General features: G+C 43.7%; 1 protein-coding gene across 1 annotated transcript; it reads right to left on the reverse strand.

The window, feature by feature from the left end:
- Positions 1 to 203: 203 nt before the first annotated feature.
- LOC124622444 (myogenesis-regulating glycosidase-like) lies at positions 204 to 27,706 on the reverse strand. Its single transcript, XM_047148143.1, has 6 exons — positions 27,647 to 27,706; positions 21,627 to 21,761; positions 13,131 to 14,101; positions 5,306 to 5,740; positions 3,138 to 3,294; positions 204 to 514 (listed from the first exon to the last, which is right to left on the reverse strand). The coding sequence occupies exons 2-6, from the start codon at positions 21,757 to 21,759 to the stop codon at positions 318 to 320; spliced, it is 1,893 nt and encodes a 630-aa protein (XP_047004099.1). The 5' UTR covers positions 21,760 to 21,761; positions 27,647 to 27,706; the 3' UTR covers positions 204 to 317.
- Between the last annotated feature and the right edge of the window lie 44,383 nt (positions 27,707 to 72,089).

Raw genomic sequence — 72,089 nt, forward strand, 5'->3', positions numbered from 1 at the left:
TGTAACATGCAAAAAACTTTAAAGATGAGCAAGAGAACTGTGCCCTGCAAGAACGATCAACCACTGTTAATGGGCGACACTTTTGTAAATACACATAGCTGACAGCTGGATTCCACGCTACAAGATAACAGACTCTTCATTTGGACCAAGTGGCAGCCTGAAAGTGGGTTGCATGGGTACATTTTATGAATAATCTGAACACATATATTAACCTAACATTTATTTCCAGCAGCCGTCATACAGGTTCATGGTAGCACAGTCCCGTCACTGAAATGACCAGCAGCGCTCATACTGCCTTCATATTTCGCCAGCGCGAGCTAGGCGCTGACCCTGGTGAAGTAGGGCAGAGTGTTGAGCGGCACGGGGTAGCTGTGTAGCCAGGCCGGACCCTGAATGGTGGGGTGCTCGGGGTCCGTCTCATCCCGCCACATCCCCTTCGGCAGGTAGATGTCGCGGCTGAAGTTGTCGTGCCACACCACTGGCGCCACCAGAATGTCGTCGCCCAGCAGGAACTCTGCACGCAAAGGAAACACAGCGTCACCGCGCAGCATATGCCAGTTGTCTAGCGTCTACGTTCGGTACTGAATCTCTTCTTGTGCAACCCTAAACATTCTCGAGGATCTCATCTCCGCTGGTTGTACTTTTGTTGTCTTTTTTTACGCAACTATCGTTTCCATACAACAGTAATGTTATAGCCATAGTTTCATAAAATTTAATTTTTGTACCTTTTCAGGTCGTATACACTACTGGCCATTACAATTGCTGTACCAAGAACAAATGCAGATGATAAACAGGTATTCATTGGACAAATATATTATACTAGAACTCACATGTGATTACATTTTCACGCAATTTGGGTGCATAGATCCTGAGAAATCACTACCCAGAACAACCACCTCTGGCCAGAATAACGACCTTGATACGCCTGGGCATTGAGTCAAACAGAGCTTGGATGGCGTGTACAGGTACAGCTGCCCATGTAGCTTCAACACGATACCACATTTCATCAAGAGTAGTGACTGGCGTATTGTGACGAGCCAGTTGCTCGGCCACCATTGACCAGACGTTTTCAATTGGTGAGAGATCTGGAGAATGTGCTGGCCAGGGCAGCAGTCGAACATTTTCTGTATCCAGAAAGGCCCATACAGGACATGCAACATGCGGTCGTGCACTATCCTGCTGAAATGTAGGGTTTCGCAGGGATAGAATGAAGGGTAGAGCCACGGGTCGTAACACATCTGAAATGTAACGTCCACTGTTCAAAGTGCCGTCAATGCGAACAAGAGGTGACCGAGACGTGTAACCAATGGCACCCCATACCATCACGCCGGGTGATACGCCACTATGGCGATGACGAATACACGCTTCCAATGTGCGTTCACCGCGATGACGCCAAACACGGATCCGACCATCATGATGCTGTAAACAGAACCTGGATTCATTTGAATAAATGACATTTTGACATTCGTGCACCCAGGTTCGTCATTGAGTACACCATCGCAGGCGCTCCTGTCTGTGATGCAGCATCAAGGGTAACCGCAGCCACGGTCTCCGAGCTGATAGTCCATGCTGCTGCAAACGTCGTCGAACTGTTCATGCACATGGTTGTTGTCTTGCAAACGTCCCCATCTGTTAACTGAGGGATCGAGACGTGGCTGCACGATCCAGTACTTCCATGCGGATAAGATGTCTGTCATCTCGACTGCTAGTGATACGAGGCCGTTGGGATCAAGCACGGCGTTCCTATTACCCTCCTGAACCCACCGATTCCATATTCTGCTAACAGTCATTGGATCTCGAACAACGCGAGCAGCAATGTCGCGATACGATAAACCGCAGTCGCTATAGGCTACAATCCGACCTTTATCAAAGTTGGAAACGTGAAGGTACGCATTTCTCCTCCTTACACGAGGCATCACAACAACGTTTCACCAGGCAACGCAGGGCCAACTGCTGTTTGTGTATGAGAAATCGGTTGGAAAGTTTCCTCATGTCAGCACGTTGTAGGTGTCACCACCGGCGCCAACCTTCTGTGAATGCTCTGAAAAGCTAATCATTTGCATATCACAGCAACTTCTTCCTGTTAGTTAAATTTCGCGTCTGTAGCATGTCATCTTCGTGGTGTAGCAATTTTAATGGCCAGTAGTGTACTTAAGAGTTTCGTTCATTGTTTCACACACTGTTTGAAATTTGTACATTAATTTGGAAGGTGTAACTTTTTTTTAGACAACGAAATTTGAAGACTAGATTCTGTACGTATAGGCTTGTGCCAAGTTATTGCCAACTGGATATTGTCTTTCACTCAGTACTGGGCTGAGCGCAAGAAGCAAGTAGTCCAATCTCCAAAGAAAAAGTGAACATGGAACGACTCAAGTGGTCCAATGTGACCAATCAAGTTAATATTACATTATCATCTGAGAATTGCATAGATTAGTTTGTTTATCTAATTTAACTCCTGAATAATGGATAATTACATGATTACCAGTTTTTATGGGCATTCTCAGTACAAACGGTAGAAAGGTTATCACTAAATAGCAGCTCAGTCGCGGTATGACGGTTTCGAAGCTAGGCCAATCTTGAGGAAATTGACTGAAAAGACTAGTCTCGCGGTGGGTTACGGAATATGCGGCGTGCGTAATAACCGGATCACCTCGCGAGAATGTGAGCGGTCTCTGTTGCTGTACTGTATCCTGAGTACTGTTGACGTTTTCCGCTAAAAAACATCTTTTCAAAGACAGTCTTCAATTCAGATTTAGAGTTATCTCAATTATGCGCTAGTTTTTGGAGGAAACACTCTCTAATGGTTAGTTCTGAGACAGACCGTAACGCAGAGAGTCGAAAGTGGATTACAGACTGAACATGGTAAGATACGAACAAGTGTGCAAAATAAATGTATAGTAGGAACTGCACAGCAATCTGTCGGTCATACCTGAGTCGAGCCGGCCGAAGTGGCCGTGCGGTTAAAGGCGCTGCAGTCTGGAACCGCAAGACCGCTACGGTCGCCGGTTCGAATCCTGCCTCGGGCATGGATGTTTGTGATGTCCTTAGGTTAGTTAGGTTTAACTAGTTCTAAGTTCTAGGGGACTAATGACCTCAGCAGTTGAGTCCCATAGTGCTCAGAGCCATTTGAACCATACCTGAGTCGATTGTGAGTGCAGTGGGGTCCGTTGGGTCGATCCACCAGATTGGCCTGTTGACGGGAGTGCCGTCCTCAACGGCTTTCTTCATCAGCTCAACGATGAGCGGTGCGTACTGGATGTGCAGGCTGGTCAGGTTGCGGCAGATGTCCAGCGTCTGTAACGTAATCCACCATTACACTGTTACAGGGGGGAGCTACCCTGCTGAAATTAAATCCAATAGAGTGTTAATGAATGAGTAAACAACTTTTTGAAGATAATCGTGTACTGAACATATCTCTTGGGATAAATAATCAGAATGCATAAATTACTCAGTGCAGAGAATATTATTATGACAGTGTTTTCTTGAATCATACTGGAATTTGGATTCCCGTGTTATGAACGTAGGCCTCGACGCAAAACATCTCTCTCGACATGTATCTAACTGTAATTTTAAGATTTCTGTGATTCTCTTGCACTGACTGTCCGAGAAATAATTTTTATCAACAAAGGGAGTCCACCAGCATTGATGAATGGTTGCTGAAGCAGATACACGACGTCCTGTGCTAAAAAACAAGAAGTGAGACATAAACGCAATGAGAACTAAAGGGAATCCGTTACATTTCTGGTACAAATAAATCATACAAACATATAGGGTGACAATTCAACCCCAAACCTAGGGATTACAGCTACGAACAACTGGAATTGGCACGATCACAAAGAAAATGTTGTTTGAAAGGCGAACCAGAGGTTGCGTTTCATTGGCAAAATACTTAGAAAATGTAACACACCTGCGTTTTTCTGTCCTCTTAGGGAATACTGCTGCGTGATATGGGATCTTTACCAGGCACAGTTCACGGAGGATATCAAAAAAGTTCAAAGAAGGGCAGCTTGCTTTCTGTTATCGCGAAATAGGGGAAAGAGTGCCACGGATATGCTAAGCGTGTTAGGTGGCAAACATCAGTACATAGGCGTTTTTCGTTGCGCACAGGTCGTTTCACACAGTTAAATCACGAACTTTCTCTCCCGAATGCGGAAATATTTTGTCGACTCTCAGATACATAGGAAGAAATGTTCATCTTCAGAAAATAACAGAAACCAAAGACCGAGTGGAAAGATTTTAGTGTTGCTCTTTCCCACGCACTTTGCTTGACTGGAACGTTAGAGAAAGAGTCTGAAGGTGATCTGATGATCGCCGTGCAAAGCACCCGAGTGTAGACTGCACAGTAGTGAGGCGTAAGTGTGGAGAGACGTGTAGACGTGTGGGTGGGCAGTTCCAAGACAGAACTACCAGCTATGAACTGCGTAGAAGACGTACTTTTTAATAATAAACGATCTTCCCTTCTAATCTTAAGTTGTTATTATTTGATGAAGTGTTGCTTCGTGATAAAAAAAAGTAAACATGCTGTTTTCTCGCACGAATCAGTCGATAAACCGACTAATAAAACTATGCCGACGATTTCTGCTAATATCACTGCTGTCGCCAAGTTTCAGAGTATAAAACCCTGACAATGGGAGCGTAGTTACAGGGACAGCTCCAAATCAAAACACTGTGCATCTGCACAGATATCTGTCTGACAGATAATCTTTTGTTGCAGGCAGTCCGTTCGCTTTGTCTTAATTCACGAGCTAATAAATGATTGTCTCCGCTATTTCGTGGATGAGTATCAGTCTACTTGAGAAAACGCTACTTTTTTTTTATTTTTTATTTTTTTTAAAGACCTACAGGTAAGTTTAATACGATCACGCTAAGTCAGATTACACGAGAAATTAAAAAGTACAAATGCTAACCGACCTCTTTGTTACGTTACGCCATTACTAATTAGAAAACGAATTACATCTGTAAATAGAAAATTATCAGCCACCTTCACCTGGCGCTGGTTTCCTGATAATCCCACACCTGACACGGACTATTTGTTTCCACAACTCGTAGTTTATGAGTGTTTTGCGTGATCTCAGTCAATTGTATATTTATTGTCTCTTGCAAATTTTCTCTATAAGAGATATATCATTTTTCCATATATTGAACCATATTGTTTGACTACTTGTAGATTTATAATTCGTTTTGAAATACATGTCGATTAATTCTGCAGCTTAATCAGTAAATTCTTTGTAGGCCTCACATTGTATCAATGCTGTGAAGATATATTTACTTTTCATGTGAATCGCGTAGATAGGAAGTTACTCACCTCGTTGTCGAAGTCCCAAGGCTTGACGTGGAAGCGTAAGGCAGGCATGAAGGTGACCACCTGCAGCCAGCGGATGTACAGGTCGTAGGTGGGGTAGCCGCCGTGGTTCTCGGAGCCGCCCACCTGCTCCGGCATCACGAAGGGGTGGCCGACCATGTTGAGCTGCAGCAGCTTGGGCACCAGCGTCTTAAAGCCGTTCTGGCTGCTCCACGCGGTGTCGACGACGTCCATGAGGAAGAAGTTGGGGAGGTGCTGGCTCTCCACGCTGGAGCGCAGCGTCACCATGGACCCGAACTGGGAGCCGGCGCTCGAGTACTCGTCCGAGAAGACCACGGGGCTCTTCTCCAGTGGCCTGATGTCTGCCGGCTGCGGCAGGTAGCTGGACTCGCCGTAGTCGAATATGAACGTGTCCACCCCTGTCTCATTGCGAAGTGCCTGAAAAGAGTTTAGGAATAAAATGCCATACCTGGACAGATGGAGGAAATGGCACCTCTTCGTCCAGATAGAATTTAGGACTCCAAGTTAACATCCAGCAGTGGAGTAACAACTCTTTTTTATCAATAAAGGACAATCGCTGATCACCCAGAACATAGCGACCACCAACGTACTGTCAGACGATAGCAGCGGCACCTGGGGAGGAATGATTGCTAGTCAGACGCAGGCACGGTGCACGTAGCATCCATGAGCGCGCTGTGTGTGTGGAATGGGGAAGTTTGACCTAGGACAGATTCAGATTGTCTGGAGGCTCGCCACGAGCGTTTCGGAAACTGCACAACGTGTCGGGTGTTGGAGGAGTGCAGCGGTGAGTATCTTCAATAAGTGGCGAAACCACGTCCAGGCGACGTGAAGCTGAGCAGCTACTGCTCTTTACAAGTTCCGGACATCATGAGCTGAGCAGATTGGTAAAACAGGATGGAAGTGAACTTTGGTGGAACTAACATCAGACTTTAATGCTGGGCAGAATATAAATATGTCGGAATATACTTCTAACGATGGGCCTCCGCAGCCGACGACCGGCTCTTGTGCCACTGTTAACAGCACGACATCGGCAACTACGAGTCAAGTGAGCAAGCGGCTGTCGGCACTGGAGGTCAACGCAGTAACAGAGCCTTGCATGGTCTGATGAATCCCGAAGCCTTCTGCATCATGCCGATGGGAGGGGCGAATCCGTCATCTTCTAGAGGAACAACTCCTAGACACCTGTACTGCGGGTCCGAGACAAGGATGCGGCGGCTCCATTATGCTCTGGGGAACATTCACGTGGGTATCAGTTGGTGCAGTGGAGCTCGTGCAAGGCGCCATGACGGCTGAGGAGTGTAGTATGATGGTTGCAGACCACGTACACCCCTTGTTGATGATCATGTTTCGCGATAGCAGCGACATTTTTCAACCTGATAACGCGCCATATCACAAGGCCAGGAGTGACATGGAGTGATTCGAAGAACACAGTTGATGTGCTGGCCCTCCAACCCGCCGTAAATGAATTCGATCGCCGTTGGATGCGACTCGGCCTCAGAATTCATCTCCCCGTCCCCGGGACTTGGCTGACTTGTGTATGTCGATGCGGTCTCAACTCCCTCCAGCTACTTACCGAGGCTTCATTTCTTCCATGCCATGGCGCGTTGCCGTTCGTATACGTTGGCTATTGGGAAGGTGGTCACAATGTTCTGGATGAACAGTGAACGAGGCACATATTATCTGCCGGCCGGAGTGGCCGAGCGGTTCTAGGCACTACAGTATGGAACCGCGCGACCGCTACGGTCGGAGGTTCGAATCCTGCCTCGGGCATGGATGTGTGTGATGTCCTTAGGTTAGTTAGGTTGAAGTAGTTCTAAGTTCTAGGGGACTGATGTCCTCGGCAGTTATGTCCCATAGTGCTCAGAGCCATTTGAACCGTTTGAACATGTTATCTGCAAATGCATAAGGCTTCTCACTGAAAGTAAAAACAGAATTTAGGTGCCGATAACTGTTCTGTTCTAATCACAACCGCTCAACTGTTGATATATGTGGATGGAGTGCTGTACAGTCAATGTGTGTCTAAAATCGGAAAAGTGTCTCCTCTGACGTATTTTTCGCAATAACCGGAACCAGTGTAAAAAAAAAAAAATGGTTCAAATGGCTCTGAGCACTATGTGACTTAACTTCTGAGGTCATCAGTCCCCTAGAACTTAGAACTACTTAAACCTAACTAACCTAAGGACGCCATACACATCCATGCCCGAGGCAGGATTCGAACCTGCGACCGCAGCGGTCTCGCGGTTCCAGACTGTAGCTCCTAGAACCGCACGTCCACTCCGGCCGGCGAACCACTGTAAAAAATACGAAAAAAACAGGATTTGCAACGGCACCGACATTCCTAGGAACGTCAGTCGCAGCTGGAAACAGGTGATAGTGCCAGTGCTCGCTCACCAAAGAAAAATCTCTATAAAAATATCTTAATTCTATGCGGTTTTATTGCGTGGTAATACCCGCTGTCTTGCAATGAAACAGAATTTAGAATATTCCGCACGAAGTCGAAAAAAGTATCGCAACACAAAATAATCGCAATTAAATCACATAAAGATACAACAAATGAAGGCAGGAGTTCAAACTTAATGTATCAAGAAATCTACATAGGACTCCACTTAGCTCACTAGTAGCTAGATTTTAGCTACTACGAGAGTATATGTTAACGGCTGGTTAAGTGTTTTATTGGACAATATAATTATTGTTGTTGACCATGTCCTCCAAAATACCATCTCTTTCCGATTATGAAGTCTTCTCAGGTTATCAGCTGAGTCAAGGCGCCGTTCTGCGGCAACGCTTCCACAAGTTTCCTACTTATCATCCTCAGGTGAAGTGTCAGGTTCGTGTCCTATCCTGGTCTTTCTAGCCGCTGGACCGCGGTTCCTCTGCCTCGTCTGCGTCGGCGCGCCTCAGGTAGGAGTTCAGCGCCACGTCGTGGTGGCGGTGAGGGTGGGGGAGGAAAGTAGCACCCGGTGGGGTGGGGGTGGGGGCTCCCTGCCTGCTGACAGGTCCGGGCATAGCGTCCTGATGAGACCTGTTCATTCCATCCGCTGCCTTCCCTGTTTCACGTTGGAGAGTTCGCGTTGTATTTTTGTTGTCGCTGCCTCCCATGTGGTGGTAATCTGGAATCCGCTAATCTCGATTGACAAGATTATCCTAGACTCTTATCTCCACACCCTCATTAAATATCGAATCCCAGAACACGTTCGCCCTGCTCAACAACTTTGTTTGTTCGAAATCAAACATGTGGTTTTCGTTGAGACTGTATTCCTCCGCTGCAGATTTCTCCGTTTGGCTCAGGCGAACGTTCCTTACGTTTTCTGAGCAGCGTGCGATATACATCGCTGCTTCTGGCCGATGCACTGTTTGCCACACTCGAAGCTGACTGTATTCCTAGTTTGTGCTTCACTGAGCACAGCATGTTCTTCATTCTGGCCGATGAGCGAAGAACAATTTATTAATTCCTGGCAATATTTGCCCTGGGTGTCCCAGGATATTGAACGAATGGCAAGCACTTAGTGTCTTAGACACACACAGTGGCTACGGTCACTGCACCGACTTTTAGCCAGCGAAAACTTGTTATAAGGTGGCTTAACTTGCTGACAGAATTAGAGCTAACCTCGTGCAAGGAAACATTACACCACACAGTCCTGAAGGAGCGAACCAACAAGAATCGTGAATTTACTCATAACACACGACAGAATAGCGAAACAATTAAACTGACAAAACTACACCCGCCATCGGGCAGTACGAGAGGAGGAGGAAAGATCACTGTCTTCAATTACACCGGTGCCGGGGACAGGAAACCCGATCGCCGGAGGCCACAAGGCAGAAGAGACATTGGTTAAGCAAACTTATTACTTAATGATTATACCTTCCACTAACTTAACTTGCAATCATGCTCGAACAGGCAGTAGACGACCTCCGATGGCCAGGATCCACACATCCGACCACGAACGCGTCGCCAGCGTACTCAACACGCCACGGTCACGCGGCAACACGCTCTGTCACCGGAGTTCACGTCTTCTCTGCAGCGTTGACGGGTAGTGACCGCTCCTTCATGTTAGGTGTCTCCTTTATAAACTCCAGTGTTGAAACGGAGGACTTAAAGAAGCTTGTTAACGTCCCACCAAGGTGAAATGAACAGCAACTACTCGTGGGGCGATTCTGTATGCAACCAACCTGCGGGGAGCTCTTCCGTCAACTCGACCCGCTCGTTTCACACAACCGACATACATCACGTGGCGACTCGGTACAACCGACCACGCCTGGTCCGCGCTGACGAGCCACACTGCCCTCCCGTGTCCACCAGACTCTCTGCGCGCACCCCTTACTTCCGCGCCACCACACAATGTTACCACCGGTCAAAGATCTCACTTCCTCCATAGCAGTTTCCCGGAAGCAAAAACGCAGATATCGATAGCAGATAGAAAAGACAACCAAGCATCCACTTAATGGCAGAAAACATATCAAACAAACATGTCATGGGAAGAAAAGGAAAACCAATGCAATCTAAACACAAGGTGTATCACGAGTCGATATACGGCTCAGACTTCTACACGAATTTCATCTCTCTTCTTCTCGCCAAAGAAGGCCAAACGAAGAAATCTGCGGAACACAGTCTCAAAGAAAACCAAATGTTTGAATTTGAACAAACGAGACTGCTCTGTACGGCGAAAGTGTTCTGGGAATCTATCTTTAAGGCGGTTGTGGAGATAGGAGTCCATGATAACTTTGCCAACTGAGATAGCGGTTTCCAAACTCATGGGAGGCAGCGATACCAAAACTACGATAAGAACGCTCCGATGCGAAACAGGTGAAGCGAGCAGATGCTCTGGACAGACCTCCCCAGGACGCGACACCCAGACCCGCCAGCATGCGGGGAGCCCCCAGCAACACCGGCCACGACTCTCCCCTCCCCCCCCCCCCAACACACCCCCGCGACTCCCATACCAGAGGGGCGCCATTGACACTGCTGACGCAGGCGAGGCTGAGGAACCTGCGGCCCAGTGAGTATAAAGACCACGACAGGGCACGAACCCGATACTTCGCCTGAACATGAGAAATAGGAAACATGTTGAAACGCTGCCGGCCGAGGTGGCCGAGCGGTTCTAGGCGCTACAGTCTGGGATCGCGAGACCGTTACGGTCGCAGCTTCGAATCCTCGGGCATGGATGTGTGTGATGTCCTTAGGTTAGCTAGGTTTAAGTAAAGTTCTAGGGGACTGATGACCTCAAATGTTAAGTGCCATAGTGCTCAGAGCTATTTGAACCATTTTTTGTTGAAACGCTGCCACAGAACGACGCTTTGACTTGGCTGATAAGCAGAGAAAATTTCATCGTCGAGATTCGCCGAGGAAGTCTAATTTCGCATATTATCTCTTTTCAATTCGTAATTGCGGATTCGGCGGGTACAGTAACAAACAATTATCACGTCGTCCAGTAAGACACGTAATTGTACCTGTGCTGTAGGAGTTGCATCTTCTACTGGCAGTCAAAGTGCGTTAGGCCCCTGGATTAATCCCAGTTGCTGCTCAAATTGTGAATCAAAATCAGCAGTAACGTCGGACAAAGACTGCCGGTATAAGGAAGCGCTCTCGTTCTTTCAATTGTCTTGTCAAACAGGTCGGAAGAGAGCAGAGAGAATTCCGTGGTAATCCCTTGCTTTTGCGGAGGGAATCTACGCTTAAAAGGTGGAGGAATCAGCCCTGCTGAACGGCATGAGGATGCAGTACACAATGGGAAACACTGCATTAAAGACAGATAATATATGTCCACAGGACATCTGGCCTGTAATTAAAAAAGTATTATGACGGGCGCTCCATTCGTGATTCCAAGTTAGTCCGCCATTCATATCTCCGGGAGACGACTACCAAGGAAAAGGTAACGGCGAGAAAAAGCTGAATAATCAACGAACAGGTAACAGTACAACTCTGAGCGTGGAATGTCCGGAACTGAACGTGATGAGGAAACTAGAACACCTGAAAAGCAAAATTCAAAGGCTCGGTCTGTATAAAATAGAGATCAGTGTAGTGTAACGGAGAATGAGTGATGAGTTATGGATTGTGGGAACATTGGGAGAAGATGAGAACTGAAACGTTTGACATGTGGTGCCACATAAGGATGTTGAAAATTAGGCGGACTGCTAAGATAAGGAATGTTGAGGTTCTCCGCGGAATCGGCGAAGAAAGGACAAAAAGGATAAGGATAAGGGAAAGGACGACATGTACTAAGAGATCATGGAATAATTCTCCGTGGTACTAGAATGAGCTGTAGAGGGAGAACACTGTAGAGGAAGACAGCGACTGGGCCGCATCTCGCAAACATCTAAGGACGTAGGGCGCAAGCGTTACTCCTAGATGAAACTGGCACAAGAGACGAATTCACGGCGGGCCTCATCAAACCAGTAAGAAGACTGATGACAAAAATAGCCACAAAAGCGAGTCATATTGGGATGAAGACAGAGTTTATATAAATGAAGAAAAAAAAAAACAAATCGAAACGGCCTACCACAGATTTCTTTAGAAGGATGATTTAACTCTCCGCTACTAGAATCGTGTTTTAGACTGCCCAAAATGGCAGCAGCGATTCCTTAACATTCAAACTTTTCTCTAAATTATTTGCCTTTTTATCAGAATGCTTACACACAGTGTTTAATTCAGCGTTTCTTGTATCTCTTTCGTTCAGTGGAGTAAACAACACACCTTTGTAGCAGTGTCAATTGTCTACTGCAGCGGAGTTGTCGACAATTCGGCCGTCTCCCCTCCACCAGGTAGTGGCCGTGCTGCCATTTTTGTTGCCGACCAGGTACCCGTCGGTACGTGAAGTAAAGGTATAAATAGAAGTGAAAAGGAAAATTATGTAAACAAGAGCTATGAGTAAGAGGCGAAACAAATGTCTCCCGCACCAGTTGCTTCATAATTTTAAATATATAGACACGTGTATGTATCTGGTTTCATTTGAAGTTTTATCACGCGCCAGAAAATGTACCTAAGTATCTAAAACGCATACTAAGCAATACTTGACTGATAATTTTCATTCATTTCTCCTTTTATATTGTATTCCAGATTGCTTAAGGTTCAGATCTTGAGCTACAAATCAAATTGCTGAGTGCCTGTTGCGAGTATTAAATTCCAGATATTGTAAATTCTCCTCATATGGAATATCGCCGGCCGAAGTGGCCGAGCGGTTCTAGGCGCTTCAGTCTGGAACCGCGCGACCGCTACGGCCGCAGGTTCGAATCCTGCTTTGGGCATGGATGTGTATGATGTCCTTAGTTAGGTTTAAGTAGTTCTAAGTTCTAGGGGACTGATGACCTCAGCAGTTACGTCCCATAGTGTTCAAATGGCTCTGAGCACTATGCGACTTAACTTCTGAGGTCATCAGTCGCCTAGAACTTAGAACTAATTAAACCTAACTAACCTAAGGACATCACACACATCCATGCCCGAGGCAGGATTCGAACCTGCGACCGTAGCGGTCACGCGGTTCCAGACTGAAGCGCCTTTAACCGCACGGCCACACCGGCCGGCCTCGTCCCATAGTGCTCAGAGCCATTTGAACCATTTCTTATGGAATATCAGTCTGTGCTAACTATATGAAGACCACACATTCTCAGTAGATGATCGTTTGTAGGACAGGACTGCTCTGAAGTACGATTTCTATAGAGTGTATGTCTAGACCTTCTGAACAGTGATTTTTGTGACCGTATTTAAGGAATGGCAACAAGCTCTCCAAATGATTGGTTGTATTCCAGGAGAGGTGTACACTGTAGCTCATTTATATACCTTAGACAGTGGATTTAATACGAGTGTTCTTACCGATAGTCGGCCCGTCCACCAAGCTACTGCATCTGGGTTGGTGAAGTCGACAATGCCGGCGTCGCCCCTCCACCAGGTAGTGGCCGTGCTGCCAGTTTTGTTGCGGACCAGGTACCCGTTGGCCAGTGCCTCAGAGTAAAATGGCTCGCAGTCTTGGTTCACAAATGGGTGTATCCACAGCGAGACGGCCCATCCCAGCGCGTGCAGGTCATCCGTGAGCGCACGCATGTCGGGAAGGTTGGCCGTGTCGACTGTCAGACTGCCGTGGCAGGTCTCCCATATGCCGTTTATTTCGATGACACTGTATTCGAATCCGTGATCCATTACGTCGGCCACCGTGTCCCTCACGTTCTGCTCAGGTGGCGACACTGTCCAGGTGGGGTTTGTCACCACACGTTCGTCTGGGATCGCCGTCGGTTTGCCCAGGTACTTCTGGACGGCGAACTCGTGCGCCTGCCTCACGTCGTCGAACCAGCACAGCTCGTACTCCAGCACGTTGTCAGGTCGATCCTCCGCATAGGGAGACTTGTTCTCGGCAACGAAGCACAACTGATTCTGCGTCTGATCGGTGTTCTGGTCGATGAAGAGAGGACTGTTCGAATGGACACGCACGAGTCTGCCGTCGGAGAAGAGCCAGTAGCGAGCGGCGATGGCGGCGTGGTCTCTCTTGTTGGTGATGTACGGGTAGCGGTCGATCACATTCTGCTCGATGGGCCACTTCTGGTAGGTCGATTCGATACCTCCGTAGACGTGGCTTCCTAGGTGGTACTGACACATGGTTTCCGCCGCTGCCGAAGAGTTGATCCACTGCTGGGCAGTGAGACACCGGCCCGTTCTGTCTTGGCGCCGAAAGACGATCTTTGAGCTCCGGAAGTGGAAAGAATCCCCGTCGATTTGACTCTCGTGACGTGGAGCTGGAGACTGCTTGTCGCCGGTAGCTTCGACGTATCCCACTTCCACCTCGCGGCCACCTACAAGATGCAAGTAACTAGTTCTTCAAATGGTTCAATTGGCTCTGAGCACTATGGGACTTAACATCCATGTTCATCAGTCCCCTAGAACTTAGAACTACTTAAACCTAACTAACCTAAAGACAGCACACAACACCCAGCCATCACGAGGCAGAGAAAATCCCTGACCCCGCCGGGAATCGAACCCGGGAACCCGGGAACCCGGGCGTGGGAAGCGAGAACGCCACCGCACGACCACGAGATGCGGGCAAACTAGTTCTTATGAGTGAATTTAAGACAATAGTAGATATTTGAAAAACATTTCATAAATACCAAAGGTGTCCAAACACAGGAAATATGTAGCATGCTACATCACAAAAATTATTATAAAGTTATCTTCAGCTTACTAGGAACAGAAACGTCACTCAAAACTTCTCAGTGTCAATATAGGTGTGTACGTCAGCGTAATATCTATGAATGATGACATGGTTGCGATAACCTCAGCGGACATTTCTCTATATCGTTGTTGGACTAACGTTCGAGCTACCACTGTCGTTCTCAAACATGCCATGTGTACTTATCAGTCACATGCCCATATTATATACTATTGTACTATCTGTACGCCCGTCCTTCGCATCAGCACTTAGAGTTGGTCCTTGGCATACCATCACTACTCTGTATTCCGTATTTCAATCGGTAGAAGCAGAACCCTTAAAGATCCATTTACCAATAAATTCGTTTTTCCTACCCAGGAACTCAAATATAAATGAAACTTATCGAAAGAAGGAGAGAAATTTCCTTAAGTTTTTAATACACTAATCAAAAACAGTAAATCTGTATATCATAAGCTGCGACATGGTCGAGGATTAAAACAGTGATGCAGGAAGTTTCCGTGAATGATAACAAAACATTTGGTCCTTAGACTACCAGTTTCGGTCAGCAATGACCATTTTCAGATCTGCAGCTAAAATGGTAAGTGAAGTACTAGTCGTCAGACTGCATGTTAAAACAATAAAATAAGTCATAATTAAAAATGCTGCTTTCTTGGATGTGGAAACAAGCACTTTAAATATGATGAGGCATAACCGTTTTATAACATACCCTAAACAACAAAGGCATAGTGACATCGTCGCAAAATATACACAAAATCAGCTTTGCATCGCCACACATACTTAAAATATAGTGTAAACCAGGCCACAGTACCGGTGGAGTCACCTTGTTCACAGCCTACTGTTCATAAACAAACTGCGTTACAATAGCCACAATATATACGACGGTTGTCCAGAAACTAAGTTCCGATCGGTCGGTAAATGGAAAACACAACGAAAATCAGAAACATTTTATTTGCAAGAGCTTTCTATACTTTCCAGATACATCTGTACATAGCCGCCGCTTCGACTTAGGCATTTGTCGGAGCGTCATAGAAGGCAACCGCCTGTACTTTTGCGATAATTCTCTGCGCTGGTCTATAGCGGGTAGTCTGCGCACAAGTCTTGTCTTCGTATCCTGCGTTTCATTTGAACAGAGATGATACACAGGACGAGCCAATTAGGAGTGTGTTGTGGGTGATTGAACACTTCCCATCGAAAAGGCTGCAGCAGCCTCTTCACTGCCCCTGCAGAGTGCGGCTGAGAACCACCGTGAAGAAGGAATTGCGTGGCAGTTGTGTTAGGTGGGTTGCGAAGACTTTCAGCGGGCCCTCCTACTTGGCGGGAGACATCGTTGTTCTAGGCACCTTTACTCGTTCAAAGTGCGCTCACAACTGAAAAGAGCGTCTCGATGCAATCGACGGTCATACTAGAGACACTACCCGAAACATCCGTGCAAAGCTTCATCGGGTTTTCACTATGGTGTCCCTTCCGCGACCGATCGGAACTTAGTTTCTGGACAACCTTCGTATTTGTGTCATAAGCTGGTCAGATGATGCTGCTGTAAGTCTACACATACTCATGAGGTATAAATTTGTACGGAACGCAGAAAGGGTGTACAGTGGACTAGGCAAATATGTAACTTATTACAGTGATAAACCGTAATAATTAAAAAGACGAATAAAGCTAAATTTAAAATTGTTAAAAGGAAATGGTTAAATGATAAAATATGATTCTGAGGCTCTCTTGTGGTCATTTTAGATACAAATAATGAGATAAACAAGAACAAACGTATGAGGATAGTAAAATAGTATAAAGTTGATAGATTAGCTACGGAAAAAAGCGAAAAGGATGAAAATAAAAAAAGTCGGAAGAAAGTAACCACCATTATCCTAAAATCCGTATTTCCTAGCGATGTAAGTTCAATGTTAATTTGTGCTAGTAAAGATAAGATTGCAGCGCTTAATTTTTTCACTGACGTATGTCTGAAAATACTTGTGACACTGAGGTAAAAAAAATTAACAGCGCCATGTATTGGTTCCTTGGCGTACTATGCTGTCAGAAAGGTAAACATCCGAAACCACCAAGCTCTCCTCTCCGAACAGCTCAATTCCCGTCGCTCCCTCTCCCTCGACCTCGAACGCGCCTATGACCATGTGTGGCATTCCAGTCTCCTCTTCAAGCTCCACACCTTCGCCCTTCCTCTTAACTACGTCCGTCTGATCGGGTCCTTTCTTTCCCAACGTCCTTCTTACGTCACCATCCGTAACACGGATTCTTACACATCCTTCCCCTCCGCCGGTGTGCCCCAATGTGGTGCCGCCCTCACCCCCTATCCACCTTCTCCAGTACGCCGATGGTACTGCCTTCCTTGCCCTCGCCCCCACCCTGCAACGCTTCCAACACCGTCTCCAATCTCATTTTGACTGGTTCACCACTTGGTGCAACCAGTGGTTGCTCAAGGTCAATCCTTCCAAAACCCAGGGGGCAAAACCACCCCTTCTTTCCGCCTCCTATGTCACAATCTATGGCTGTCCTATCGCCCTCACCCCCACGCTTGAGTACCTTGGCGTCACCCTTGACCATCGCCTCTCCTGGACCCCCCATCTCACGACAATCCAAGCCAAGGCACGCTCCCAACTCCATCTCCTCAAGCTCCTTTCTGGCCGTACATGGGGTCTGGAACCGTCCACCATCCTCCACACCTATAAATCCCTCATCAGCCCTACCCTCTGCTACGCCCACCCTGCCTGGATCTCCACTCCTCCCACCTTTTACAAATCCCTTCAAATCCTCGAACACCATGCTCTTCGCCTCGCCTATTGCATCCGTCTCCCCTCCCCCATGCGGATCCTGTACGACCTTATTCCGTTCCCCCACCTCCTCTTTTCGTCGAATGGATACGGATCCTCTACACCTCCGGTAAACTCTATCGTCCTCAGCCGCTTGTCTCTCCCATCCTCTCCTACCCCCACTTGCTGCCGCACCTGTATTTCCACGTCCTGCTTGCTCTCCATCTCTCCACTCTCCTTACCCACTCCCAAGGTGGCTTCCGCCAGCTCCCCCTCCCTAATGATGCCCTCCTCCCCTCCATTTACCCCTCCTATCAACTTTGATCCTCCTCTCCCACATCCTGTGTTTTTTTCCTCAGGGCACCCTCTCTCCCTTCTCTCTCCCTTCCTTCCCTCCTCCCTTCCTCCCCCCCTACTCCCCCCGGGCTTCCCGTACCCCCCGTACCTTCATTCCTCCCCCTACATCCCCTCCCAGTGGCATCTCTGCTCACCCCTCTCACGCCCCCTCTTGGCAGGTCCCCTGACTCGCACACGTTAAGTGGACATTCGCGCGCCGGAGATCATCGCCATCGGTTTCTTGTGTGTGCCATTGTGTTTGTGCCTCAGTGTTTTTCGCCACCCACGCTCCATCGTTCACGTGTCGTCTCCATCATCAGTGTCTGTGTTCAGACTTAACAGTTCCTTTGGTTGTCTTCGCGTGTGAACGGCTTCATGTTTTTCCTTACTGTGTCTACTGTTTTTTGTCCCCCACTATGTTCTGTATATTTTGTGTCTCCATTATTTTTCTTTTGTAAAACCTGTGGCTGAAGAGCAGCGTACTGTGCTGCTGTCAGCCCATCTTATTTAAGATGTTAAATGAAAATAAAGGGGAAAAAAATCTGCCACTACTACACGACAGATGTAACACTCATCGTACATTATTTAAAACTGAATTTTAAAATGGGGCCGAGTGTAGTTTACGCGAATTCAAGTTCCAACGGCCGATTTGAGACAGATAAACATTTGATCCAGCAGGTAGAATACACCCAGCTGTTGTTGGGGAAGAATGTCGCAAAATATTTAAAATATTTCCTGCACGTAAGCAGGAAGAAAAAATACATTCGTGCAGTAAAACAGGTATCAGATGGCTATGCACGAGGATTGGTGATTATACCATTGGAAACACTGTACGACTTTTGACGGATCGTTACAAAATTTATGGCCAAATACATGTCAAAAGGAAGGGAAAGAGATGTTATGCCTTAGTTGACCCCTTTCCAAATAATGGCCTAAGCTGGTAGTAGTGCCGTCGCGAGGCGTAAACCGAATAATCGGCGTGCAGGTTTTTATTTGTGGGACAGCGAGGGGGAAGCGGAGAGAGAGTGGAGCGAGGACAAGTGGACCATCACCGGATGGTGGACGATTGCGCCTTCTGCCTCGTGAAAGCGCTGTCAGCAGCTGGTCTGGCGACTTGCACGAAGTTTGACAACCGGCAAAGTGTACATCCTCTGTCAGGGCCTGTGATACGGAAGAGTGTGCAGGTGTGTTGTGTGAAGCCACCCTGGGTTACTCAAGCTCTTCGTGTTATGAGGTACCTTTGTACTTTCTGGACTCTGTGGTGGATGGCAACTAGGTGTATTGGGCCCACTGCCATACTGTATTCTTGTGCTTGAAGCACATGAAATGTTTCTATTTACTCTGACATCTCTACACTTATTTTCTGAATCCAAATTCGGCTCACGTAATTGACGGGTAGTTACTTGGATATGTACTTGTATGTTCACGGGGCCGCATTTCTAGTGAACAAGACAAGCACTGAACGGCCTTTATTATAGGAAAAGCTGTTGTGAGATATTAGTTACAGTACGTTTCAGATTTGATTCCCTTGTACATGTAGAATGAAGGAGAGCTATGCCATTGGAACACACAGTGAACAAGGGAAGCTAACGTTGTTTACATTCTTATGTCTACGTTTACATCTACATCTACAACTATACTCTGTATATCAATGTGAAGTGCATGGCAGAGGGAAGTCCGATTGTAACAGTTATAAGAGTTTCTTCCGATACCATTCACGTATGGAGTGCGGCAACAATTATTGTTTAAATGCCTCTATGCACGCTGTAATTTATCTAATTTTGTCTTCGCAATCCCTATATGAGCAACACATAGAGAGTTTTAGTATACTCCTAGAGTCATCATTTAAATCTGGTTCTTGGAACTCTGTAGTTTATATTATGAATACACAGTCAAACGTCTTAGATAGGTAATAGGGAACACCAACCAACGTTAACCAAAATGTACTGTCTCTCTTGAAATCGTAATTTACTCACGTTTGTATGGAGCGTAGCCATGTATGGAAGTGAAACATGGGCAACAACTAGTTTGGACATGAAGAGAATAGAAGCTTTCGAAATGTGGTGCTACAGAAGAATGCTGAAGATTAGATGGGTAGATCATATAACTAATGAGGAGGTATTGAATAGGATTGGGGAGAAGTTTGTGGCACAACTTGACTAGAAGAAGGGATCGGTTGGTAGGACATGTTCTGAGGCATCATTGGATCACCAATTTAGTATTGGAGGGCAGCGTGGAGGGTAAAAATCGTAGAGGGAGACCAAGAGATGAATACATTAAACAGATTCAGAAGGATGTAGGTTGCAGTAGGTACTGGGAGATGAAGAAGTTTGCACAGGATAGAGTAGCATGGAGAGCTGCATCAAACCAGTCTCAGGACTGAAGACCACAACAACAACAACAGTTGGATGTGTTGACAAGACAGTTTTTCATGGCTATCGTATCAATCACTGAGCAATTACATTCCCTGTATTTCGCTAGTTATCATAACAAAGGGAACTACATGACAAAAGTATTTTTTTCTTATTGCTCAAAATCGTCGTTTTTAATATAGGCTGATTTTTGCACTTAACCTTTCCCATCGAAGTATGATATGCCAGCCTGTTTTAAACATCGAAAGTATACTGTTTCATCAGTTTCGTGCTTGCGAATGTGCTAGTATAACTAAAGAACATGTTAGCTGATACATATCATCTAAGTCAAGGAGGCTGGCAACTTGCGGCCCGTGGAAAATTTAAATTTTATTTCACGTAAAATCCCCAAAGGGGCATTCCTTTAAACGTCTTTCGTATCATATCCAATTACAGTAGGAATATCTCACTTCATTGATTCAACTATCTTTAGATTTTCATCTACACTCCTGTAAAGAAAAAAATTGTATGTTGGTCATACAATGTAAGCTTTCACGGCAGTTACTGACATCACTTAAAACTTTCGGGCTAATAGATCGTGGTCGATGTATAAAATTTTCTCCTAACGTTTCCTCTCAAAATGCAGGAGACATCTTCGAGGTAAAGTGGCCAGTTTGTTTTATTTTCTTTAGAAAATATATTACAATTTCTTGCTTTTTTGGTTCACAAAACAAAAATTAGTCATGTGACATAAGGTAAAATTCTCTTTCAAAAATTCATTTCGCCTGCCGAAAAGGTTGGCCACTCCTGATCTAAGCGTTGCTTCATAGTCTGTTTCAAAGAAATAAAGCACAACTGTAGTTTCTAATTTCGTCTTATGTGCTACCCTATTTGCTAGCAAACCTTTTTGAATAACTGAAAGATGTATTGGCTAATGCTGTCTTGTTGAATGTTACTCGCTGGGCTGTTGAATAACTAGAGATTAATGTTTTCTTAATTGAGTGTTAGTCATCAACTTACTGAAACAACTCTAGGATTAAGATTTGTTAAACAGTCAGCATCGTGATTGGAACATTGACTGTTTTCTTAGTCTGCCCTCCTCATTGTGACGTGTGAGTCCATGCCGAAATGGATTTTCTTCTGTTGAATTATGGTGATGTCAAATTTTGCTTGAAGCTTTCAGTAAATGTGATTATGGAAAATGTGAAACCCTAACTCAGTCAATTGCTCCAGCCTTTTATTCTAATGCCCCAGTATCCATGTACTATGTGAAAGAGAGTTTTTAAACGCGCCCAGTTATCGTACTATTCGTGTGAGGACGATGAACGAATTCTGAGAATGTTTACCTTACTTTCATTCCAAAATTTTGTATTTTGATGTTTAGTCACTTAATAAGTCATATTGGTGGGTTCATTCCGCCAGCCAGTTGCTTGATTAGAAAAAAAGTAGTATAAACTTCAGATCGTTCAACGCTGAATACTATGCACATTAATCAGAAGGACAGCAGTAATTATAGCAAAGAATTCCACTGGTACTAGACGCACACTGCTACTGTTGCCTCTTCTTCTAGTGGTTGATTACAGCACTGATCGTGTACTGTGAACGTCCTGTGTAGAAACTTTGACATATTACGGTAGCTAAGGATGGCTGCTCCGAGCAGGTGGCAAGACAGCCATCTGTTGGCGCGCCACACACTCACCCCTGTGGCCCAGTATCAGGATTCGTCCGGAGGCCTCGTCGTAGCGGGTGCTGAGTCTAGTGGAGGATGCGGCTGGCGCCACCAGCAAAACACCCAGCAGCAGCAGCAGTAGCAGCGTCGGGGTCGACCACATTGCTGCGGCAGACGAGCATACAGGCTAATTAACTGGTAGTCCCGCACCACTTCAACTGGCGACGACAAAACAGATGGCGCTGTAGGCACAGTCATAAATGCCATGGGGAAACAGTGCATTGCTTTTACTGCGCTCTGACATAAGCTTTAACCTGTTTTATTCGTTTGCGGAATAAATTATTGCCAAATTTTAGATTAATCAACTTACGTAGAATCCGTAAAAACGTTCTTATATTTTTGCCCCAGTCTGCTTCTGATGCGCATAGATTGGCCTGATAACCTGCTACAACATTTTTAAATGCTAAGAACGCCTTATTTATCTTGGAAGCGTATTGGTATCAGACGCAGCGGTAAACACGATTTCTGATAGTAACTTATCTGTGCTGACTCCTTCAAAGAAAGTTTACTCGGACAGCATGAAGTCTGTTAAAACTGAAGTTAACGTTTCGAATGAGACGCTCGTGTATTTTTATTTGTTTCGCTTTACTATAAACGTCTATAGTACAATTAACAACACTAGTAAATCTTCATGTAAATACTGTTTCTCTTCCTTAATTTCTGCAGCGTTTTGCACACCTCATTAAGACACAGAGCAAGAAGGAAAGCAAACTCTACTGAGAAAACGTAATGTGCCACGAAAATGTGAAACTCTCACGGCTTTTGACAACAGCAAATAATCAAAAAAAGGGTTTTGCTTATTGAATTCTTCGGTAATGTGACAACCGTATGAGGTTAGTAACTCGCATATCGTTAATACTAATGTTTCGGCGTTTAGGTTCTTTTGAAATACCGTAATGCCAGATACCAAATGTGTGCTCCACAGTTGCAGAAAACCGTTGAATGCTGTTCTAGGTCAACAAACAATAATTTTGGTGTCTTGTCTAACATCTAAGTAGCCTACAATACTGTACAATGGAGATAATCGTTTGCTGTAGTTATCAGCTATAGTTTGGTAACATATACAGTTTTCTAATCGCGTCCTCAGGTGTCACTACCTGCAAACAAACAACCTTTTGACATTCGAAATCTAAAATATTTTTGATTACTTCCCCAAAAAATGCATAGCAATCTTCAGTGAAAGAATGGAGTAATCTTCGAACATTCAACTTTTAAATTTCATTGAAAAGTTTTCTGAAAAATTTGTTACAATGACGGAGGCAAATTAACTGATTTATGTAGTCTTCATTTACCTTGACCTTAACAACTACCAGGTTGGTTCAAATGGCTCTGAGCACTATGCGACTTAACTTCTGAGGTCATCAGTCACCTAGAACTTAGAACTAATTAAACCTAACTAACCTAAGGACATCACACACATCCATGCCCGAGGCAGGACTAGAACCTGCGGTCGTAGCGGTCGCGCGGTTCCAGACTGAAGCGCCCAGAACCGCACGGTAAATACCAGGAAGAAACAGTTTCCAGTACATCTCTTCTCCGGAGAAATTGTGTTCAGTTATAAAATGTGAGTGCTTTACACCCTGTTGACTCTATTGGTTGCAAATATTTTGTGGCATCTCCTCATGAAAATAGCAATTAGTAATGCACGCATTTTACTTTCACACAGAGTAATTTTTTTCGTTGTACCTTTCTTCAGCCTTTCAGCTGCGTCGTCCAGAAGACTCATCCCGGCTTGCACCCGCCATTCGCCTAAAGGTATTGGTAACACCCCAGACACTGAAGCACCACCGGCCACCAATTCGTGGGTCATGACAAGGACGACAGACGGCAGTACAAGCGCCACCAGAGGTCCTCCGTGCCAGGGACCTATTTGCTCCACCGTGTCACGCGTGCGGAATTCGACCGGCACGAATTCCTCCGCACTACGGCTATATAGAGCGACGCAAGCTTACACTTCGCCAGTTCACTCCACCGGAGTTCTGGGCCACTGCATGCTCTTAGCAGCCCACCAGTCTGAGCCCGGTCGGTAGACACCACGGCGTGACCTGTGACTTTCCTGTGATATCCCAAGACGTACCTGTCGCCCAACTACGCCGAATGCTCAGTCTCAGTCTCACCGTTGGAGATTAGTACATCAGAATCAGATTTTCATTCTGCAACGGAGAGTGCGCTGATATGAAACTTCCTGGCAGATTAAAACTGTGTGCCGCTCCGAGACTCGAACTCGGGACTTTTGGCTTTCGCGAGCAAGTGCTCTACCAACTGAGTTACCCAAGCACGACTCACGCCCCGTCCCGTGAAAATCTCATTTTGGAAACATCCCCCACGCTGTGGCTACGCCATGTCTCGGCAATATCCTATTTTTCAGGAGTGCTAGTTCTGCAAGGTTCGCAGGAGAGCTTCTGTAAAGTTTGGAGGATAAGGGACGAGCTACTGGCAGAAGTAAAGCTGTGAGGAAGGGGCGTGAGTCGTGCTTGGGTAGCTCAGTTGGTAGAGCACTTGCCCGCGAAAGGCAAAGGTCCCGAGTTCGAGTCTCGGTCCGGCACACAGTTTTAATCTGCCAGGAAGTTTCATAGCACATCCTTCCAGTAAACGTGGATATAAACTCACAATATCACAGGTTAGTACCTCCAGACAGTGCCTGGGGGCTTATCTGGAACCGCCACCAAGAAGAGTCAAAATGGACCCTGCACGAGTGATATTAGTCATCGTTCACTGGATCTGGAACTGCAGCGAAGATTACAGAGCAAGACAAGTAAACACTGCTCTTTATTGTCACAAACAGTCTTCATACTGCTCGTAAGTAGAGTAAGTATCGTAAAACCTCTTTACATAGATCATTGTAAATTGTTGCTACTATGTTTTACGAGCAATTTTTGGAATAGTTGTTGCGTAGCGTGTTTCGCTCTGTGGTGTGGCAGTACAGTTTCTGTGGGCAAGCAAACCACCACATGACGGCAATTATTTTCGTTGGTAGGGAATTCTTTTCCTGCCGCTTTTGTATGTTGGACGTCAAGTGAATTTGGTGAATACAGCACTTTCAGTATAGTCTCACAGCTTCTCAGTCTCCGGCATTCAACGTCTTGGGAGTATTACACTTCCGGTGATGACAATCGTTTTCTTCTGTTGAATATCCCGGCAGTGGGCGCAGTATGCTCTCAATGATTAGGAGAACGATGTCGGCGTGTAGCCTGCTTTAGGTTTTCCGTGATTTCCCTAAATCACTCCAGGCAAATCCTGAGATGGTTCCTCTAAAAGGGCTAGGCCGACTTCCTTCCCCATCCTTCCCTAATCCGATGAGACCGATGACCACGCTGTCTGGTCTCCTTCCCCATACAACCAACCAACCAACTTCCTGCTGGGCTATTCCAGTGTGCAGGTGAGCGTTACTTGACAGTGTGCGAACAAACCTAGAACAACTGAGGTCGTATTTTGTTCAGGTTTCTGCGCAGTTATTGAACGAAGCTATCTCATATAGCTGTGGTGACATTTTTTCCACTTGGATGTCTGTCCTTCATGATGTACCCTTTGAGCCGTGGCTGGCTCAGGCTATACGCTGGATTAAACCTCTATTGCGATCCTGTCTTAAGTCTCTCGTGGTTATCGCGATTATGCTGTTATCCTCTCCTTCCGCCGGTGGCAGCAGCGGTGTGTATCGATATTCGCACCTTGGTCTATCTTTGACCTGGCACTTATAGTTTCCGGCTGGGCAGTGTGCGACCAGTCGGTCGGTTGGCGTGGAGCTGGAGCGTGGAGCTGCTGGCGGTGTCTACGCGCTATCGGAGAGTGTAGTGCTGTTCACATTGCTACGAGGTCCGTGGCTCACAAATTCTGGACATGAAAGTTCAGTTTTGATTTAACCTACCAGCAAATCATGACTGTTCACATTGTGTCGTTTGGAGTTCGTTGTCGGCTGTTGGGATTTTCCCGCGAGCAACAATGTGGTTTTCAAGTTGGAAAATTCTAGCCATCATCCAGTGGATGGAGTATCACTGTATTTGGTTCATTGGATTGAAGTGCACCAGCGGGATCTTCTGCCTTGTGGCCGTGAACGTTCCGGTTACCTGCCCTGGGCGTTGTAAATTTCAGGCAGTGCAGTTTCCTCATCGTGTTGTTGCTGTCCAGCACGGTGTGTAGTTTGACAACTCCATGTATGATTGGTTGTGGGCGCCAATATCTTCTACGTTGTTCCGTTGAACTCCCTGTTGTGCCCTGGTCGGGTGAAGTGGAAGTTATCTTGTCGGTGGGTCCGCTGACTGTCGGTCGGTTGGGTTGTCGTCGGATCGTGAATGGTCGGCCCGGCTGCCTGTTTCACCGAAGCGAGAGTCAGTGTTTGAATTACAGGTCCACCCTTCTGTGTACTGCCGTATTTTTTTAAATTTGTTCTTGTTGTTGGTACTTGTATGGCTTCTAGCCGGTTTTGTGTTTTAAATTAGAGTTGTTTTGCTCTTAAGGCCTTCAGCCTCGTTTAAAGTACTGTTTCACATAAGCCCTTTGGCATTAAAAAAAAAAATTGAAATCGTAAGTCTTTCACCTTCAGCCAATTCGAATTTAACTTGTTTACTTCAACCAATTGAATTTTTAAGTCTTCGGCCTTCAGCCGGTTTGAGTTTCAGTTGTTTGTTCTTAGGGCCTTCAGCCTAAATTAAAGAACTGTTTCACATAAGGACTTTAGTATTTTTTTTTAAATTAATGTTTTGGAGTGTTCACCCTTCAGCCAATTTGAATTTAACTGGTTTACTTCAGCCTAACTAAAGAACTGTTTTAAGATAAGGCTTGCCTTTTAAATTTCTGATTATCTTGCGTTTTAAGTTATTGGCCTTCAGCCGTTTTTAAATTAAAGTGGCTTTCAGCCGGTAATGAAGTCTCAAAGAGTAAAGCTGAGTGCTTAAAAAAATTTTGGGGGCTGTTGTAATATTTGATCAAATAATAAAGTTGTATGTTCGAGTGTAGCTGACAGTCCCTTATCTTGGCCCCTTCCCACTATTTATTCTATCAGTGCTGTCCTGCGGGTTTAGCAGGGCATTTCACTCTTGCTGGTCATGGCCAACACCCTCACTTATGAAACCTCAGACAGAGCTTGCCGAAGTGGTTTCCGTCGTGGGAACGCTGCACCTTTGCGCTCCTTACAATGTGACTTCCAGTTCGGCCTAAAATCTATCTCTCGCATTTTACTGTTCCGTACGGCGTTATACGTGAATGCTTGATCTTCATTCCCGAATATTTATTTTAGCAAGACCACAATGCCCCGTTCTTTCTCTTTCTGTTCAGCTGTCAATTAGGGAGGGAACAGCATTGTTAGTTGCCGGTCGTGCAACGATTTCGCCTCCGTTACACATTTCTGTCTATGTTGATGTGATGAAGGTTATTGCTTCCTTGGAGCTGGATCATCTTTCACACTCACGAGATCGCCATGATTAGAAGCTGTTCAACGCCCACTGACCTCAAAAATAGCTTAAGGAAAACTTTCGAAGCGCATTCTCTTTTTCTCTGCTGTCGTAGGGAATCCCGATCGCTACAGTAGAAACAGATGTTATCTCTTTACAGAAACAGAAAGTTACCTCTTGCACTATGTATGCCTCCCATTTCTGTGATTATGGTGCCTTGTGGCCTGTTGTAATACAAAAAATGGTTCAAATGGCACTGAGCACTATGGGACTTAACATCTGAGGCCATCAGTCCCCTAGAACTTAGAACTACTTAAACCTAACTAACCTAAGGACATCACACACATCCATGCCCGAGGCAGGATTCGAACCTGCGACCGTAGCACGTAATACAGGTATCCACAGTATTTACAACTACAATTTCCCTTCCTTCCTTCGTCACTGTTGCTAAAACACTCCAGAAAAATACTATACACTTCCCGTAATTTTCATAGTTACTGGCAACAGCGGCATCTCATTATCACTTAACAATATTCAACACTTGTAAATTACACTAATTTACCTATTTGTCTGCCACAAAATCCAAAAAACGTAAAAGCTCACCTGTAAGCACGCTGCCAACTGCTATGAAATACAGAACTGCAGATATTCCTCTGCCACTGCTGTCCTCTATATATACAGCTAAAATAATCAGTTGGCCTTTTTAATCGTTGCGATTCATGTTTGTTGCGCCAAATGTGTAATTATCTGTTAATAGTACAATGAGTGGTTTCTTATCAAATTAATTAAAACTGTGATTATCGGCACATCATGTGGATCAGGTGATATTAACATCGCAGCTATCAGCTGTCTTATCTCTTGCTCCAAGTCCATTCAAAGTAATTAAAGTTTATCGTAGTTGTTAACGCTAACATGTTGTCTTAATCTGATTGTATGTAGCGTCACAGCAATTGACTACTTTATCTCTTGCTTGAGAAAACATTTCGAATTTGATTATACTCGTCAAAAAATAATTTTACTTTCGTAAGTGAATTTTTGTTTTTGAGATCTGTCAGATCTGAACACACTTTAATGTAACGGAATGTAAAATCATAATGGTATTCTATGTTGAGAAGGCCTTCAAAATATTATTTACTGCTGAAAGAAATTAATTTGTTATTTTGAGAAGTTGTAAACAATATTCAAATCGAACAGAACACTCAAGTTTTGGAAGTGTTGTGGTTCCGAGCTGCTCCATCTACGTCACAGAAAAGAAGACAAATCGTAGAACTGAGAGGAAATGATTCAAATTTTGAAGAGAAACTTGCTAGGATGCAGGAAGAAGTAGATGGAAAGAAAAAGGGTGTAGAAGATTTATTTTATGTTTATTACAATTACGTTCCTTCTTTTTCTCGCGAAAAGGATGAACAAGACTCTGCTGCAGGTGTTGACTTTACTGCAAAGGCGACAAGGCAAATAACGATATTTCAATTCCTTTTGTTTACAAAGGAAAAATGAATTTTAATGGGAATCAAAGGAACCAAATAAACATAGACGAGTATTTGGTGATAACGTAATCGGAGAATACGGGATGTAGCAAAGGCTGTTAATAATTAGGGTGATAATCCTAAGATAGAGGATATTTGTTCTTTGATGTTTGATGATGAACTCATAGAACTAATTGTGAAATGCATAAAAGCTAAACAGGGTCCGTACAGAAACAGGATGGAAGTAGATCAGCAAATAAACTACAGATCTACAAATCTGTATGAAATAAAAGAGGGAGTGCTGTCTCTGTCCGTACCAGAACCACAGAAATACTGCATATATGATTGTGTGTGACTAGTGATACATTTGTATACCTGTAATGTTCCAGAGAAATGTGTGTTAAGTGTTAAATAGATTAATTGACTAAAAGTCAATTTGAAGCTTAACCTACCATTAATTTTTTATTTACACAATTCATGTATTTTTGTAGAGTTCCATTATACGAATACTCATGAAAGTAACGCATACTAGAACCCTTAGTTGATGGGGATGTATAGTAACTTATAGTTCAGTTTGTTCATTGTACTAATATATTAATTTACTTTGAGAGAGGAGCAACGTTTATTTATTTACTTTTCCTGTTAAGTAATAAAAATCATTCTTCCTATTAAGGGTTAATTTGCTAAGGGAACAACATGTAAGTAAAATGGAAGAGATTTTGTACAACGAACGATCACCGATAAGTAAAAGGCAGAAGTAATTTCACGGGACCGCGCGGGATTAGACGAGTAGTCTAGGGCGTTGCAGTCATGGACTGTGCGGCTGGTCATGGCGGAGGTTCGAGTCCTCCCTCTGGCATGGGTGTGTGTGTTTGTCCTTAGGATAATTTAGGTTAAGTAGTGTGTAAGCTTGGGGACTGATGACCTTAGCGGTTAAGTCCCATAAGATTTCACACACATCTGAACATTTTGAATTTCACGGGAAACATCGCAGTAATACAAAATCCCTGTGGCATCCATAGCCAGGGCCAGGCAAAGGGTTCACTCACGGAGTAGTTGTGAAAGTAAGAAAACGCGGAAAATTTTGATGAATGAAGAACCTTTTCACTCACTTCGATTACCAATGAAATAGATCGATACTAACGACCGAAACATAAGGACCCGTTTCCAGCCAAAATTATGCTTCTTCCTGTTAACTGTGCGTGCAGGCAGCATTCCGTCTCTGCATACGTTCTGGCAGTCCCCTGCAGTTCTGGAAATGGCATCCGATGCATGATGCACCCCCTTTCTCGTGTGACGAACGCTTATTTGGACGTTGCTTATCCCGATTTTTGCTGCGACAGTCATGCACCTTGGGTCCAACTTTTCCAAACTTGTAACATTGCGGCAGATGGCATTGCTTCCTGATGTGGCTTGTGTGCCCATACCGATAACACTTGAACCCGGAGGAGAAATTGCGCTCGGTCGGTCTCCAAGTATGAATAGCAGTGACGTAATCTTCCAGTTGTGTGGCGATACTAACAGCAGCACTTAAATCGCCTGGGTTTTTCCATCCTGATGCTTCTGGAGACGTGAATAGAAGTACCCCACACAAACACACCTAGAACCCCATTCTCTGCCCCACACAGGAAGACTGTGTCAGTCTCTGCGTTTCATGTCACCTCATTAGTACCACATTGATCCTCCTAATCCCGTCCGAGAAGGACTCCACCGGTTTGTTATGTTTCTGCAACAACCTGTTGAGTTTTTCCCTAAAAGCCTTGCGCTGTATTGCGTAATGTACGTCAGTCAGCTCATCAAGTGTTTGCGCCTTACTCAGTGTCTCATGGTGTGTAATGTACGTCTTTCTGTAAGCTATTAATAGTAACCTAGCCATATTTAAGGAAGTTTAATCCGACCGGTTCCTAAATCTGGCGACAGTTCTCACATCACTAATAAAAACAGACACTTCCTCGGTCGTTTTCCCCATAAATGGAGCTATGAGGTTAGCTGCTTCGGGATCAAAGGAGGGGACGGGTTTATTCAACAAGGTCTTGATCCCTCCCATAACAGATAGTGCTTGCCCACCATGGCCTGCAATGCTTCTCTGTGCCTTTGTAATGGAACTTTACTCCGTTTCTGTTTGAACGTAGCATCCAAAATGCGGCTATGCGCCCATTCAGTGTTTCCACAGCCTCATGCAAAGTGGCTGCACGAGTATCTGGCACTTGTGCAACCTCCATTTACCGTCATATAAGAAAAATACAAAAACTGTATCAACAACGCACAAACAAGAAACAAATTTTACTAACCCTTGTGTTTTATCATAGTCCAAAATGTTCAAATGTGTGTGAAAACTTATGGGACTTAACTGCTAAGGTCATCAGTCCCTAAGCTGACACACTACTTAACCTAAATTGTCCTAAGGACAAACACACACACCCATTCCCGAGGGAAGATTCGAACCTCCGCCGGGGTCAGCCGCACAGTACATGACTGCAGCGCCACAGACCGCTCGCCTAATCCCGCGCGGCCATCATGATCCCAAAGGCATTCTGTTCACTGCTGTGCCTCGTGGTCAAACCTTCTAGACGTACTACAAACAGCTCAAACCATCTGAAGTGCTGATGAGTATAGAGGTGACCTGATTACTAGTAGATTAAAAACGGGCACCTACTGGTGGAGAATAAGAGAATTGAGAGTAGGGAAAGAGGAATCAGAAATGACAAAGTTGAAAGGGAGAGGAACAATCTTCTGTCTAGTTTGGTAGTCACTGTAGTATGTCCAACTACCATTGATGCAGTTAACCGTGTTATTCTTGTGAAAAGTAGGACGATACCCCACAGCTGGTGGGGTGATCTTTGAAGTTTAATTAAGATAATTAGTGAAGATGGCTCTCATGTCGTGTGGACTTGATTCAGTACAAGGGGTACTAATGTTGTGGCCTTTAAGGGGAGTAATGTAGAAGTATCAGCTCCAGTATCACGTGGGATTGTGGAGTCTGAGGTAGCTGTATTCCCAGAGTAAGAGTGGACGGTACCAGAGTGAATGAGCGCGTGGGCAGTGACGTGGGTGATTTAAGTATGGTAGTAGTATCCACTCCACAGTGTGATAGTAGGTGTTGTTTAGAGGCCGTGGAGCCTCGACTCGATGTACGGAGAGGTACATGTGCCACTGATTTCTGCACAGCGCGCAGAGGAAATGCAAACGATGGTGCTATTGTGGGTACTAAGGGGAATGCAGGAGAAGCTGTTGATCTCGATGTCTGTGTTACTGATGTTGTGAAAGAAACGACAAATTCTAATATTGTTGTGACGTAACAAGACTGTTACGCCACACTGAAGTAGCCGAAAGAAAGGCACGCGTACACACACGCCGACTGGCGTCAAGTCTGGAACAAGATACGTTATGACTGCTATCAAGAAAATACGTAGCTTTGGAATATACTTAACTTTATTTACTCCTTGTGATACATCTCTCTGGACTATACTAATGAGACTCGTAAGATACATGCACTGTTACAATTGGCGCCTTGCTAGGTCGTAGCCATGGACTTAGCACAAGGCTATTCTAACTGACTCTCGGCAAATGAGAGGAAGGCTTTGTCCATATTGTCGCTGGCAATGTCGTCCGTACAACTGGGGCGAGTGCTCTATCGTATCTCGAGACCTGCCTTGTGGTGGCGCTAGGTCTGCGGTCACACAGTGGCGACACGCGGGTCCGACATGTACTAAATGGACCGCGGCCGATTTAAGCTACCACCTAGCAAGTGTGGTGTCTGGCGGTGACACCACATTCCTCCCCCGCAAATCGGCGAACGGTCGTGTGATAAGGCTTCCGCCCGCCGTGGGGAGGACCCCATGTTGACGTATGCGATGAGGTGGGGAGCCTAACAACAGGCGAGGCTGTGCCACCCGCACCCGGCCATTCGGTCCGAGGGGATCTAGGAAACGCCTGAAAACCTAGTCCAGGGTGCACGTCAACATGCGGTGTATGCGCCCGTAATGAGACAGGAGGGGCCGAAGGGTCGACCTCCATTGCGTCGGGGTACCCGACGCGCGATGACGTCATGTGGTCCGGAGCGGGCAAGAGGTCCATGGCGGAGGACGGCTGGTCACGGGAAGCGATCGGCGGCGCGTGACCCAGGGAGGCGCTTGGCGGCTGCAGCGAAGCGTCGAATGCGGGCGGCGCCGGCGGGAGAACAGGCGGTGGCGGCGGCGGCGGCGGCTGCTGCGGCGGCGCGTCGCCATGGGGCAAAATGGAAGGCATCGTCGGTAACACCTGGGGATGAGGCGAGCCAGTAGATGGGTCCCCAGGGCGCTGACCGGACGGCACCGTCGCTGAAAGCAGACGGGGAGCGGCAGAACCCGTGCGACGACAGAGGCGCAGCTGATTGAGATGCCGACGCACCTCACCAGAGGCCCCCAAAACCAAATACATCGCGCGGCCGAGGCAGCGAAGAATGCGCCCTGCGAGCCAACGCCGTGAACCTCGATAGTTGCGATAAAATACAACGTCGCCTGGAGCAAAAGCAGGAGTCTGCCGCTGCACAGGAACCTGATGCGGCGGATGCAGCAAAGACATCAGGGTTCGATGAGGACGACCGTGGAGCAACGCAGCCGGCGAGCGACCATCTCGGGGCTGAGAGCGATACGAGGACAAAAAGAGCAAGAACGCGTCCTCCCGAGAATGCGACTCTTTCAACTTCAACATCTGTGACTTGAAAGTCCGGACCAATCGTTCAGCGGCACCCTTTGATTGAGGCGAAAACGGCGCGGATGTCAGATGTTGAATACCATTGGCCTGGCAGAATGACTGAAATTCTGCGGACATGAATTGTGGGCCATTGTCGGAAACAATAGTCTGCGGAAGACCTTCAATGCAAAAGATAGCAGACAACGCTTGGATGGTGGCGGAGGACGTCGTGGAAGACATCCGGACAACAAAAGGAAAATTACTGAAGGCATCGACCAGAACCAACCATCGAGCATTCCAGAATGGACCAGCAAAATCAATGTGCAAGCGTTGCCAAGGGGAAGTGGCTTTTGGCCATGCAAAGACTTTCCGCGGCGGTGCGGATTGTTGTTCGGCACACGCCATGCAAGAAGAACACATATTCGTAATCGCAGCATCGATTCCGAACCAAGTACAGTGCTGACGAGCAAGTTGTTTCGTTCGCACTATTCCCCAATGTCCTTGGTGAAGAAGCCGTAAGACAGAGGACTGTAACGAACGTGGGACCACGACTCTGGACTGATCATTATCAGAACGCAACAACAAAACACCACGTCGAACAAAAAGTCTCTCCCTGTGAGCAAAAAATCTGCGAACCAACGGATCCTCGATCCGAGACTTTGACAAAGGCCATTGCGTAGCAACAAAACGCAAAACGGTAGCAAGGACCGGGTCAGCAGCTGTGGCTGTAGCTACACGACGAAAATCAATCGGAAACGATTCGACCACTTCATCGGTTTCCGAATCAATGAACATGCAAGCAAGTTCGGAAGAATCGAATGCTTTATCCTCAGCAACAGGCAAACGGGACAACGCATCAGCGTTGCCGTGCTTAGCAGTGGACCGATACAAGATATCGTAGCGGTACTGCGAGAGGAAAATAGACCAGCGAATGAATTTCTGCGCTGTACGCGGAGGTACAGGCTTGTTCGGATGAAAAAGCGACGTCAAAGGTTTGTGGTCTGTGATGATGGTAAAGTGACGACCATACAAGAAATCATGGAACTTAGTAACACCAAAGACGAGAGCCAACGCTTCTTTCTCTATCTGTGAGTAATTTCTTTGCACAGACGAGAGCAATTTGGGCGCAAAGGCAATACGGCGATCATGCGAGCCAACTTTGTGCGCAAGCACAGCACCGATCCCGAAATCCGACGCATCAACCATCAACAAAAGGGGTTTCTGGGGATCGAATGGCGTAAGGCAAGTATTTGAAAGCAACGCCGATTTCAACTGGCGAAAGGCGCGTTCGCATTCCGTCGTCCAGACGAACGGAACACCCTTACGGCGTAAGCGATGAAGCGGAGCTGAAATCGAAAAGGCATTGCACACATTCACTCACACCTTGTGATGCTAAATCGTGTAATGTTCTTGCGATCTCATCACGCAATGCGTGAGGAACATTGCGCGTTGACTTTCAGTTCCAAATGTGCTTCATAGTTTTTAGCGCAACCTAAGCCTGGTGCAAAAATGTCTGCAAATTCGTCACATAACCTAGAAACACTGTCTGAAGGCACAGTCTGATTCACTGATAGGACCTGATTTACAATAGACATGTTAAACAATTGAAATAAATCTAAGCCAAACAAGTTCACTGCAGTAGAAGAACGAAGAACGTAAAACGACACAAGTTTTGTTTGTCCCTTGTATGTGGCAAGAAGGCTGCACTGTCCTAACACAGGTATATTCTGTCCTGAATAACTACGTAACTTAACATTTGCGGCACGCAACGGAGGTTTGCCCAGTTGTTTGTACGTGTCGTGATTGAGCAATGAAACTGCAGCTCCGGTATCGAGCTGGAATGGTATCACTTTGCCTTCAAAGTCTAAGTCCACAAAAAGTTTGTCCTGCTGACGACAAGAGCGACTGTCTCGTGCAATTTGAACAGACACTGGTACAGAATCACTTGCTAATTGACGTGATTTCCGGCGACGTCGACGCACAGTTTTTGTGGGACGAACACAGTCACTGTTAGAGAAAGTGGCACTGGATGGGGTGGAAGTAACGACATGAATGTCCATGGGCGAAGGTCCACGAGCCTGAGTGTCCTTGGTTCGATTCCGGCGCGAAGCAAAGGGCCTGGAATGATTGTGATTGTCTGAACTGAGCTTTTTCTGGCAAACACTTTGAACATGTCCTTTCCAATTGCAGAAAAAGCAAATAGCTTGGCGTGACGGGCAATGTTCACGCGAATGTCTAGTAGCACACCGCGGGTATGACTTCACTGCATTTGTGTGCTGGCGCGGCACACGTGGCTTAGAGCGCGGCGGCAGCTGCTTCGACGTGCGCGAGGGCAATTTACCGGGCCGCGCAGCTCTCCCGGCAGGCCGGTTAATGTTACACACGGCTGGCGAAGTTGCAAAAGATTCCTGAGCACAGTCAAGTGTGTCTTGTCTATCCAATATGTCTATCACTTGTTGAAGGGAAGGATTAACTAGTTTCAAAATTTGCTCCCGTATGCGAACATCAGAAACGTTCTGTGCAATTGCATCACGCACCATTGTATCTGAATAAGAAAGGCCACAGTCACAGTCAAAGACACAGTCCCTAGTAAGTCCTTGCAGTGTTGCTACCCACTCCCTATTAGTTTGACCGGCCGTACGTTTCGTACGAAAAAACGCATACCGTTTTGCAACCACATTAACTGTTTCTTTGAAATAGGCATCTAAAGCAGACAAAATTTCCTCGTAGGACAGAGTTGCTACGTCGCATCGGGGAAACAATTTCACTATCACATGGTAGGTGGACACACCGACACAAGAAAGCAAAAACGGCTGCCGCTCATTACCTTGAATTCTGTAGGCGGCTAGATGAAAGGCGAACTGGCGGGACCATTCTGGCCACGATTCGTGCGCCGCGTTAAAACTGCGAAACGGCGGTGCAACGGCATGGTGTGGCTGCGGGAGCGGTGAAGCGGCGGCTGCCGCATCGGTTTGAATGGCTCGTTGACCCTGGACGAGCTGTCCAAGGGCATCCAATAACGCCCGCGTCTGCTGATTCTGCAAGCGATAAAATTCGGACAGTACATCTGGCGAATCCATGACACAAGTAAATGTAAGCAATTAGAAAGAACTCTTTACTCGTCGCCAATCTCGTCGCCAATCTGTTGTGACGTAACAAGACTGTTATGCCACACTGAAGTAGCCGAAAGAAAGGCACGCGTACACACACGCCGACTGGCGTCAAGTCTGGAACAAGATACGTTATGACTGCTATCAAGAAAATACGTAGCTTTGGAATATACTTAACTTTATTTACTCCTTGTGATACATCTCTCTGGACTATACAAATGAGACTAGTAAGATACATGCACTGTTACAATTGGCGCCTTGCTAGGTCGTAGCCATGGACTTAGCAGAAGGCTATTCTAACTGACTCTCGGCAAATGAGAGGAAGGCTTTGTCCGTATTGTCGCTAGCAATGTCGTCCGTACAACTGGGGCGAGTGCTCTATTGTATCTCGAGACCTGCCTTGTGGTGGCGCTAGGTCTGCGATCACACAGTGGCGACACGGGGGTCCGACATGTACTAAATGGACCGCGGCCGATTTAAGCTACCACCTAGCAAGTGTGGTGTCTGGCGGTGACACCACAAATATATTTACCGTCTCAAGTGGGCGTGGACGTAATGTAAAGGAAGATGAATAGTACAAGGCGGATTGAGGATAAACTTTCTTTCTGAACATAATGTCATAGTTGACCGACACACTCTGAAACTTGTAGGGATGAAATCCCAGTGGCGGGGAATCCAGTTACAAGAAAGGCCACAGGAAGTTGTTGTGAGTTAGGAGGATTATCAGAAAGTCGAGAGCACTTCGGAAAGACTTCAGTTTTTATTAGCACTATAGCGAGCGAAATATGTGCGACTATCTATTGACATATTGAGTGTGGTAGTACTGTATGTAATTCATGTGCGTCGATAGGTCTGCGACGATGTTGTCAGGGAAACAATAAGCTGAACTGCTGTAGCAGGGACACAGTTCCGAATGATGTTCCAAACCAACGGACTATAAATCCACCTTGTAGAGGCGCTGTGTATAAGAGCTTCACAACAGAACCAGGCCAAATGCTGTTAAGAAAGGTTTCTTTAGGATAATTCATTAAGAGCAAAATCAGAACACATGCTGTTAAAGAAGGCTTTTTCAGAATAATTTATTAAGAACAAAACAGTTTTTCAGTATCATTCTTAATCGTAAGTGAAACTGATTGAATGTGCGCCATTGTGACGTGCGTGCTTGTATGAGATGTACTTCCTAGCATTTAATATGTATAAGACTATTCAGCAGGCTAGATGGGCGTGAAAGTGAGATGAAGTGTTCTGCTCATTGTCATGAGTACTAATGGACTGTTAATTAGGGCGACAATGATGTAATCTAATTGTTGCAAGAAAGGATCAAACGAACGGTAAATTTGACCCACCGAACTTTCTGTTCATGACATCTACAATTTAGAGAGTAAACCGTTAAGTGAATATTGTACACTGATGTCCATGCATATTGTGATCTGTTGCAGAGCAGTCGAGGGTGGAGAACCGGGGGCCAGGTCTTTCAAAGAAAGGGAGAAATTTAGCGCCGCCACTACTTTTTGGCAAGCACAGGAGGGAAGCATTGCAGAAGCCACAAGCAGCCGGTGGCCACACAGAATGTTGGCATACGATTGCAGCAACATAGCTGTTGTCGTGAGGCAGACTAAACCCAGCGGCCATAAGCGCACAATGCGTGATCAATGAAAGAACATGCGTCTTTCCAGAATTTTGTTTCTGAAGTCTGATCCATTAAAAAATTATTACTTTTCTGCGACAATAAAAGCGTTGCGATACCTACATTATTTACGAGCGTCATGCATCACTGTATTATTAGCGGACCAACAATTAAAGATTGTGCTGATGTCGAGATAATTCGTTCCATTATTAAGATAACTCCTTCTTCTCTCCTGTTTGCTAATCATATCGAACAAACAACATCCAATGACTTATCCAAAGGGAGGAAAAATTATAACAGATATTTACATGTGTCACCAAACATTACTATAAATTATAATAAATTTGGGAACATATTCCACACTTCATTTTTCAGTACACTGCATATTTTCTCTCATAGATAGCTTGGGTTGCAACCACATCTTTGTAATTCTGTCTAGGCCTAATTCTGCTAATCACTACATCAGTCTGCACTCCGTTACATTATCTATACCAAACTCATTACATTGAACAATGTCCGCAGCTCGTGGTCGTGCGGTAGCGTTCTCGCTTCCTACGCCCGGGTTCCCGGGTTCGATTCCCGGCGGCGTCAGGGATTTTCTCTGCCTCGTGATGACTGGGTGTTGTGTGATGTCCTTAGGTTAGTTAGGTTTAAGTAGTTCTAAGTTCTAGGGGACTGATGACCATAGATGTTAAGTCCCATAGTGCTCAGAGCCATTTGAACCATTTGAACACATTGAACAACATACCCTGTACTACTATTTGACAGTAAGTATATGCTATGAATCTCATCAAACCTTTTTATATTATTCAATGACTCATTCCTTTCCTCTCTTACACTGTAATTAGTTGAAGCTATCCAAAACTGTTCGAAAGGTAATGCTTCATCGTTGCAATCATTCACATAGAAAACTCTGTTGTATTCCAATAAGTGTCAACAGAAGGGATAAAGACATTATCACTTATTATGCAAGTTAGTTTCAAATATAGATCCTAGCGAGAACCTGAGAAAATTCTGGTACTACGTAAAATAACTAACTGGCTCTAAGGCTTCTATGCAGACACACATGGACAATTATGGTGTGGCTGTAGAAGATAGCAAAAGTAAAACTGACGTTTTAAATTTCGCATTTAAGAAGTCATTCAGGCAGGAGAATCGAGCAAGTATACTGTCCGTTTGGCCATCACACAGACTCCCGTCTGGAGGCCATAATAATGAGCATCCAGGGTGTAGAGAAACAGCTAATAGTGTTGAAAGCAAATAAATCGCCAGATTCTGATGGAATCCCAATTCGGTTTTAAATAGTGTACTGTACAGTATTATCCCCTTAATTATCTTGCTTTTATCGCGAATCTCTCGTCCAACGCAAAGTACCAAGCGACTGGAAAAAAGCGCGTGTGACTCCCGTATATTAGGAAGGTAAAACAACAGACGAGCAAGATAGCACGCCAGTATCTTTAACACCGATTTGCTAGAGAATCCTTGAACATATTCCAGATCGAATATAATTAATTTACTTTACAGGGAAAAAGCTTCTGTCCACAAATAACACTAGTTTTACAAATCACGCGAAATTCAGCTCGCCCTTGTCTCACATGAGATCCTGCGAACCATGGATGAAAGGAAACAGGCGGATTCGCTATTACTAGACTTTCATGAAGCATTTGACACTGTGCCACGATACCGACTGTTAACGAAGGTACGAGGATATGGAATAGATTCTCAGGAATGTGAGTGGCTCGAAGACGTCTTGCGTAATAGAACCCAGCATGTAGTTCTCGACGGCGAGCGTTCGTCAGAGACAAGGGCATCGTCATGTGTGCCCCAAGGAAGTGTGATAGGACTGCTATTATTTTCTATATATACAAATGATCTGCAGACAAGGTAAGTGGCAGTCTGCTGCCGTTTGTTAATGATGGTGTAGTGTATAGGAAGGTGCCGTCGCTTAGTGACTGTAGGGGCATACAACATTCTATCGCTCGAACCTTGTCCCGCAGTTACGCAGGGTCAGCAATTGTTAATTGGATTTGGCGTGTTAATGTTGAAGGGATGGCCGGATGCCCTTCCTGCCGCCACCCCGTACCCCCTGGGATGGAATTTGTGTACCCCAACTGTCAGCGTCGTGTGTAATCCAGGGAATAGTGCAAAAGTGTTCAGATGTCTGTGAGTCGTGTAACTGAGGCAGAAGGAACATGGGGACCAACCCGGTACTCACCTAGCGGGATGTGAAACCGTCTAAAAACCACGTACAGGCTGGCCGGCACATCGGCTCTCGTCGTTAATCTGCCGGGCGGATTCGATCCGGGGCCGGCGCGCCTACCCCAGTCCAGGAATCAGCGCGTTAGCGCTCTCGGCTACCCTGGCGGGTGAGGGGAATACAACATGACTTAGACAAAATTTCTAGTTGATTTGTGGAATAGCAGCTAGCTTTAAATGTAGATGAATGTAAGCTAATGCTTATCCCTACGAAAGCAAATCCATAATGTTCGAATACAGTGTGCTGCTCGACTATGTCATGTCTTTAAATATCTGGGTGTATCGTTGCAAAGCAATATGAATTCTAATGATCATGTAAGGAATGCAGTAGGGGAGGCGAATGGTCGACTTCAGTTTATTGGGAGAATTTTAGGGCAGTGTAGTTCATCTGTAAAGGACAACACATGTAGGATGATAGTGCGACCCACTGTTAAATACTGTTAGAGTACTTGGTCTCCAGACCAAGTCGGATTAAACGAAGACATTGAAACAGGTCAGAGATGGGTTGCGAGATTTACTACCAGTAGGTTCAAACACACAAGTATTATCGAGATGCTTCAAAAGTTCAGTTGGGTATCGCTGGAGTGAAAGCGACGTTCTTTTCAAGGAGTACTGTTAAGAATATTTGGAGAACAGGTGTTTGAGGTTAACTGCAGACTGGTTCTACTGCCTCCAACATACATTTAGCGTAAGGACCAGGAAGATAAGAGATATTTGGCACGCTGGCGGCTACAGCCACCCACAGAGACGGGCTCTTAACAAACCACAGCAAGTGCCGCAAAGAGTATTTTACAACTTGCTCTGCACTGTACGGCAGACTGACGCACTGATAATTAATTCCTGTTGATGGGAGTGTATTCTTCAGATTCTGCAGGTATCCAACGGACGTTATACGTGCACCTTTCTGTGAAACCCATATCTGTAATGATCGTGAAAAAATTTCGCTTCTGTCTCTGAAACGAGCTGGCGTGGAAGGACATCCGACTCACTGTCTCCCAGTTAACCACTGCATTTTTCAGAAGCCATGTAGGCATCCATGACAGATGATTTTCTACGCAAACCGAGAAACGGAGCCTTGATTGGAAACCCATGTCGGAGGGCGTCTGTTCTCTTTCGCGGAAAACGACAGGAATGGCTCAATGATTTTGCCTGTCTTGTGGATGGAGGCTGTACTGAGAGAGAAGAAGGATGCGAGTAGCCTAAAAAGGGCTGTATTTTGATTGGTTGTTCTAATGTTTTCAAGACCACACCATGTGGAATATTTTTGGAAATGCTAGGGAGCGACTGAGGAATTTTTATTCAGGCGAGTCAGATCGAGATTCAGGCTTCGGCTGTCAGTCGCATTAGATGGTGATTATGTGTTCCGATCTGGAGACACGGTCGTTGATCCTAGAACGAAAGAAGGAGGTCCACCATTCATGTGAATGCAGCGTTGCAAACTCGCATAGGTGAGGGTGAGCGTTTTGTATCTATAGCGGCTAAGGAATTTTCACTATCCGCAAGGTGATCGTTCAAACAGCGGCAGGAAAATGCAGTTAGCTTCCATTAGTAACGTGGGTACACTCAATGCCCATATTATCTTTGATGCTATCTTCTTCTATATGCACCAAGACGATTCGTAGAAGACCACATTATCCACAGTACACGGAGATAGTCCTCATATATGCGAAGCATAATAACCAGAACAGCAAGGTATCAAAATTAAATGGGTTGGATTTACTGCTCGGGAAATGCCACCCGGCACACTTTACTAGATACAAGATACTTCTGAAGCTATTTTCCTGATAATTAGCCAGTGTGCAGTGATGTGTGCTGGGTTTCATTCAGCTTATAGCAAGGATATGTTAAGGAACTCCATCGTAAAGTACAGATAGGAGTCAGTAGCTGGAGAGGTTTGGCGTGCACATATTGGGGCATCACCCTAAGATACCCTTACACCTGTACAAATAGCAAGATACAATATGTTGACTTGCTTTATGATTACACATCCACGTCAAGTCTATAAGTCTTCGACAGTATGAAATCAGCAGTACAGTAGATTTTCAAAGACTAAAAGAAATGCACCCATGTTCGTTAGTCAAATGATAGAGTATAGCAATCGTTCGTAATTTTCTTGCAGGTTTTATTCTGTTCATACGGCTCAAATGGCTCTGAGAACTATGGGACTTAACATCTGCGGTCATCAGTCCCCTAGAACTTAGATCTACTTAAGCCTAACTAACCTAAGGACATCACACACATCCATGCCCGAGGCAGGATCCGAACCTGCGACCGTAGCAGTCGCGCGGTTCCGGACTGAAGCGCCTAGAACCGGTCTGCCACCGCTGCCGGCTGTTTGATTCGGCAGATTTAGATTTCGGATAGTGTTTAGCCTTTATCAGTGCATAATTTGATTGCATGGATGCATGTTCTAGTACATCAGACCCCCTGTTCTTCGGCCGTGTGTCACAGTTCGTTCAAGACCACTCATTGAGACGCTGGCGGAAGTAAAGGTGAGATGTTGATCGTAAGTCATCCCTGGTAACTCAATTGGTAAAACACTTGCCTCCAAAAGAAAATGTTCACTGTTTCGGAATCAGGTCTGGCACAGAGCTTTAAGGTGCCAAGAAATTTCAAATCAGTTTATACTCCACTGCAGAGTGAGAATTCCTTCTAGAGCACCTTGACTGCATGACGCTTTGTCGAACCTTCTTCGATTCTGAAATCCAGCATAAGGAAATCAATGTAAGGATGCACAAACACCAGTAAAACGTTAAAAATGGGCATTCCTGTTAAATGTCTTACATTGACTTGACCAGCCTCCACGCAAAAGTTTATTGGCCAATGCCACCTCTCATCAATTTTTTCTCCATAAAGGGGAGAACTTTGAAAGGCGCACCTCCTACCTTTGTCCATTCCTCTAATGTACCCTTACTGACGTGCTTTTGCTTAAGTGTATAAGTTATTTCCGGATAACTTGTTGACACAAACACATTAACAAGTTCGTTGTTCAATGAACACTTGCGGCATGAGATTATAAACCGTGAGAAAGATGCAGACGTTATCATAACGAGACTGCAATTCAGATTAAATCGACCTCTTAAAGCTCCAAATGTGTACTATCAACAACGATCTGCTGAAGATAAGAAAATCGATTTCAGCTGTGTACAACAGTAAAATTGATAAATTTGTGTTCATATTTCCTGCGCCACAGGTTTTTAAGACGAAACACAACAGACAGGGACTGATTTCCGGAAATTCTCATCTGGTCTTTGATACTATCTTCTTGTATACGCACCAATATATTCGTAAATGGTGACATTATCCACAGTACACGGTGATCGTCGTCATATATGCCAAGCACAATTACCAGAACTGAGCCTTGAACTGCTAACAACAAGGTATTAAAATTAAATAGGGTGGATTTAGTGCCCGTGAAATGCGACCTTGCATTCTTTACTAGATACAGGGTGCACACCAAAGCTATTTTCCTGATAATTAGCCAGTGTGGAATGATGTGTTCTGGGTTTCATTCAGCTTATAGCAAGGATATGTTAACTAACTCCATCGTAAAGTACAGGTGGGAGTCAGCAGCTGGAGATGTTTGGTGTCCACATATTACGGCATCACCCTAAGAAACTCTTGCACCTGTACAAATGGCAAGATGAGATATGTCTTCGACAGTATTACATCAGCAGGCATGTAGGTTTCCAGAGATTAAAAGGAAGGTATCCATGTCCGGTATTCAAGCAAAATTGGCGATCCCCCTCTCTTTACGAGATGGAAATTCTTAAGTGGTCTATGTGTGTTGAGCATCGGATCTTCTATCAATCTCTCATTACAATAGAGGTTGCCCTTATCAACAAACACTATGTAGTTACGCTGGCCAAAGGTACCCAAACCCCTACTACCATAAAATGCTGGAAGAGACACAAGTAAGATGATAACATAAGTTTCACAGAGGAGGCATAAGACAATTTACATCTCATCAAGATAATTATTGTTCATTATATATCTGGCAGAAAGTCCACATCCTCGAGTGACCTGAGAGTATCTACGCTGTAAGAACTGAATCTCTGCTGGCATGACTGGTACAAACTGTTAGTGTTCACAGATGGCACTAAAATGTCGTACAATTGTGCCACGGTAGTTCTTATTTTGTGATTAAACTCGTTGAGGACAACGCTTCTTGTTAACTATAGGAGCTCCAGCAGTATATGTTAAGATGGTCTCCAATTCTAACACATTCGATCAACAAGTATGTACTGACTTGACAAGTGCTCTACCGTCCTTAAGATGGCAGCCAAAGGCACAACTGTAGATCCTGTTGTGCCCCAGATGAGTATTGAAGGTGGACCTTAAACCATTGTCAAAACTCTTCTCTGGCAACGCCAGAAGCAGTGCAGAACGCTTCAACGACCAGCAGGTCAGCCAGAGAGACCGCCGATCAGCTGGGAACATGGAAGCAATTGCGGAAATCCGAACTGACCCAGTGATCAAGAAAGCGAACGTAGCCCCATGACATCACGGCAACCGTCATAATAGTGACTGTACAGAGCGTCGCAAGAAAGCGCAGATCTATCGTAAGAGTAATTATTCTGTTATCGCCGCAGAAAAGAGTGTCTGAAAGACTATGTTGGGAAATCCTCAAGCGACCAAGAAAGCTTGCCAAACGGGAAAACCAAGATGTACGGTGTCACAGCTGTCTCACCATACCAGAACACACGAGCGCACCCAGCATAAATACTACTCCTATCCTGTTGGATTTCTATTCAGTTGGAGCGGTCCTGCCAAGAGGTGAGGCTTATATCGGTCGATCCTCTATTCGCCTTGTGGCCCTCGAACTTCCATGGAACCTGCTGGATCGACAGCCCCTGTGACTTGCTACGCCCAATATCGAGCCAAGACTGATGGGGTTCTGTGATTGTCACTATTCATCTGGGCTTCTGGAGCCCTGACCAGCGGGATCTATGAGTACATCGTCGTCCATCATTGTCGTTGTGAACCCTTTCGCTTCTATGAGCATACATGCACGCCTGGCAGGTAGACTGTCCAGACGGCTACAGGCATGCTTGTGCGCCAAGAAAAATAGAATGGTCAGACCGCTATCGGCAGTCATGTATGCCTCCAGGCAGGAAACCCTGATGGATGTGTGCGGGAGTAGGTAAACTTGCACAGTAGAATGGTGACTCTCTGTTGTCCGCACTTCTTTCTCAACGCCGTCGTTAACTGCTCTTTTTTATGTCAGAAAGCGCTACAGCTTTCACCTACTCCTGTTTCCTTTCTGTTTGCGATTTGATCCAAAATATAAAATTTCATTTACTAACGTACACCAGACGAAACGCCGACAATCTTCGCCAGGAACTGTTCTCTTTAAAAAAAAAAAAAGATATATGTATCGCGAACTGTCTTGGTCCGATATAATGAAATTTTAATAGGTTACAGGAACTTAAATTGCTATTGTAAATCTCGGGTTACTGAAATTTCCAGTCACATAAAGAAAAGATCTTATCATTTTGTAAACCTTTTCTCAGCCCAAGATTAACTTATAACAGAATGCTTTTATTGGTTTTGAGCTTCCCTTTCGTGATTATCAAAAACTGCTGCCACTGAGATTGTACTGTGTGATACTGATTTTATAAAGAATATTATTGAACAGGGGTTGTATGAGTGCTTGAATGTGTGGTCAGCCACCAGTGGACACAGCCTGCAGCAGTCGTAGGCTTAGGTCAGCCACCCGCTGGCGAGGCACACACATTCATCCCTTTAGTCGGTCGAGCTGGTTTGAAGCCCGCCCTTAGCAGTCAAGCAAGGGTTAAAATTGAAAGATCTTTCCAGTAGGCTGAAAATATGAGCGCTAAGGTCCACAGAGTTTGATTACAGAGTGGTGCACAAACTGGGTAAAAAGTATACTAATGCTGATAGTTACATTAGTTTCCAGATCGGCGAAACTAGCGTTGTAGAGAGGCAAAGGACCCAAGTAGCAGACGCTTATTGTCAGGCACTCATACAATTTTGTAGTGCCCGTGTAGTGAAGAAGTACTAAGTAATGTCCGAGGACATGTGTGGAGAATGACAAAGTGTGGACCATGCATGGTGGTACCCACAACTTTCTGGGATAAGATTTTAAAACAAGCACACGGCCATATGTTGGCAGGTCATGGCAAACACAAAGCAACTGATCGATTGCCAGCTGAGATATATCGGTGTTGGACTAAGAAACGTGTCAAGCAATTTGTTATGAATTGCTGACGTTAGTGACCAAATGATTCTATTGCAGCATCTACCAGAAGCCTCAGAACTATTCAAAATCATAGAACTGTGTATTTAATGGGACAGCAGCGGGTAATCGTAGTATACTGATTATAATAAACAGTTTCTCCATGTTCTTATGGATGACTGCAATTCCTGACCAACGAGCAAGTGCGTAACACAAGCAATGGTAAACAACTGGTTGCTCGTATTTGGCGTTCCACAAATTTTAATCACAGATCAGGGCAATAATTTTATATGTGATGTGATGAAGGAGTTGTGTCAATTACTTCACATTTGAAAGTTGACATCAAGTCCTTTCTACCCTCAAACCAAGGGGAGGACAGAGAGAGCTCACTGGATGGATTCTAAGTTGATAACCCTTTATGTGAATAGTATTCACAACAACTTAGGACTTGTACCTTAACAACATAACGCCTGCATACAATTCCAAAGTGCTCACAGTTACTGGCCTTCCGCTGTATGAGATAGTAAATGGTAGGAAAATGCCTCCTCCTTCCACCACTCAACTTTCTCTCACATAAATGCAAGTGTTATGGAGGACCATTAAACTCCATATACAGATGTAATTTAATCATCATTGTTCATACACTTGGGCACACATTCTCTCATAAGTTATTGGGGAGTAATATCGAACTGAACATCTTACGATCAACATGAGACCTATCAATGTAGATGGCGACAGATTTCAAAATACAGCGTACAGTAGTATTAAGATGGTAGATACACTCAAGCGAAAGTTCAATGAATGTGTTTTGGTGCATATTTCGAAATAAAAACCTGCATTCAAGAAGTCTTACTTTCTGTAGCAAATGGTTCAAATGGCTCTGAGCAATATGGGACTTAACTTCTGAGGTCATCAGTTGCCTAAAACTTAGAGCTACTTAAACCTAAGGACATCACACACATCCATGCCCGAGGCAGGATTCGAACCTGCGACCGTAGCGGTCGCGCGGTTCCAGACTGTAGCGCCTAGAACCACTCGGCCACTCCGGCCGGCTCTCTGTAGCTGGTCGGGGTTTTGTGACACTAGATATTGGGCGTCAGTGAGAGAGGGGAGCAAAGGTCATTAGTTTGTCAGGGATGGCGGGAGCGAAAGCGACACTTTGTGGGCTGTGGAGTGAGCTCTTTCCTTGGCTCAGTGGATGCGATGTGTGTGAAACATTGGTGGTTTAACTGTCAGTCATTTATTGAGACATCCTTTAAACAAACAGAGTGATACAATATGTTTCAACTCGATCAATTCCTCGCAGCAGCGGAGCGGCGCGGGATCGTAGCTTGCAGAGTCCAGTGACCGCTGATACGGCGACGGCTAGTGTTGCAGCGGAGAGCCAGGCGGCATACTCTTCCATCCAGTACCACGCCCGTGACCCTCTGCGGTGGTGGCGTGGTCTTCTCCTGAATTCACTCGTTGTGTTATTAACAAGCGGCTAAAGCGTGGTGCGGAGTGCTCCGTGTCGGAATCGAACCAGCGACCCCCAGGTTTCGCGTCTTCTGGCGGAGTTCATCAGCCTCTACATCCACAGGTGACCCATTTGGTGAGCACGCAGTCCCTTCATCCTCACCAGCCACCTGGGTAAGTACCATGCCAACTTGTTTCTCGTAACACGTGGGATGACATCTTCCTCGTTGACCTATTGGCGCGGAGCCGACATCTTCTGTCGAGCAGCGTAGCGCAGCGGCTAAGTCCCTGCAGCGAAGTGTCACGTCCGCTGACTAACCTTCAGTTCGTCAGTCCAGGCGACGTTCCTTTGTCTCTTCTTTCTCTCCTCCAAGGTTCAAAATGGTTCAAGTGGCTCTGAGAGTTATGGGACTTAACATCGGAGGTCATCACTCCCCTAGAACTCAGAACTACTTAAACCTAACTAACTTGAGGACATCACACACATCCAAGGCCGAGGCAAGATTAGAACCTGCGACCGTGGCAGTCACGCGGTTCCGCACTGAAGCCCCTAGAACTCCTCGGCCACCCACTCGAAGGACCCCGTCATGCCCATTTGTAGGAGGTATTTATGCTGAGATTTTGACAATGTCACGAAGTTTCTAGGGCGGCGACTGACTTTTCGGTCGTTGAGGTATGCTTCTCCCATTGGGCAGAAATGTGACCAATGTCGACACACATGTTGACTTTCCACTGTTCTATGCTGGCGTGGTCGGGCATTGCCCTTTCGTCCTCCTCCGCATCGCCATATATGTCACGTATGTGAGTTCAGTATGGTGATAGTTCCTAGAGCATAGACCACTGAGATACGAACTGCTGTGGTCATCTCTTTAGAAGAATTGTCCATCTGCTCAGTCGTTCATATGTCGAAGTGCTGACTGATGCTGTGTAAACTCCGCTGGTCGTGGGTTTGACTGCAGCCGTTTCCGAATATTGTCGCTTAACGTGTCAAAGTCTCTAAAATGTTCATTTAACCTATAATAAGTATTTAAGTACTTTTATGCTGGACGTCTGCTTTAAATAACCATAAATAAAACATAATTGTTATACACAACCATATGTAACACATAATTATTATACAACCTATACTTCCAAACTGATTAATCGAAATATTCACAGCGTCCAAAATATGGAGAATGTTCCAGATAACTTCCACTTAAAAGGATAGTGACAGTGAATAAATTACAGGGAGTTTTTACACGTAGGAATTACCGAAAAGCTCTGAACTGGACTTGTTCCTCATAAAGCATTTCAAAAAGCATTACAAAATAGTTGGGTGAATGCTAACGATGTGCTATATAACATGGTGCGCAAACCTCAGAGCGTGCAGTACCACTCCATGAGTGTTATGAAGCGCATCTGCTGAGGTGGTGATGGTGTTCTCAGTAAACATCTGCTGAGGTGGTGATGGTGTTCTCAGTAAACCGTCGGTTTACTTTCTGCTGCTGCTTGAACTTCTTGACTGTGTGATTTATTTTCTGTAGCACTTGGAAACTGATGAGTTCCTGTTTGGTATTCATAATGATGTACTCATTATTCTCGAGGTAACCCATAAATCTGTTGTGGGGGATGTTCAAATGTTCGAATGTGTGTGAAGTCCTATGGGACCAAACTGCTGAGGTCATCGGTCCTTAGCTTACACACTACTTAATCGATTTTAAACTAACTTACGGTAAGTACAACACGCACACCCATGCCCGAGGGGGACTCGAACCTCTGGCAGGGAGAGCCACGCGGACCGTGACAACGTGCCTAAGACCACGCGGCTACCCCGCGCGGCAAGAGGGATGTTCTGCCTTGTTTTGCACCATACGCAAACTCATTATCCTTGCAGGCTTCGTCAAGTAGGTTATCAGATCGAGCCAGACGATTTTTTAGTTTCGTCGTAGGTTGCTGCACCCCACGTATATGCAGTTCAACTATTGGCTTCCGCGAATAGCATTGCGAACTCTGGTGTGCTACCTAGCACCCACGTTGTGCTACTGCACAGTCTTAGGTTTGTGCACCCTGTTATACACAAAGGCGCGAGTATTCATCCAGTTGTTATGAAATGATGAAATGCCATGTCATTTCATTGAAGCTTTGTTTCCCCAATGTCTTATGGCAAGAAACAAAAATGGTTCAAATGGATCTGAGCACTATGGGACTTACCATCTGTGGTCATAAGTCCCCTAGAACTTAAAACTACTTAAACCTAACTAACCTAGGAACATCACACACATCCATGCCCGAGGCAGGATTCGAACCTGCGACGGTAGCGGTCACGTGGTTCCAGACTGAAGGCCCTAGAACCGCACGGCCACACCGGCCGGCTACAGGAAACACATCCACCTCAGAACTCACCTGTAATTCCTCTGTGTAGGAACTCCCTGCAGTTTCTTCACCTTCACTGTCCTATAAGTAAGTTCACTGGTTTGTCTGTTGCACTTTGAAAACTGTAAATGTCTCTGTTTACAAGTCTTTCAGGTAAGATTTTTCAGATGGGGATTTCTATTTTCAAATACACACCAAATCACCTACGGTGAATTTCTGCTTGCATGGATCCCTCATCTTCATGCCACTGTGTACTACATTTAGTGGCTCATTTGCATGACCATCAATAGGTCTTATTTTAAATTTGTGATGTTTAGCTCGATTATGTTCCCACTAATTTGTGAGAGAATGTCTAGCCATAATCATGAGCCACAAGGACGAAACTGCATTCAGATACGGTTTTTATGGTACAGTTCAGACGCTCCACAATACTCATTCATATGGGAGACTATTGATTAGTGGTTTATTCTGTATCGCTCCATTACTGATTTCAAACACTTATTGTACATTTCCTTGAGACTTTTGAGTCTCACCTTCACCTACGATAGTAATAGAAACTGAAGACATGAATTAACATTTGTGCCCTGGTTGGGACTTGAATCCAGGTCTCTTTGCTTTCTAGGCAGGTGTGCTAGCGATTACTCCACGGTAGCAGTTTAGGTAAGATAGTTGCACGGACTATCCAAGTCGAATGCTCTCCCTAACAGAAATTCCAAGTCTCGTCTTCAGCTTATTTCCCCCTTTTTAAATTTGTTGTCGAGGCTTTGTATGTAATGGGGAAATCCTTCCTGTAAATCAGGTGCAGGTGCACGTGATCCACAGATCTGATAGAATTAAATTTTCCGTGAGTATCAAGTTTATCTGCAATAATGATAAAAGCTGAAGAAATGAATTTAAATTCTTGCCACAGCTGGGGCTTCAACAAAGGTCTCCTTGCTTACTAGGCAGGCATGGTACCCATTACATCACAATAGCAGTCCAGCTACGTATCAAGGAAAGTTTAGTTATATCAAATCTACAGATCACCTACAAGCAGGATTTCCACATTACGTCCAATTCTGGGGTGCTATTCCGAAACTGGAGGGCCTCACAATAGTGACGATTTAAGCAGGGGAAAATAAGCAGAAGACGTGAATGAAATTTGTGTTAAGGAGGACACTGGTCTAGTGTAGTCAGTGGAGCTGTGTTAGCTGCACTGCTACTGTGGTGTAATGGCTACCACACACATAACCAGTAAACAAGGAGACTTGGGTTGAAGTCCCAGCTGTTGCACAAATTTTAATTCATTTTTTCAGATCACAACGTTATCGTACTTATTGTAAAGTTAGTCTCTATAGGCAGTTTGCAGGTTGTCAAAACACCGATTGATCCTGACCTGCAGCAGTTCTTCAACACCTGGACAACTTTCTTTCCAGTCTTTGCCCTCACAGGCAGGACCCAGGAGAATTTGTGATATGTTTCTATGATCATTTACATACATCTGAAAACTTTATTTGATCATGAATAGTTTCTCATATCCCCCAGACTGGGCTGCCATAAATCAGCTAAATGTTGTACTGTGGTATGTGCACATGGGAATGTTCTGCAAGCAGGCCTTTGGAGAACTGTCTCCATAATTATTATTCAATGAAGCGTCTTTCTCGAATCTCTAATACACGTGATATTTCTTTTGAGTGAACTACATTCCCTGTGGCAGTTAAACGTTCTGTATAGTCTTCATCGTTCCATGATTTCTTTGAGTACATTGTAATATATAAAGGGGAAATTTGGGTAAATTGATGAGGAGTCAAAGATGATGAATTCTGAATCTGTCCAATAGCTCTACATATGCACAATGGTATTGCTTCCTTAGCGATCACTACAGGCTTGTCTGTTGGACTACATTTGCTTGGCCATTTTGTTTTCTTGAGAGCAGAGGCTTGGAAGTGGGCGCTGCTTTTGAAACAGTTTTTCCTATGGTTTAAATAAGTGTTGTGTAAGTAATAGTTCTATATTAATGAATATAAGTTGTTTCCTCTTATGCCTTATAGATGTACTGATGCTTTAATGATGGTTTAGTGAAATTATTCTGTAAGATTTTGTCGATATTTAAGTCTGTATTCAGAATGTCGACTGCAGTTAAGGAGACCAATTATGCAGACGCTAAGATCGTAAAGCCAGCCGGAGTGGCCGAGCGGTTCTAGGCGTTTCAGTCTGGAATCGTGCGACATCTACAGTCGCAGGTTCGAATCCTGCTTCCGGCATGTATGTGTGTGATGTCCTTAGGTTAGTTAGGTTTAAGTAGTTCTAAGTTCTAGGGGACTGATGACCTCAGATGTTAAGTCCCATAGTGCTCAGAGCCAATTTTTAAGATAGCAAATTCGTCATCTTACCCAGTTCTGTCCGTTGCCATGCTTCTAATTCCTTTGTGATAGTATATACTTATCGTTTTCATTACAGGATACATAATAAACATGGAGAACGTTCTATGTAAGGGAGACAGATCAACAGATATGGGGCAAGAAACTAAAGAAAGAGACAATGCAGCATGTACGAAATGGAAATCCTGTTAATGCCTCCAATAGGAAGTACAATCTCACTGAAGCTACTTTATGTAGCTATGTAAAAAAAATACTGCTGAAGTAGGATCCGCATTAATTCATATTGAATATACTGAAAATCTCATTTTCAATTAATATTTTATCTGAAACTTCCTAGAAGATTAAAACTGCATGCCGGACTGAGACACGAACTTGGGACCTTTGCGTTTCGCGGTAGCTCAGTTGGTAGAGCACTTGCCCGCGAAAGGCAAAGGTCCCGAGTTCGAGTGTTGGTCTGGCATACAGTTTTAATCTGCCTGGAAGTTTCATATCAGTGCACATCCTGGAAATATTTTATCTCATAACTTTTCACTAAAAATAAAACAAAATCTTGTCATTTAATTTTCCGAAAATCTCATTGTTGACCTAATAATTCACACTACTTACTTTATTTCAGGAATTACCACAAAATGCAGGCAGGTTTAAAATACACTTTATAATGACCAATTCCAAGAATTGGAACAATATGTCATTGATTTGGACAGAATAAATTTTGGACTGACAAGGTCTGTCTTAACTCGAATTATCTATGGTTATGGTGAATTTCAGAATATATAACACAGATTTAACGAAGCTAAAAAGATGGCTGAAAAAGATTTTCGTTAAATGTCATGGAATGGTTAAAGTTTTCTTCCTGTAAAGCTGAACCGACGTCAGTAGGTAGATTGGCTGCACTTAATAACGTGAATGTGGAGGGATTTTTTAAAACATACAGAAAATAAGAACAAAATACAAATCTGAGCCCCAGGTTCAAATTTACCCTACTTACACATGGAAAATACGCACGTAAAATTCAGTGTGAAGCGAAAACATAGTTTATAAAGTGACGTACCAGGCGGAAATATTCTGTTTAGTGTGTCAGTTATAACCTGGGACCCCAAGTTATAGTACTGAAGCACTTGCAAAACTTTTTTGTGTGTAAAATCCGTTCAGACGTGTAAAGTTAGTTTCGCTTATTCCAGTTTCACGTAAGGAAACTATCTAAATTTTACTGACTAATACATTTCCTTCCAAAAGTGTTACACGCCATGCAGGACAGGGAAACAAAAATCCAGCGAGAAAATGCTCCCGCCGGAGCAGAAAAAGGCAAATATGTTTATATCTATTCAAAAGTCTCTGAGTAAGAAGTATCGTACCAGCTGCCTCATTCTACTTTCCTAAACACATTTAACATTTTTCCCAAAATGCTTGGCATGCGAGCATATTCGCGCTTTTTCTATTCTGAGAGAGAAGACGACAGTTGCAGAGGCAATGAAACGGAAAAGTAATAAATGGCTCTGAGCACTATGGGACTTAACATCTATGGTCATCAGTCCCCCAGAACTTAGAACTGCTTAAACCTAACTAACCTAAGGACAGCACACAACACCCAGTCATCACGAGGCAGATAAAATCCCTGACCCCGCCGGGAATCGAACCCGGGAACCCGGGCGCGGGAAAAGTAATAAATACACGCTCGTAAATACACAGAGCTTGTACTATAGAACGAGCGAAGGAGACAGTGGCAATGTGTGTGAGAGAGAGAGGGGCACAGTGGCAATGGAACATAGCTGACAGTGACAGAACATAGCTTATAAAAGAGTCTAGGAGAGCAGAACACTGGTAATAGAAGGAGACAGTGCCATGGAGGAGGAATAAAGAGAAAGGGAATGTGGAGGAGGGTAAGAGCCAGTGATAATGAGAGAATGAGTATATGACAAGGACTACGAGGAATTCGGTCGTCTACTTCTACAACTACTTCAAAGTCATTTTCAGATGCCACGCCTCTATTCACACCTTTATGGCCACTTGCAGTCACATTTCATGTGTTGTGTAATTGTTAGGAAGAGGGGTAACGTTAACTGTTCACGTCTGACGTAGCTATGCTAATGCACGTTTAGTCGCACCAGAAATTTTAAATCCAGAAACGGAGGCAGGAATGGATGCGCGCGGATTAAGAAACATTATTGCGCGTCTGCAACTGGTTGAAGATTAATTCCTTTGAGTTTTATGTAAGGCTTGATACTTACCTCGACTCCCCAGCAACGTACAACAATGCCGGCATGGCTGCTTCGGCTGTACACTACACGTATTTACGTGCTTTCCGAAAACGTCTATTTAAAAATGCAAGTCCTCGTCACATCTGGTTGTAGAGTTTGCAACGTAGCTCGATGGAAAGAGAAAAACTTGCGATCTCCGCTTGTTATAACTTTCAATTAAGACAATACTGGGGGAGTCCAAGTACGTATGTCTTCATCGCACCAGATCAAAAGACTGATAGACACCGAAATCGATGGAACACCAATCGAGGTATATAAAAGAATAGATACTACAGTTTTCAGTTTCTGTTAGCTTACTCAGATATGATCATATCTCCATACTGTACGAGAATGGCGCGGATAAGAATAATTACAAATATTTATTTATATGTGTAGGCCATTTAAAAAACGAACAAAACTGGTCCTTCCGCCCTCACACACTGTATACTAACGTGATCCATACAGTGGACATCAGTATACAATGCATTACACTATTTGCACAGTTTTTGTACTTCAAAGTCACCAAGGTTGTCTTGTGTACGCCCAGGAGGAGTCATTACATAACATATGTATCAAATTTCGTTTAATGTACACTTTACAAAGTATTACTGCTACTGTTTACAAAAATTTTTAACGGTTACGTCAACAGGCGCATTTAAATTCAGAGTCTTTACTTTGATTATTGGAATCTTACCACTGGTATTGCGGCACTTTCCAGCGCACCCACCTCGCCTGTCGTCTGTCCCTCGTGCACTTGGGTTTGTTAATGCTGCAGTTAAGTTGAGCTGTCCATGAAAGTGCTACAATTTCACTTATTTATCCAAAGCCAATAAAAGTGTTCATCCCATTTCTGCAGTGTGGTGCGCTGAGGCTTGTGCATAGAGGAACAATCGATGCTGTGGTGAGGAGGTTCATCATTTACAGCCCAGGCGTTTGTTCCTGTCGTATATATACGTGTTCTCATCAACATAAAACGTCTGGACCAGAATACTTGCTTTTATTAAGTGATGTAAGTTGCTTCGCTACTCCGATGATATTTACTTCTACGTTACTCATATTGGCAGCTGTTCGTGATTCGAGTTATGGAATATTTACTTCGTCTTATTTTGTGAAGGCATTTCGGAAGGCTGTGTTTAGTAACACTCTTTGGCAGCACTATCTTCGATAGTATCTCCATTGCAGCTAACATACTTCACACACGACCAGAATCTCTTTGGATGTAAAACTTTGAACATAGCTGCTAAGGTTCAGTGACCGTGTCAGAATTATATTAGAACAAATAAGCCCTCGGTCATAAATATTAAGTCAAAATTGACCAAGTTTCGACGCTACTATGAGCGTCGTCTTCAGAATTAAACTAACTGTTCTAAAACGTATTAGGTATATAATACATTAATAAAATGAAAGTTTGTACTGACTGGAAAAAGATGCAGTACTTAAAAGTCACATTTAAAAAAAAACTAAGCCGGAAAGGCGACGTCATTAATGGTTGTAAATAAGATGGCGAGCCGCTAAGGGCTGCTCGTACTTGAGTGCACAAGGGTTGCGGCTCGCCATCTTATTTACAACTACAATCCCAAAGAAAGCAGCTGTTGACAGATGTGAAAATTACAGAACTATCAGTTTAATAAGTCACAGCTGCAAAATACTAACGCCAATTCTTTACAGACGAATGGGAAAACTGGTAGAAGCCGACCTCGGCGAAGATCAGTTTGGATTTCGCAGAAATGTTGCAACACGTGAGACAATACTGACCCTACGACTTATCTTAGAAAATAGATTAAGGAAAGGCAAACCTACATTTCTAGCATTTGCAGACTTAGAGAAAGCTTTCGACAATGTTGACTGGGATACTCTCTTTCAAATTCTAAAGGTGGCAGGGGTAAAATACAGGGAGCGAAAAGCTATTTACAGTTTGTACAGAAACCAGATGGCAGTTATAAGAGTCGAGGGGCATGAAAGGCAAGCAGCGGTTGGGAAGGGAGTGAGACAGGGTTGTAGCCTGTCCCCGATGTTATTCAATCTCTATATTGAGCAAGCAGTAAAGGAAACAAAAGAAAAATTCGCAGTAGGTATTAAAGTTCATGGAGAAGAAATAAAAACATTGAGGTTCGCTGATGACATTGTAATTCTGTCAGAGACAGCAAAGGACTTCGAAGAGCAGTTGAACAGAATGGACAGTGTCTTGAAAGGAGGATATAAGATGAACATCAACAAAATCAAAACGAGGATAATGGAATGTAGTCGAATTAAGTTGGGTGATGCTGAGGGAATTAGATTAGGAAATGAGACACTTAAAGTAGTAAAGGAGTTTTGCTATTTGGGGAGCAAAATAACTGATGATGGTCGAAGTAGAGAGGATATAAAATGTAGACTGGCAATGGCAAGGAAAGCGTTTCTGAAGAAGAGAAATTTGTTAACATCGAGTATAGGTTTAAGTGTCAGGAAGTCGTTTCTGAAAGTATTTGTATGGAGTGTAGCCATGTATGGAAGTGAAACATGGACGATAAATAGTTTGGACAAGAAGAGAATAGAAGCTTTCGAAATGTGATGCTACAGAAGAATGCTGAAGATTAGGTGTGTAGATCACATAACTAATGAGGAGGTATTGAATAGGATTGGGGAGGAGTTTGTGGCCCAACTTGACAAGAAGAAGGGACCGTCCAGTACGCCTTAGATAAGTTCGTACCGACTAAGGTCCAAAGCGAGGGGAAAGATCCACCGTGGTATAACAATCATGTACGAAAGGTACTACGGAAACAAAGAAAGCTTCATCATAGGTTTAAGAGTAGTCGAATCATATCTGATAAGGAAAAGCTGAACGAAGCGAAAAAGAGCGTAAAGAGAGCAATGAGAGAAGCATTCAACGAATTCGAACATAAAACATTGGCAAACAATCTAAACAAGAACCCTAAAAAGTTTTGGTCATATGTAAAATCGGTAAGCGGATCTAAATCCCCTATTCAGTCACTCGTTGACCACGATGGCACCGAAACAGAGGACGACCGAAGAAAGGCAGAAATACTGAATTCAGTGTTCCGAAACTGTTTCACTGCGGAAAATCGTAACACGGTCCCTGACTTCAGCCGTCGCACGGACGCCAAAATGGAAAATATTGAAATAAACGATATCGGAATTGAAAAACAACTGCTATCGCTTAGTAGCGGAAAAGCATCCGGACCAGACGAGATACCCTTAAGATTCTACAGTGATTATGCTAAAGAACTTGCCCCCTTTCTATCAGCAATTTATCGTAGATCGCTGGAAGAACGTAAAGTACCTAGCGACTGGAAGAAAGCGCAGGTCGTTCCCATTTTCAAGAAGGGTCATAAATCAGATGCGAATAATTATAGGCCTATTTCGCTTACGTCAATCTGTTGTAGAATAATGGAACATGTTTTGTGTTCTCGTATTATGACGTTCTTAGATAATACAAATCTCCTTCATCATAACCAACATGGATTCCGCAAACAGAGATCATGTGAAACTCAGCTCGCCCTATTTGCCCAAGAAATTCACAGTGCCGTAGACACTGGCGAGCAGATTGATGCCGTATTCCTGGACTTCAGGAAGGCATTTGATACGGTTCCGCACTTACGTTTAGTGAAAAAAATACGAGCTTACGGAATATCGGACCAGGTTTGTGATTGGATTCAGGATTTCCTAGAAGAAAGAACACAACATGTCATTCTTAACGGTTCAAAATCTGCAGATGTAGAGGTAATTTCGGGAGTACCGCAGGGAAGCGTGATAGGACCTTTATTGTTTACAATATACATAAATGACTTAGTTGACAACATCGGTAGCTCCGTGAGGCTATTTGCAGATGACACGGTTGTCTACAAGAAAGTAGCAACATCAGAAGACTCGTACGTACTCCAGGAGGACCTGCAGAGGATTAATGCATGGTGCGACAGCTGGCAGCTTTCCCTAAACGTAGATAAATGTAATATAATGCGCATACATAGGGGCAGAAATCCATTCCAGTACGATTATGCCATAGGTGGTAAATCATTGGAAGCGGTAACGACCGTAAAATACTTAGGAGTTACTATCCGGAGCGATCTGAAGTGGAATGATCACATAAAACAAATAGTGGGAAAAGCAGGCGCCAGGTTGAGATTCATAGGAAGAATTCTAAGAAAATGTGACTCATCGACGAAAGAAGTAGCTTACAAAACGCTTGTTCGTCCGATTCTTGAGTATTGCTCATCAGTATGGGACCCTTACCAGGTTGGATTAATAGAAGAGATAGACATGATCCAGCGAAAAGCAGCGCGATTCGTCATGGGGACATTTAGCCAGCGCGAGAGCGTTACGGAGATGCTGAACAAGCTCCAGTGGCGGACACTTCAAGAAAGGCGTTACGCAATACGGAGAGGTTTATTATCGAAATTACGAGAGAGCACATTCCGGGAAGAGATGGGCAGCATATTACTACCGCCCACATATATCTCGCGTAATGATCACAACGAAAAGATCCGAGAAATTAGAGCAAATACGGAGACTTACAAGCAGTCGTTCTTCCCACGCACAATTCGTGAATGGAACAGGGAAGGGGAGATCAGATAGTGGTACAATAAGTACCCTCCGCCACACACCGTAAGGTGGCTCGCGGAGTATAGATGTAGATGTAGATGTAGATGTAGGACGTGTTCTGAGCCATCAAGAGATCACAAATTTAGCATTGGAGGGCAGCGCGGAGGGTAAAAATCGTAGAGGGAGACCAAGAGATGAATACACTAAGCAGATTCAGAAGGATGTAGGTTGCAGTAAGTACTGGGAGATGAAGAAGCTTGTACAGGATAAAGTAGCATGGAGAGCTGCATCAAACCAGTCTCAGGACTGAAGACAACAACAACAACAATTAATGACGTCGCCTTTCCGGCTTAGATTTTTTTAAATGTGACTTGTAAGTACTGCATCCTTTTTCCAGTCAGTACAAACTTTAATTTTATTAACGTATTATATACCTAATATGTTTTAGAACAGTTAGGTTAATTCTAAAGACGACGCTCATAGTAGCGTATAAACCTGGTCAATTTTGACTTAATATTTGTGACCGAGGGCTTATTTGTTCTAATATAACTCTTTGGATGTTCTGCCAGTGACCGAGGGCTTATTTGTGCTAATATAACTCTTTGGATGTTCTGCCAGGTTTCGAGACAAAGTTTCGTTGTGGAAACTGTTATAAGTACCTCGAATTGAAGTCTGACTAAATTTCGAGCTTCTGTAAAAGATTGTCAATCTTGGGGAATTTGCATCTGTTGAAAATTTGCCATGTTTGTTGCGTTGTTTCTGAAAAAAATCGGCTATACATTGTGTTATATACATAGTTTTTACATTTCATCATTGTTGTGATAACCTAAGTATTTACATTTTAAAATATATTAACACCCCGAATTTGCGTATTTCTTATTCTGTACATATACATTTTCACATGGCACTTAGATTTCTTTACAAAAGTATTCTACAAAAATTTACGAATACACTGTACAGAAATTATACATATATGATTGTTAATATTATGTACATTTCTTGTGATTATATGTCACGAAAGATATTTCAGTTTTCACATTATCATTTTTGTCACATTTTGCTCTTGGATGTTTATATGTGATCAGTCTGTATTCACTCTCATCTTTAACATTACAGAGGTTATCATTTTTTCAATCTAATCTTCCGGTAATGACAAAATATTTGCATACAACATTACAACATGACTTGAGTAAGTTTTGTGTTCATACATCACACTTGACGGGCGAGTATCCATAGTGACAGATGCTGGGGAAGAAATCTTCCTAACATGATGAGTCGTGCGTGGCTCGTGTTCATGCCATTTATTGTTTGTCATCTTCTTTTGCAGTACTGCCGCCTCGTTTTCTTATTCCATTTACTGGCGTCACTAACTTCTGCCTTACTTGCCCACGAGTGGCGCTTATCGGTAAGTGCACTGTCGTACCTTCTCTGGAACGATACTATTTCCGGGTCGTCGTGTGTCTGGGAGTCAGTAGGAGACGGACCAGCAGTGCAGTCGGGCACGGAGCAGCGGTCGGCGACGAAGGAGCGTTGGGCCACAGCACCAGTGAGGTGCGGACAGCCAGTACTCGCCGACCGCTGGCGACACACATGCACTGTCCGACTGAAGAAGGCTGGAGCAGGAACGACCACTGGTTGGTTGTTCGGTCCGTCGTCTCATCGGACGACGTGTATTTGGTCTTTTGACAGTGTCCGGGTGTAAGCAGTCGGTTGGTTGGCGAAGAACAGCGAGGAAGTCGCTATGGCGCGGAGTCAGGCTGGAGCCGCTGGCGGTGTGCACGTGCAGTTGGAGTTGTGAGGCACTTCTTGCGACGGTTACGAAGTTCGTCGCCCACCCATCTTGGACACAAACGTTGAGTGCTCACTTAACCTACTATGAAGCTTCAACTGGTATCACATCTCTTCGTTTGATCCTGGTTGTCACTTTCTGGACATTCCTGCAGAGCAACATGTGTGCATTGAAGTTGGCTGGAGTTGCAGTCGTTTTACTATGTGGTGTTTAACTTAATTTAATTCATTCCTTCATTAATCGAGTGTACCAGTGGTACCTTCTGCCTTGTGGCCGTTGATGTTTCCGTTACCTGCTCTGGGCATTGATGTAATTTTCGGCAGTGCATTTTCCTCATCATGTTGATGCCGTCCAGCATGGCATGTAGTTCGACAGCTGAGGTGTGTTGGTAGTTTTGGACGTTTATTCTGACTTCGCTGGATTGGGCACCAGTATCCAGAACATTGTGCTGTTGACATCTTGTAGTCGTTTTGCCGGTCAGGTAGAGCAGAACTGATTTGTTGGTTGGTTGGTAAGCTTGCTTTCGGTTGGGTTGCCTTCCGATTAAGAGGTTGTCAGTCTGGCTGCCTATCTGACCTAAACGTGTGTTAGTGTTACTTTCCCAGGCTGACACTTGGAACCTTCTGAGCGCCGCTCCTTGTGTTTTACTTAGTGATTTCCTTTCCAGTCTTAAGTACTCTGTGTGACCCTCAGTCGAGTTTTAGCTTATTAAAATTGCAAGGCTTTTCTTCTTAGGTCTTAAGCTGTAAAAAAATTGTTTCTTGTTTGGTATGTGGTCTTCAACCGAGTTTCAGCCTTTCAAAATTAAAACTGAAAATTCCTTGTGAATAGATCTAAAGCCGTAAATTTGTTTCAAGTTGGTATGTGGCCTTCAGCCGAGTTTTCAGCCTGTTCAAATCAAAAGTTGAAAATTTTTGTCAAGCCCTTAATCCGTAAAAAATGTTTTCTGGTTTTATGTGCCTTCAGCTGTGTTTTCCAGCTTAAACAAAAAAACTGGAAATTTCTTTGTCTGAGCTTTAAGCCGTGAGATTGTTTGGGTTTCGTATGCGGCCTTCAGCCAAGAGGTATGTGAAGCATTTTAGGATAAAGGCTTTAGCCTATCTTAGTTGAAATTTTGAAGCTCTTTCCTTTAGGCCTTAAGCTGTAAAATTGTTTTTCGCGTGGTGTGTGGCCTTCAGAGGAGTTTTAATCTCTCGTAAATTAAAAATTCAAAATCCTTGTCTTGCCCTTAAGTCATAAGATTGTTATTCTTTAGTATGAGACCTTCAGCCTCTTCAAATTGAAAGCTCTTCTTCCTTGGTCTTATGAAATTAAATTGTTCTGTTGATATGCGACCTTCAGCCGAGTTTTCAGCCTATTTAGATTAAACTTTGAAGATCTTTGTCTCGGCCTTAAGCCGTAACACTGTTCTAGATTAATGTGAGGCCTTCAGCCGAGTTCTATGGAAAAAATTTAATCTAAGGCTTTCAGCCTATTTGTATTGAGGATAAAAAAAAATTCTAAAGAAGTGAAACCACCAGAAGAACTGCTGTACCTCATTTCCTTGCTTAGGCCTTGTGCCTTGGATTTTCGATGTGGCCTTTAGCTGATCTAAATCAAATCAAAGAAGGTCTTTCGTTCAAACTTCGAGAGTTTTGATACTTGCTTGTGTGATTATCTGTTTTAAGAAATAAAGTTTATATGCAGAGTGCAGCTGACAGTAACTTATTTTGGCCCCTTTCCACAAATATAACCGCATCCACTCTGTCCTGCTAGCCCAAGGATTTCACATGAGATCCCGATAAGCCTGCATGACTGCATTTAGCTACGTCTCGGACAAGTTTACTAGGATGTTTCTACTGGTCTACTTGATACATTAAAGACAGGAAGAAGCATTCATTTTTACTCTAGTACTGCAATGCTTCGTTTATCACCAAGGAACTATCGAGTCCATCATTTCACGACTGTCAACTCATGTTAATCCCTTTACTTCATGATTATTCTGATATTACAATACTGTGTTATACAAAAGTCATCATTGACTGTAAACAGTGTACTTATACTTCGTTTTGCTGCATTATATCACTCTTTTGTATTCTGTTGTGCATGAATATATCTCTACGAGAATTGTGCCATTGAAGAAGTGTAAAACGATGTTGAGACAACTTGTCTTCATGCGCAAATGTCCTGCTTGGCGCTTTTCTCAATCGCATGGACTTGTAATGCTTGGTCTGATCCGTTTTTACTATGTACCGCAAGACCTAAGTTCAACATTTTCATACACCTGGCTTAGTGCAGCTTTTCATGCACACATTCTCACCATCACACTCACACATATTTTTACTCACATATTTACTTATTTTCGGTGCAGCCCTTATGCTCTGGTACAAAACACCTATTTTATCGAGGACATGACCCGTTTGCTGGAAGGACACTTAAATATTAACTTCAAACTAAATGAATAGTTGCTCACTGGCTACTAATCCATCACACTTTCAATATTCAATTTCCATCAGTATGCAGTTCAGTCTTTCTCAGTGTTTTTATGACTTGTAAGAGCACACATGTTTGTACTGCAGTTGTCGTTTTCACTTACCTTTCTGCACCTGAATAGAAAAGTGTTGTCATACATGGGGCACAATCCTATTTCTCATACTATATTCAAGAATTGTTCGTATTTCTTCATTCCTCATGTAGATATCCCCTTTCATGTAGCTTGTAAATACCCACTTGAGTAAATGTAAATAGCTTGTGCATAGTATCACAGTGTGTAGCTAGTTTTCAGTAGATAGCATTTACTTTGTCCACTGTATATTAGCTTAGTTCTTCTGAATTTCTCAATCTTAGTTTTGTTCTGTAATATAGACGTTTTATTTCCTTAGCAGTTAACTCATATTACAGAGTTATCTCTAAGTGTAGACTAATTGGCATTTCTTTGCTAACATACGACTGTCGTCTGGCAGCAGTCTGTCAGTTTACACTGTGCTGTGCACATGTGCAGAGGTTGCCAACCATAAAGCTGGCTACTGCATGTGTGCAGTTCTGTCCTGACTGCTCTACTCCACTTCCATGCACCGCATCTCAATCACACAATTACTGTTGTTTAAACAGTGTAGTGTCACATTAAATAATTTCTCACACTCAGTGAGGATAATGTTTTCTGAGCTTCTATGGCTCGTAAACACACCATGAAAATCTTATATAACTAAAACTTACATTCTGATAAGGCAACACACATGAAATAGCAAAATGAAATCTTTCCTAAATACCAAACATCAATTTATATTCAATCTCTTATATACATTTATAGACATTGCTTCAACTCATGGTTGACCAGTGTCAAATTCCGTTTAGCACACAGAAACTCATGTAAATCTCTGTATGGGTATAGCCCTTTTTCCTTATCACTTATAGGCTTCTGGGTGAGGGATTTTTGACGTAACAAATGGCCCAGTGTACAGCAGTTGTCACTTGTGAATAGCTTCTGCCCCCACATACAAAGGCAGTGTACTTACAGCTATCTTCATGTAGTGCAATTTGCCAGTACAAGGCTCAGAGATCTATTATGATGAGGTACTTAACGTTATGTAATTTTAGAAGTTGTTGCTCCACACACTACCATATGATTTGCTAACTGCTAAAATGGGGCTACAGTGTGGGAATAATGATGGTTGTATTATTTCTCCATTTAGCATTCTATTGATCTCTTTCCTGACACCCTCATTCTTGGCTGATGGACTGGGATAAGACGAAAAGCAGAAGGTTTTATGTTGGTACACCTCCATTTTGTATTTGTATCCTTTGATTATGCCAGGGCGTCACTTGATACTCACTGCCTCACTTACCTTATTGTGCATGATGTCAGGGCCGATCTCCACTTCCTGTGATTGCCCAGTGCCCTGTGTGTTAACAAACATGATGGTAGGATAGAATTGTGTTTGAAAGTCAGCAATGTGTTTTGGTTTGCTTTCTCTTGTATTTGACTTAACTAGGTTTAATGAATATTGTTGGTTGTTCATGAAGAAATGTCACTTCTCCTTATCAATGTCAATTTCTGCTTGGTGCTTCCTAAAGGTGTCTATGACTATAAGGCAGTTTACTGCTAGCCTTTCAATCACAAGAAAAAGGTACTGTGAAGAGAAGCTATCAATTTGAATAGCAATCCATTACTGCAATTTTGCGCCTTTAGTCTTACATACTACAGCTGTTTCGATTTTACAGTCTTGGACTGGAAGCGTTGGTATGTGACCTCGCTTTTGTGACTGATCAAACAAACCCTGTAAAACTATATTTATGGTAGCTCTAGTGTCCAGTAATGTGGGGACCCTTAAACCAAGTATTTGTGCATTGATTACTGCCTGAGTAATATCTTCTTGATACAGGTCTTTTTGAGATACCACAGCTGCCGTATCTAATAAAACTGCTTTTAACTCGTTCCATGCCCTAATCTCTATTACTGGTCATCGAATTGGGACCTATTGAGACCAGTTCGAGTTTTCCGAATTACTCTGAGAACTAACTTCCTCGTTAGGGTAACCTCAACTACGTGCAAATTATGGATCTGGTTTTGCCAGTTAGTATCCTGCGCGGCTCTTGATTCGAAATTTCGTAGGTCCTGCCTGCTATTCTAAATGTAGTTTTGATTCCACTGGTAACAGTCAGGCGATAGTGGATTATTGGGTCGCCTTTGCTAGTGGCAGTTCGGGTCATTGTCCCCAGTCAGCAGTGCACTGTACGCTTGCTGACTATAACCTCTCTGGCCATTAATCCTGACGGATTGAAATTCTGTCCTTAGTGATTTTTATGTCCCCACTTCAATTTTTGTCCCTTTCCGTTACCCAGTTGGTTCCAATTGGTATTGTTGCGAGGGGGGGGATTTCGCTGCCAACTGTAATGGTTGATATTGCCATTCCCGCTGTGTTGTTGATTAGTTCTTGTGAGGTCTGCCTGCACGCTGTCATTTTGTGGTTGCGCAGGTTTGTCTTCGTAGATAAGATCAATGGACTAGACTGAAAGGAAATTCTCTAAATCGCGCTCAGGAGTGTTGATTAATTTCTCATGTATGTTAGCTGGTAGTCAGCTTTTCAAAATTTTTACGACATCTACGTTGATTCTCCAGTAACAGGTTTTATTTCGATACATTTCGAAGTATCTTCTGAGTCTGCAGTGTTCGCTGCAGAATGGCGCGGATTAAACATTTTGCGCCTCAGTATCTCTTGTACTGCGATGGACCTGAATTTGTCAAGGAATGCCGTTTCCAACTGTTCGTAGGCGTGACATTTTTCTGTCATGTCTGTGACCCACAGAAAGCCGTCATCCTGGGTATAACCTACCACATAGCCTATCATCTGCACTTCAGTCCAGTTCCTTGGCAAAACGTTCCGGAAGGCTCTTACGAACACGACTTGGTTTGTTCCCTAACCTTCGAAACAAAAAATCGGAAACTGACTGTGTTCATATCTTGTGACAAATCAGTGAGCAATTGTGTGTTTAGACCTTTTCCCATACTTACAAGCTTATCCGATAACTCAATTCAAAGATCAGCCCGCAAATCTTTTGCCAAGTCATTGAACTGGTGCATTATGTCAGTTTTGAAAGCATCAGAAGTTTGGTTTTGTTGTTCCAGAAATTCCTTTTGTATATCAATGCTTTGTTTGACTTTATGTTTTTGCTCTTCCTTAAACTCATTCTTAAAATCAGTAAATCTTTATTTAAATAAATATTGTAACATTTGCCCGTGATCGGTATTTCCGACGTGCGCAATTCACCCTTTTAAATCAGGTTTGCATTAGTCGCAAATGTGGCAAGCAAAAAATGACTTAATAAGACCGCGCTGTCGTGTTACATTTTCACCAAGGAAAAAGTACTCCCTGAAAAAAATTGTGACCCTTTCATCATCGTATAATTACGAATGATAATGTGACCATAATTTTTGCCCATGTCATCTGAAAAATGTAACTGATCGTAGTCACTGCGTCCGAAATTTTCAGTTTCGATTTCATTTGTTGCCACGTTCATGTCGGCGAAATCTCGTGCCTGGCTATCCGCCAATGGACTGGCAACAATGTTCCCAGCTTTTAAACCAAGGAAACTTTATAGTTCATATTTTATGACAAATAATCATTTGTAATGATGTTACGATGTAAATTAATTATAACGCACTTTTTAATCTACTTCTTCTGTTTACCTAATCATAGACGTCTTTCTGATTAGCTAGCAATGATGTCACACTCAGGATGGTGGGCGTGAACAAGCCTATTTAATAACCGTCCCTCCTTGTCCGATTAGCAGTTATTCCAGCGTCGAGGGTCGGCCCAACTTGCTCCTCGGAGTCCACCCACCGATCTGCGTATATTTATTTATTACTACATTTTGCTATATGTACTTACTATTGTAACGATCCCTCTATCTGGTAATATGTTTTCTCAGAGTCTGAAGATGGTTCTTAAGTAGAATCGAAACCGGTCATAGTAAAAAGTTGCGATCAAGACTGTTTTTAATTTTTAAATTTTAATTTTAAGATCGCTGATAATGTTTTTAAAACAAAATTATAAAATTTTACAATTTAGGTGAGGTTTGAACTCACGACCTTCTATGCAACAGTCTAGCATCATAACCGCAACACCACACTGACAATACCACTAATGTGAAGTATCTATTACAAAAAAAGAGTTTGATAATTGAATGTGATATTTAACTAACTGCCGTGATGGTATTGGATATCAGCTTCTCTAATGCATTACGTTTAGACCACAATCGGCAAACGCAATTACCTTTCTGTAAGTGGCGTGCGTTAAGGAAGTAAATGGATTCATAAATGTTGATGAGCCTTTCATTATTTAGATAGCAAACCGAGTTTGGCGAAATAATAAAACTTTGATGCGATCTTCAAATGATATTTTCTGTGCTGAAAATCACGTATTGTGAGGGAACGTTGCGTCATAATTACTTTTAAATATCACATTTGTCAGATACTTCATAACCTGAAGTTCTCCTATCTTAGTTTACTTCGTGATTGAGAGTGTTGGGATCAGATTAGCAAAAGTGCTTTAGCAGTTACGTAAATCGGCCGTGCGTGTCTTTCTAGAAACTGAAATGAAGAGACGTTGAAACGAAGAGGGGCTTCCAAGCGGAACTTCTGCGAACATCAGTTGGAAACATGTCTGTTTTCGCAGCCTCTTGCACTTAATTATCTAGCACTGTCGCTCTGCAAGCCAATACAGGCTTTAAGTTGAAAATCTAACTGTAGATGTGGGTAAAGTATGTTTATGAATGATTTTCATCCTTTAGTAACGTATTTATTGGACTAGTGCCTCATTACAAACATTTATGAGGACAGTATGGACACAAAACGTCTTCACATCAATCCACAGGAAACTCCGGTTGTGGACAGATTTCGTATGTCCAGTAATTGAAAACTGGTGCGGACATACCTTACGACCGTGGTTATGATGTCATGGCGGTTTCAGACGATTGCCTCCATTGCTTCCTATTAGACCACCAAAATACACAAGAAGACTATGAAATGGTTCTCATTTTTGGGAAATTAGTTATTGGGTGTTTATTGTTTAACAGTGTTGGTTGGACACAGTTATATTGTAGGCACATACTAAGCCTCTAAGGTCGAAGAAGTATGTGGTATATGCATACTTAGAAAGGCTCACATGAAGGCTTAGACATTCAGCTAAAAGTGTTAATGAATGGATAAAAATAGTAAAACTTCATTTTAATCCAGTATCATGTACTTTTATTCACTACACATAGAAATGAGAACTGTTTCAAATTTTTAATGGTGGCACCATGTCAGTTGTAATAAGGCATTGACAAAAAAAAAGAGAAAAAAGGAAAAGGAGAGAGAGACAGAGAGAGAGAGAGAGAGGTTGAGCATTGAGATGACAAGATCGAATGACACTGTAAACTTCGTATATGTATAGGCCCTGGGTGGGTTTGGAAATCGTTAGAGCTGCAATTCCGTGTGCAGAGTAGAACAATAGCGTTTCTCGTCATAGTATTCCTACCATACCTGGTAGGGAAAATAAATGTCACATATTGAATGATCACCACAAAAGACATGGAGATGCCACATACTTGCTTGAGACAGTGTTATCACTATCTCAACGATTTTAAAAGGAGCTTCACTGTGGGTCTCCATTGGGCTCACTAGTCAAATGGTGAGCAGTAGGGTACGGGCGGCATGAGTGCAATTTTGATATCCTATTTATATTAAATTAATATGCAAATTAATTAGATTCAACAACTAATTACCCCCTGACAATGCCTATACCCACCCCCACGCCTGGATGACGTCATGTGTTTTCCTCAGCCTGCACTTGGGTCCCCATAATCTCACTCCCACAGTCCCTTTTCCTCCACCCCATCCCACACTTAACCTATGGATGAGAATTTCGCTTTTCGCTGGCAGTTTCGAATTTCTGCGGTAATTTGGAATTTTAATGTGAATTTCTTTTTCCCATGGCTATGCTGACGTCACATCCCCCCCACCCTGCAATCAGTGGGATATTAAAAATTGTGATGCCCTTTCTAGTGACGATGCCACGTCCTTATGGATGAAAAGCCCATGTTCATCCCCCCCCCCCCCCTAAAACGTGGAAACTACCCATATGCAGGAGAGGAATGCAGGTTACTTTACTTTAGCTAATTTCGTGGGGAAGCTGAAGTAAAGATCCATCATCATTACTTAATTAATCATAAAAATCGACCCTAGTTACGCATCTACAAGCACAGTACTGCACTACACAGAACTAGTGGCAGATGCACTGAAACTCTACCCTTCATCTACAAGCTGATGGGAAAAAAATGCTGAAGTGGGAACTACTATCTTTATTTTTTTTTGTCGGGAAATGTGTTCAACTGACAAGATTCTGGTGCTGGATAGAGAGGAGTTTAATAAGTTTAATAACATACAGCTGAGAACTCTCCATATCACTGTTTGCCAGATTTCGCTACAGACATCTCCTCAACAATCACCCTGCACTCCAAGTAATCAAAGACAATACACATTATCACAAGTGATGGAAAATAGTTCATTGCTCTAATTACACATTGAAATTATTGTGAAGTAAAACAAGACTCATAATCAACACATCACAATGTAACACATGTACTGGGTACTGGGAAAACTCTTCATAATAACATAGCTACCGCAAAAACTGAAACCAGAAGATTGCAGCAAGGGAGCAGCTGAAGCTGTTTCCTTCTCAATGGGCAGTCACGAACTAACCAACTTGAAGGCAATCTTACCCTCCCACTCAGCCAACCCAAATTCCTCCCTCTCCTCACCGTAGGTACAGACAGAGGCCTGTTCTGTCTTGCAGCTGATGGTCCACAAAGAGTGACATTGATATAATGTCTCTAGTTTACAAAAATCAGTCTCATACAGACAAAAGTCAAGAACAAGACACTAAATTGAGAGAACTCTACAGATTGCTTTTTCAAACGTCTGCCTAAACAGCCTACTTATTTTACAAATTGTTTTTGGCAGTGGCCAATAATGATTTGATAAAAATTTTTGTGGCGAGCATGGGGGCTATGTAAGTAGGCTGTTTAGTTTTTTATTTTGGTAACACCACATAGCGCTCTATGAAAATCACTGACTGTGCTGTGTGCAGTCTGTGGCTGGTTGGCATTGTTGGAATATTTGCTATTGTACTGTTGGGCAGTTGGATGTGAACAGCGCTTAGCGTTGTGCAGTTGGAGGTGAGCCGCCAGCAGTGGTGTATGTGGAGAGAAAGATGGCAGAATTTTGAGAGCAGACGATCTGGACGTGTGTCTGCCAGAAAAAGGAAATTTGTAAGACTGGATGTCATGAATTGATGTGTATATATATATATATATATATATATATATATATATATATATATATATATATATATATATATATATATAATGAGTTTTGACCATTATTAAGGTAAATACATTGTTTATTCTCTATCAAAAATCTTTAATTTGCTGACTATACCTATCAGTAGTTAGTGCCTTCCATAGTAAGAATCTTGTCTTTAGCTGGCAGTATTCGCGCTCGCTGTATTGCAGTAGTTCGAGTAACAAAGATTTTTTGTGAGCTAAGTGATTCATGAATAGTATAAGTTACTGGCAGTCAGGGCCATTCTTTTATAGGGATGATTGAAAGATTGCGTTACGCTAAAAATATTGTGTGGCAGTTTATTGATGATCAGAATAAGTAAAGGGAGAAATGTCTGAGCACATTCAGTTTTGCTCAGCTGTTTGAAAATCAGATAACGTAATAGGTTTACTAGCATTGTCAATCATAATTTTCCGAAGGGGACACTTAAAGTTTTATAAACAAAATCAGTAAAGTTTTTCATTCGACTGCAGGATGTCATTCACATCTCATTATTTTGCGACGTCCAACTAAGTGCATCGCAGTCAATAACAGATGACCAGACTGCAGAGACATGTCCACCCTGCATGAAATTGGGAAAAAACCTCCACCAATTTGCTGCAAAAACTACCGAGCAACGCAGAATGTCATCATTATTTTTAACCCATTATCAGAGTAAAGATAAAGCGAGAATTAAAGCTCTGAAGAAGAAAATCTATATTAGGCAGTGTCTCTCGAATTGAAATCAGTGTCTGTAAATAAAATGACAAGCACATGTGGGTTACAGACCTTTCTGACACATTAAATAACATTACAGAATAAAACATTTCACGCAATTTGCTCATATGTCGGGAAAAAGACAATCATTTTATATTCAACAATAACATGCTGTAAATCAAGAGGATGCTACTGTTTTCTACACTATGGCAGATCCCATTTTACCAATGCAGTGCTAAATCACTCTGGAGTTTACGAAACAAATTGTGAGAGCCTGTTTTGTAATAGCACCTCTCACAAAATTTTACTCCATGTCTTCTCCATTACATGGAAATGTTACCACCTGTGAGCTTACAATGCACATTTTTTATGCATAGCTCACCTCTACCGATGTGTATGTTTCTAACATAAAGCAGACGCTTGC

Source organism: Schistocerca americana, chromosome 7, assembly GCF_021461395.2.
Source record: "Schistocerca americana isolate TAMUIC-IGC-003095 chromosome 7, iqSchAmer2.1, whole genome shotgun sequence".
Taxonomy (NCBI): Eukaryota; Metazoa; Arthropoda; class Insecta; order Orthoptera; family Acrididae; genus Schistocerca; species Schistocerca americana.

Excerpts from the sequence above, each read along its gene's own strand:
- LOC124622444 (XM_047148143.1), bottom strand. The coding sequence starts at position 21,759 with ATGTGGTCGACCCCGACGCTGCTACTGCTGCTGCTGCTGGGTGTTTTG. Across the intron at positions 3,295-5,305 it reads CTTGGGACTTCGACAACGAG|ACGCTGGACATCTGCCGCAA; the intron begins GTGAGTAACTTC and ends ATTACGTTACAG. Across the intron at positions 515-3,137 it reads TGCACTCACAATCGACTCAG|AGTTCCTGCTGGGCGACGAC; the intron begins GTATGGTTCAAA and ends CTTTGCGTGCAG.